The sequence below is a fragment of the Hyla sarda genome, chromosome 10 (assembly GCF_029499605.1).
Source record: "Hyla sarda isolate aHylSar1 chromosome 10, aHylSar1.hap1, whole genome shotgun sequence".
Taxonomy (NCBI): Eukaryota; Metazoa; Chordata; class Amphibia; order Anura; family Hylidae; genus Hyla; species Hyla sarda.
The window spans coordinates 95686089-95758177 of NC_079198.1; the positions used below are offsets into that span (position 1 = coordinate 95686089).

Genomic DNA, 72089 nt, shown 5'->3' on the forward strand with positions numbered 1-72089 from the left:
TTTATTAAGATGTGATAAATGGGAATAAACCTCACCAGTGACAATGAAACCCTCCAACATGTGCAAGGACTGGTAACCATGTGCCCCTTATTTCATCGGTTAACGGGGCTGCTGTCACAGACAACTGGCGCTATGGTTACCGGATCGCAGTAGTGATGCCGGTAATCTAATCGCTCAATGAACCGATTTTACTAGTTTCATGAAGTTTGTACGCTGCCACCCACTGACCCGTACTAGACAGTGCCCCCCTCTTTTACCTTGCAGGAATAGGTGTGGTGCACAGGGTCCACATTTAGGATCTCCTCCACCGTCCCGGTGAGCACAATATTTGCCTCCTCTTCTCTCCTTTCCAACTCTCTCTCCGGACAATGTCCCTGGCTGTTCCCAAGAAGCACAGCTACCAGTACTGCTAAAGTCCACACGGGCATGGCTGAAGCCCTCCACCTTCTCCCCATGTCCAGAGGGAAGAAGGGCGCATCCAAGGCAGACCAGAAGAAGAGGAGAAGGTGAGGGCAGCTCACCAAAATGTGCACTGGTACAAGGGCTTCCCCCTGGCTCTGCTGCTGTAACAGCAAGGAAAACCTTTCCACTTAGAGAGAAAAGACAAACCCACTCAGGAGGAGGGGGAGGGGGAGGGAGGAGATACTAGTGCTACTCTGCAAAGGGTGCAATGAGAAGTCTTCTTCATGAGGGCTGGGGGGGATTTGCATGCAATCTGAATTGCTGATAAGCACAAGGGGGGGGGGGGGGGGTGCCAGTGGTGGCTCTGTCCTCCCTCCTACTGTATCTGATTCCTTTCCACTTCTCTTTCCTTAATGTATAGCTCTTAGGGGAAAAGTATAGCAAAACGCCACCTCCAGGAAATGCGGCTCAAATCAGGTTAATGGATAATCGGGAGCACAACGTGATCTGCCTGTTAAAAGGTGCACATGCAACAATGCCGCTGTTGCAAGTGAAGCCTCCTCTGAAAATGCTGGCTTAGATCCCAGTGCTCAGGGGACTGCAATGGGAGGAAGAATGGTGAAGAAGGGCACTTTGTATCTGCACTGCAGGCATGCATTCAATAGGGATGATGCTGGACTTCTGCATCCCGACACTTCCACGCTTCAAAAATTATCCTTTTTATTTAAGCGTATGAATCAAACTACGAGAAACGCCTGATGGAGGATCACAATTGTTTGCAGGTTCCTCAGTTTCCCCCAAATATATTTAGGTTTAATGACTTCCCATGAAACTGTCCAAGTATGGCAGGAAAATCCGCAGTGTTTACATCAGCACCCATGTGGATGTGATTTTAAGAATTCTCATTCATATGCCGTAGGGAAAATCTGCACGGATATTTTTGCACATAACGCAGGAAAAATCACAAATTTCTGCAATATTTTACACCAGAAAAGAAAAAAAAAGTTTCCCTCCCATAGACTTGAATTGAGGGGGTGGGGTGCGACGTCAGGAGGGGCGGGGCTATGACGTCACAAGCTCTCAGCGCCGGCTCCAGCGTTCAGAATAGTTTTTTCCAAACACTGAGCAGCGGAGTACCCCTTTAAGGCTATGTTCAAATGGCGAAATTTCTGCTGAGTATCTGGCCCGGAAAAATTCCGGTGGATGCGAAAATTGTGCCATGTGCATGGTGCAGCAGAATCCCATAAAAAATAGGACTCCTGGGAATTTCCTAACTGAATTTTTCCCCAAGATTCCGGGGAAAATTTTAGAATTCTGCCATTTGAACGAGGCCTTAATTTGCATATTTCCATTAAAAATCTGCATTTCTGTACCAAAATCAACACAGTTTGGTACAACTTTCTGATGAGAAATTTGGTGCAGATTTTCTTCAGTAAAAAATACACAGCCTTTTTGCTATGTGTTGCCGGAATTACATGGTATATTTTCCCTTAAAAATAATTAAGCTGCAAAATATGCAGTGGAAATCCCAGGTTAGCCTCTTATTGCTTCTAGACATGTTTATTATTTTTACTGCATAGTTTTACACCATAATTATGCAGATTAGTCCCATTTAATTGGGCTAATCTGCACCCTGGCTTTTAGAAGCATTTCACGTCACTTAGGCTAGGTTCAGACTATGGAATCTCTGGACAGAAAGTTTCCACCCGGAGATTCCGAGTGCAGCCAGCGCCAACTCATTCAGTCGGCACTAGGACCGTGCGGACACTGCAGTCTCCAACAGACTGCAATGTGTTCCGCGAGTATTTCTGCCTGAAGAATGAGCAACGCCATTTTTGAGGCGGAAATTTCCAAGTGGATTTTCTGCTCACAAATTCTGCTTCACAAATTCCGAAGGGTGAATTTGTGAATGGAAACCCATTCACTACACTATACATTTTAGCAAGCGGAATTTCTGCCTGCAATTTCAATGCGGAATTGCAGGCGGAAATTCCGTAGTGTGAACCTAGCCTTATGGTCAGCCATGAAATGCGTATTTCACAAGTTTTTGGAGCATGTGAAAGGCTTACATATTTTCCAAGCGGAAATCCTTTCTACAGCTCCACTATGGAAAGTACAGTGCAGCAGCCTCCCATTGCTTTCAATAATATTCTGCTGAATCATTCACACTACAGAATGTCCACCATGGAAATTCCGGACCCTAGACTCCGCTTATAAAATTAACATGCTCGTTCTTACAGCGGAATGCACTCAGAAATGCATTGCCGTCTACGGAGGCGGTGCATTTTCAAGCAGTCCTAGCACCAACTGCAGACGGAATGTCCCTTAGGCTAAAGAGACTTTTTTTTCGAGGAGATTTTCCCATTAAAAAGGGTTTATCCAGAATTTGAAAGACATAAGCACTTTCTTCCATAAACAGCGCCACAGGTTGTGTGCTGCATTGCAACCCGGCTCCATTCACTTTAGTGAAACTGGGCTGCAATACCAAACCCAAACTGAGAACAAGAGTGGCGCTGTTTTTTTGGAAGAAAACAGCTATGTTTTTGTAATCCTGGATAATCTAGGACAGTGGCCTCCAAACTGTGGCTCTCCAGATGTTTCAAAACTACAACTCCCAGCATGCCCGGACAGCCAACGGCTGTCCGGGCATGCTGGAAGTTGTAGTTTTGCAACATCTGGAGGGCGACAGTTTGGAGATCACTGATCTAGGATAATGGATTGTGTCTCTGAAAACAGGCCCAATGTGTCCATAGCAACCAATCACAGCTCAGCTTTCATTTTTCATACTGCTCTGGCAAAATGAAAGCTGAGCTGTGATTGGCTGTGAAAAATCTAGGCCAATGATTCGGATTGCAGACTGCGCTCCTGAGAACTCTCAATACATAGTTAAAATGGGAAAACTGTCACTTCAAAAAGTCTGTATGTGGCTTTAGCGGAGTGTGAACAATCTAAATCATGGGATGGGTGACAGGTGGGACACTGCCCCTTCCCCCTCCCTGTCACTCCTGATTTTGCAAATGAGGGACATCACATTGTCAGGGCGTCTGTCAGGGAAGAGAGGGCTTTGCATGGCAAGTCATAAATGCCATGGTGCACCACCCAAAAGGCGAGGTGAGAACTTCACCACAGATGGCACCCTTCCCTGTCTTCTAGGGGGGTCGCCATACAACTCCTCCCTGAGCTTTCCCACCACTTATTTGGGAAGGAGGGGGGAAGCCATTTCACTTTTTTGCCAAAGGTTAGGGTTCCACTTGTTTTTCATACAAAAACTTTAAAAAAAATGCCACAAATTCCGCACATAGTAATTTTATTGGTTAAAAAATGCTACGGCAAGATGTTAAAATGTGAAAATCAAGAGGAATTTGTGCAACGCCAATCCCACTTTAGTGTTTTTTCTTTTGCCGCCTTTTTACTCCTCTTTGCCATTTTTCAAATGTTGAGGCTATGGTGTTTTTTCGGACACAGACTTGGCGTTTTTCTCCTGTAGAGGTCAATAGGGGAAAAAATAATGCCATAAAAAAATGCCATGTGGTTTAAGCATTGGCGTTTTTTCTAAAATGTTTCCCCACATGTAGAAAGAATTACATGACTTGTTGTGATAAAAACACGGGGACGGGGACGATGGGAAACACTAAAGAAAAGAAAAAAGAAACTAAAACCCGCTATTTTTGAAAGATAGCCACAAAAACTGTAACTTGGGAGTGCAAAATATAAAAAATATAAGTGGAAACCTGACTATAAGGCTATTTTCACACAGCAGAATATTTGTGGAATGTCTGCCTGTAAATACAGAAAACATGGGCGGATATACTGCAAATAGCAGGCACCGGCAGAACATGCCAGTGCTAGGACCAATCGGAAATGCACCATCTCCATACTCGGCAATGCGTTTCTGAGCGGATTCCGCTGAAAAAATTGACATGTAATTGATTCCGTAATCAGAATTTCCACAGCAGAAGTTTACACCTCAGAAATTCAGCCTTGTACATGGTGCAAAAGGATCCCTTTGAAAACAATGAGACTGCAACAGAATTTCCATTTTGCTCGGAAATTTCTCCATGAGAACATCGCCTCAGGCAACAAAAGAGGTAGAAGTACCCTGGAAAGTTTCATTGAAATAATGTTTGTGGCGGCAGGGTGTGTGGTGCAGGGCAGATGTTGTTACCCTAGGGGCAGATGACATTAATTCCTTGTATTCGTGATGCCAGGGCGTGGTTTAGCCTATATCCACCCAAAGGTATCCCGCTGGATCCTGGGCTAGGCACGGGGGCAATAAAGACTCCGACAACAAGTTATGGATAACGGTCGCTTTACTGAGGGTAGACAGATGGTAAAGTCTATACAGTTCAGCCAGGGCCCAAATAGGTGACCAGTGATTCAGAGACCTTAAGGGCTTGCTGGGACTTGTAGTAGGACTGGACAATTGAATGCAGACCACGCTGACTTGACAGATGACAGGGACTAACTTGACTCATAAAGCTGTGACTTTATCTTACTTGAATTGATGGTGACTGCAGGACTTGACTTTGAGGTCTCCAACACTCTGGACACACACACTAGGCGACTGCACTGGACCTCAGCAGGAAGCTCCAAGAGAGAGAGAGAGAAGCTCCACCCAGGGCTTATATGGGAGAGACTAGCAGGGAGCCCATAGGTCACTCTTGGGATCACCTGGTCACTGATACCTCCTGGGTAACAATCACATGACATATCACATGGTATAACTCTTAAAGCAACATTACATTTTATACAGTACAACATATTTACAATGGGAAAACTAATGCAGGGGTAACACCTCCTGTACTGGGCCACCACATATTCCTGTCTGTGTACATTTTTGTTTACAAAGAGATATAAGGCAAGGTCTGAGGTCCATTACAGAGGGAACTGATAAAACAGGTGGAGGGAATGTGTTAATAGGTTTTACAAATGTAGGTTACAGTATGTGCGCAGTACAATACTCTCTACATGGGTAGTCTACACGGCCTACTACAGGGCTGCCCAGTTATGAGGCTTCAGTTATAGCACTGATCTATCTCTATAGGAAAGAGGGACCATATTGAGCACCCTCTGCACCCCCTATAGTTACGCCTATGTTAGTCTTGGGTTTTTCTGCTGTGTATTTGAATGCTTTGTGTATATTGTCTCAGTTTTGGACACAGATAAGCCTAAAGCTTATTTACATCCTAGACTTCTGAGATATTTTCGGACAGAATTAGTGACATGTCATTTATTCCCATGTATTTTAAATATGTACTCAAAAAAAAAAATATATGTATATGTGCCTCAGTTCACATCTCCACTGAACTGCAATACAACAGCATCAGCCATATGGATTGTAAGAAATGCTGCACAAACCACATGCACAGGCACAATCCTTCATGGCATCCTGATCTGGAGTATTTCTCGGACAAAAAAGAAAAAACTCCTAGCAAAAACTCTGTATAAGAAGTATGCCCTCTACTGGACAGCCTAAGGTACAGCACAGAGAGAGCATTAATGTCTTTAGTAGACAGCGTATGGTAATACTGCTCTAGGCTAAGGATGGAAAAGACTGGGTGGGAGAAGAGCAGAGATTACTTCAAGTGATACGTTTTAGGTGGAGAAAGGGGATGACAAATGGGATCAACACTGAACAAAAAAACAACACCTTTTGCTTAGATTGGGTTTGCAAACCTTTGTGAGGTGGAGATGTTACAGCCATTGCTGACAGCGCCCCAACTTCTGAGGGGTTCAAAGACCCTGGTATCTGATTATCTTTCACTCCTGTTCCTCTTGACAGACAGTAAGGCCAGGTTCACACTGCAGAATTTCTGGGCGGAATTTCAGCAGGAGATCCGCGGGCGGTGCTAGGACCGAGCTGACTGCATTGCTGCCCCATAGATGGCAATGCATTTCTGGGTGGATCTTTAGGGAGATGTGCTCAGAAATGCATTGACGTCTATGGGGACGGCAATGCAGTCCGCGCGGTCCTAGTGCCGCCTTCTCAATCTCCGGCAGAAATTCTGCCTAGAGATTCCGCAGTGTGAACCCAGCCTAAGGGTCTATTCACACGACAGAATTTCCGCTTGCGGAATTCCACCTTGAAGCGGAAATTCAGAAGTGTGAATGGAAGTGCGGAATCCCATATAAGTCTATGGGCTTTAATTCAAGGTGGAATTCCATAGCGAAACTTCCAATAAAGAATTAGATTCTGCCGGAAAATTCAACATGTTCAATCTCTCTCCGGGGAAGTGTAGTTTCTCAATGGGACAGTGCTTATGTCTGATTCCGCACCCTTTTGAAAGGTGCGGATCCACTGAGGAAATTCTGAGGTAAACTTCCTTGCTGAATTTCCTAAGGGTCTATTCACCCATCGGAATTTCCGCTTGCGGAATTCCGCATCAGATTAAAGCCCATAGACTTCCATGGGATTCAGCACTCCCATTCAACCTTCTGAATTTGGGAAGGTTGAATGGAAGCGCGGAATTCCATAGAAGTCTATGGGCTTTAATTTGAGGTGGAAATAGACCCTAAGTGTGAACATACCCTAGCTCCTAGGCTGATACTGTAAGTGTGTGCATAGGCACCAGCGCATATATGAGGATATCCACATTGATAGTGACACGCCTGATCACATACATGGCACAGTATGCTGATACCCGAAAGACTAGGTGCTGTGGACCCCTATGCCCAAGAAACAGAGGTGTCAGACTATCAGTTAATTCCCTGTTAATCCAGCATGAGACAGACTGATTGCAGACTAATAGGCTTTCACAAATTAATGTAGTAATTCCAAGCAGGTGTTTCATTTTTATGGCAAAATCCTCTTACCGTCTAATGCATTTACTTATAAATTAACAAGCCCAAAACCTACCCTTTAAATATATTGCATATGGTGCGGTGGAGTTATTCTACTGTTATTCCTATTGTGGTGCAGTAGCTGGGCTCCTTGTACTTCCTGTATTATGTTATTTGTATAACATTTCCCATAAGGTTTTTAGTACTATAATTTTTTAGTACTATAATTTACTGCCAGTGTGTGCCGTTCTGCCAGTTAAAAGCTATAAGTGCCACTTACAATTAATATATGCTTTGCACTGGAACTGTGGTGACCTAACTGTAACACAAAATAATACAGGTAAAGGCCTAACGGTTGTGGAGGCACCAGGGCACTGACATACAAGAGGCCGGGATATCCTCGCAAATAATGCCTAGGTAGGGTAGGAGAAAGCAGCACTGAAGATTTGGGCAAGAGCCATCAGCCATATTGGTTTTCACCTGACCTCCTGGAAAATGTTTTGATGTGGTGCAGAGTCCTCAAGGTCTAAGTAAAGAAATTAAAAAATTCATCAACTCTTACAGTTCAGGTTTCCCACTATGAGTGCATGTTCTCTCAAAACTTGGGTTCCACTATAGGTGACTGTAACCTCTAAGCTTTGTGTGCCCTTCTGTTAGAAGAAATAAATCTGGTTCCTTTAACACTTGTTTGGACATTTCAGCAGGTCGTAGCCCCCAACAGTCCTCATCACGTATAATGTCTGCTGTAAATCCTAAACACATTTTGCTTGTTTTAATCAATTCCTGCAGCCACTTCTACCCATAAGTTTAATCAACTGTCTGGACCGGCAGGACAGCACCTTAATGTAGAATAGAAGATTGCCGGGACATGACAGTGAAGGGTGCGCTGCTCCTGCAGAACAGTTATTATCGATCCCACAGTCGTGTTGATGAATTAACTTTTAGTTCAGTTTTGCTACTTTCCCTGCAACCAGAAATACATCTTATATATGAGTTTTACAGATCAATGGGTGCTGTCATTCAAAGTAGAAACTTCATCTAAACTTCTCTAGAACTGTCCATCCACATATCTACCACGTTTCCCTAGAGCATGACATTTCCTCACTGCAGTGAAGAGGCATTATTAAAAGTTGACTATAGATGGGGAAATGTTTGTGTGTATAGTTAGTGTCCAAAGGATTCAGATGCATGGCATGCTGTCCAGAGTGGTACCTAAATAGATCGGCGGTGAGGTTGTTGCAGGAGGGGTTTTCCATGGGTTTTAACATTTAGAAGCGTTGCGGTAGAGCCAGTGAGGAAATTTGGAGCTGCCCTTGTTGTGGCCAGAGCTGCTTCTTAAAAAGTTCCTTAAAGAAGTTTCTTAAAGCTGGAGGAGCTGAGGGATGTGTTGGATCATGCGTGTCAGGTTCGGAAGTTGAATCTGAGGGAGGGGCAATTGTTTCTGGGTTGTCTCAGTTTTCCATGCCGTATTTTGCTTATGGGGTGGGGTTTTTGCCCTTACCCAGTGGTTGCTACAGTTAGGGACTGTCGGACTCGCAGGCCGATTTGGGGGTTTAACACGATTGCCTGGGTCGTTATAATGGGAGGTTTGTGATATTGGAGAGGCCGGTGTCCAGTTCGGATCTTTAGCTATTCACAGATGCAGCAGAGAATTTTTGCTTCGGGGCTTACATGTAGGGCTGATAGTGTGCTGGGGCATGGCAGGAGGCTGTTTGAGTTCACAATTTGGTGTTCTTGGAGTTGTTTCCTTGGCATTAGCTAACTTTTTGGGGGGCTTTCCATTTTTCTAAGCAGGGTGTTCAGAGCAAATGCACTGAAGGGGGCCTTTTTTCTGACTGATGTTCGTCTGGTTTAGGGGATCTTGGAATGTTGAGTTTGCTGGTCCAAAAAAGGATGGACCTGAGTGGGGATGTAGTGGTGCAGTTGACTTGAAGGGTTTACGTCCGGCCTCATTTGTTGTAGGGGGTCGGTCAGAGTTGAGTACTTATTTGGCTTTCTGTTATTTTCTCTGTTTTTGTCTTGCAGGCACTAGTCCCTGTTTACATTGGATTGCCGTGCGTTCTTATGTGGGGGATGCAATGTTAGAGCTAATGTGTGGCTAGATGGCTGTCAGTTGGGGTTCCCAGGATTGGATGTTCAGGCGCACTGGTTAGGGAGAGCGGGGGGGGGGGGTTGTGTGCTACGTCATTGCCCCTTATTCAATATTATGTTTAGGGTCTGAGTAGGGTCTCTAATGTCTTGGTGATCCATGTGGGGGACAACAACATTGTGGTCCAGCGTACCCAGGACAATATGCTGGACATCAAACTGGATTTGTTGAGATTGTGGTCCTTGTATCCAGGTTTGATTATCATTTGGACAGATATTGTGGCTCCGCGTTAATGGGGCCAGGCCAGGTTGGTGGCGAGTGTGAACAGGGCCTGGCCAAGATCAATAAAGCCCTTTTGTTGCACGTAAGGAGGCACCAGGATTTGGAGACAGGGGCATCCGAGTTATTTGGCCCAGTTAGAGTTCATTTAAATGCAATAGGAATGGATAATATTGAGAGAGCTCTGTCATTGTGGAAGGACAGTGGCATGTAAGATGTCACAAGCCACCATTGTGGTGGTAGCAGGAGGGGGATTTGAAGGCATGATATGGAACTGTTGGTGAACTGGATGTTGGCTTAAAAGTAGGGCTGGGGATGGTACTCAGCTTATTGGTAGAATCCTTGCAGGGATGGGCCCCAGGGAGTGTTTAGGTCCCTGAATAATAGTGCTCTTGGACCTGATTTCATGGTTAAGAGTAAAGTAAGAGGTCCTTATAGTTCATTACAGGTTAAATTAACTAGTCTTAGAAAGCAAGTTGCCTTCAAGTTCCCCTTCTGTTGGTTATACTCAGAGTCTGATTAAAAGTGTTTACATATGCTTACAAGATTTTTTTATATGTGTTGTATTATGGTTATTTGTGACTATTTATTGTAATGTTGGATTATTTATGTTTTTTTTTTATATAATTGGGTCTGCTTTGGCCTTTATACCACCAATAGTCATGCAACTTCAATATTTGAATAAACATTACATGGCAACTATGAGACTTCACAGCAATTTGTGGGTGACTTTGTGCCTTAAAGGGGTACTCCATCGCTTAGACATCTTATCCCCTATCCAAAGGATAGCGGCGGGACCCCCGTGATCTTGCACGCTGCTCCCTGTTTAAAATCAGTCCCCGGAGCGTATTCGCTCTGCGTCTGATTAATGTCGATCACGGGGCCGGAGCGTTGTGATGTCAAGGATCCGCCCGGTGTGACATCACGCTCCGCCCCCCTCAATGCAAGCTTATGGGAGGGGGCGTGACAGCTGTCAAATCGAGTTTTAAGATTTTTTAAATAAAGTTTCAATTGTTCGGTGGGTGTGACTTTAGAATCACAATGCGCATGTGCAAAGTTAAAAACCATATAGGGAAAACCGGATTGAACCGTAGACACATACGGTTCACTTCGGTTCTTATTGACTACCATGTTACAACAACCCTATATGGTTACAATACGATTTTCACCCGGACTAAAAACCGTTGTAGAACATAGTTTTGAGTGCAGGGAAAAAAACGTATTACAAACAAAGCGCATGCAGCCGGATGCATCAGGTTGCATACGGTTTCTAATGCATTGCCTATGGACAAGGTTTCCGATACGGTTGCATACGGTTTTAAATATGAAACCATACACATAAACCTTGGGGACAAACCTTGATGTGAACCCACTTTGACTACTTAGCATTTTTAACATACACGCTCTATGCACTTTAGACATTTGGAGATTAGCTGGTGACTGGATCATTGCCCTATATGTAACCTTCCCTATTTATAAATCTATAAGCTCTCGCGAGCAGCGCCCTCACTCCTCCTGTTTAGATATTTAGTGTCTAATATTGTAATGTCTGATACTTTTATTTATTTGTACCCCAAAATTGTAAAGTGCTGTAGAATCTTTGGCACTATATACATAAGAATATTATTATTATACACGCATTGCCCTCCATTGTCAGATGAGGCCAAAAGTCCTTTTCTTTCAGTCTAGCCGGTATACCACAAAAATGTCTAAAATAGCTTAGTAGGCATACATCATATCCAGTATGTAAAATAAACGGCGTATTAGTGCCTTTCTTACAATAAAGCAATTCTGTTGGTGTGAAATTCCATATGATTTGTAAACCCTTTGTGCCCTTTATTTTTAAATATTGTAGGCTTTAATACTGTAAGTTGTGTATTCTATTTTTATTGCTGTGTGCCATTCTTTGGTTTTTGTTCTGTGGTTCTAGCAACATGGCGGAAAGGATGTTTTCTCCCAGGCGCTACGTGACAACAGGTGGTTGACATGGGAAACCTACTATGTGCCTATAATTGATGTATGTGACACCATGAGACCCTCCTAAATGTTTGGCAGCATCTTTTTCTAAGCTAAATCAAGCTGTTTGCTGGGGGTGCTTTGGAGGGATAAGATGGTCACCCCAGCATGTGCATTTTAAATGGGGTCTTTGATAAGATTTACTTTGGCAACTATTCTCATCTAATAGATATGGAAGGATTGCTCTTTCTGTTTCTGTCGGCTTAACCCAAATCTTGGCTCACCATAGCAAACACTACAGTATTTGTGGTGGCTTGTCCCACTCGCTAGGAACCTTAAAGGGGTACTCCGGTGGAAAACTTTTTTCTTATCAACTGATGCAAGAAAGTTAAACAGATTTGTAAATTACTTCCAGTACTTATTAGCTGCTGAATATTACAGAGGAAATTATTTTCTTTTTGGAAAACAGAGCTCTCTGCTGACATCATGAGCACAGTGCTCTCTGCTGACATCTCTGTTCATTTTAAGAACTGTCCAGAGTAGGAGAAAATCCCCATAGAAAACATATGCTGCTCTGGACAGTTCCTAAAATGGACAGAGATGTCAGCAGAGAGCACTGTGGTCATGATGTCAGCAGAGAGCACTGTGTTCCAAAAATAAAATAATTTCCTCTGTAGTATTCAGCAGCTAATAAGTACTGGAAGGATTAATATTTTTTAATAGAAGTAATTTAAAAATCTGTATAATATGTAGAAACATGGATCAATGTCCGGCACAGCACTGGTAAGCAGGGGTTATATATTGAAGTAGTAGGATCCGTACGTCAGGAGTACAATGAGACCAAACAAGGTGCCAGTACGGGGTGTAGGTAAGAAAGGCACAAATCGCTGTGACATCAGACAGTAGAAAAAAAACACACTCACCCGTAAACTAATGCACCAAGACTTTATTCCGTGAAGGCCATGGACATGAACACTAAAAGCAGGACACCGGCAGGAACGCCAAGGGCACACACACGTGTAGTTACAGCTGTTTCACGGGACTCAGCCCGCTTTGTCAGACGAAGCGGGCCTAGTCCCGTGAAACAGCTGTAACTACACGTGTGTGTGCCCTTGGCGTTCCTGCTGGTGTCCTGCTTTTAGTGTTCATGTCCATGGCCTTCATGGAATAAAGTCTTGGTGCACGAGTTTACGGGTGAGTGCGGTTTTTTTCTACTGTCTAATTTAAAAATCTGTTTAACTTTCTTGCACCAGTTGATTTAAAAAAGTTTTCCACCGGAGCACCCCTTTAATGTGTCACTTCAGATACACTACGCTCTCCACTTCTAGCAACCTGTATGAAACCAGCATGAGAACTCCTCACAGTAGTTGTGGCATTACTTGCAATTTATTCAGATGAATGGTAGTCTATGTACTTCAAAGGTGTTTTCCATTGCAGTGTATGGGAGTTGATCTGCAGTAACCCCGAGCAGTACGTAATGCTTCCAGGCCTGGTTAAAACATAGATCTAGCAGTGGTAGTCTTACAGAGAAGCTGACCAGCCTGTGTACTGGATGTTGGCACCCATCTGATCAGATATTAATCCTGAGGATAGACTATCAATATGTGGAATTGGAAAATTACTTTAAAGGGGGTACTATGGGGGAAAAAAATCTAATCAAATGGAGCCAGAAAGATATACAGATTTGTAAATTACTTCTATTTATAATTTGTAATCCTTCCAGTACTTATCAGATGCTGTATGCTCCAGAGTAAGTTGTATAGTTCTTTTTTGTCTAAACACAGTGCTCTCTGCTGACACCTCTGTCCATGTCAGGAGCTGTCAGAGCAGAAAAAGTTTGCTATGGAGATTTGTTCCTGCTCTGGTCAGTTTCTGACATGGACAGAGGTGTAAGCAAAGAGGACTGTGATCAGAAAGAAAAGAACTGTATGACTTCATGTGGAGCATACAACAGCTAATAAGTACTGGAAGGATTAAGATTTTTAAATTTGAACATTTTTTTTCCACCGGAGTACCCCTTTAAGGATGGCTTTTCTCCCAAAACATGAATTGCTTGTAAGGCTCTACATTCGGGCTCATAGAGTTGGGTTTTAAACATGGGAACCCATTTTGATGATATTGATATGACCGAATATGATGGAAATTATCTTCATGAGACAACTTCTTTAAAAAGTACCTGTCATGATCTTGTAAAATTTTATAATCCTCCCATTTCACTGCCCCCATCATGATAAACCACCCCCTCCCTGTCTTTGTTTTTATTATTTGTTAGTTTTCTACTTTGATATTGCTCTGTATTTTCTGCTCAGTCTCAGTCAGATTCACTGGAAAAGGATCCACTTTGCCAAGGTGACGAGAGACCGAAGTCCAGCCCATCTGTTGCCTTCTCAAGTGTGCGGTAAGTAGACACAGAGCCATCTGCAGAACTTAAAAGGACACCGTAATCTGTCCCACGCTGCAGATGTGATCACCTGAAGCCATACAGGGGAGAACTTCCTCCCTCACTCTGCTACACACAGCCCAGAGCAGTTCAGTGTGAAATGAGCTATGATTGGTTAAGGCTACACACACACCCCTCAGCACTCCAGAATGCATTTCCTGATTTTGGACTTCTGCCAGGCCAGCAGGAGTCCAAAGACCGTGCAAGAGATGGGGAGGAAATGTGCTTTGGACAAGTAGGGAGACACCTAGTGGCAGCTTTTTTTTTAAAACACAAATAAAACATAGAAACCTTTGTTTAAAAAAAAAGTTCATTAGAAAGATTTTGTCTTTACCATAGGGAGTGCAATAGCAAAAAAAAATTTAATGACAGTGCCCATTTAATGTGTTGCCCCTGTAAGGAGTTATATAGGAGTCAAGGGGGGCTTCTTGTGACTAGCTATCATGTAACTGAAAGACTGCAAGGCAAATGTATGACTATGTGCTATTTAATGGATGTTAGATATGTCAGACCAATGATGATCATTTTAATAACGTTTTATTGAGACAACCCCTTAAAAAGCCTCATGAGGCCCATATCACGAAAATGTTCTACTTCTGCTTTTCACATTGATTCCATACATTGCAGTGTAATGTTCCTTCCCTTGCGTATAATTACAGCTGGGTTCACTATAGATTCCAGATACTGTTCTTGCCCAATGCAGCCTTTTATCTGACTGCTCGATGATTTCCAAATAACTAATCTATTAATGGAGTCGGTACGGGCGCAGAGCCAGGCGGTAATGCAGATCTCAATGCAGCACACTGACCCTCATTTGGAATTGAACTTGTGCATTAACCAGAAAGGGCTGAAGTTGAACTGAATAAATACTCCAACCATTCTAACCAATACACTTTTCTCTAAGGTCCCCACTTTAAAGCAGCCATAAAGTTAATATATTGTACTACATACAAAGTAACTGTTATGAATTATTGTGTCATTGTCATTCAATGCAGTTGCCCTAGTAATGAAAAAATAGCAATGAATATTTTTCACTTTAACTGGAAATTGAGAGCAAATGTAATGTAATAATTTAGATAACTATTAGTAGTAAAAATTGTTATTATTGTTTCAGATACTAATAGCTATAGTATTAAGAGTAATAATAATCTTGCTAAAGTAGAGGGGCAGTGTAAAGATGAGTGATTCATTGGTCACATAGTGTTCCCCAGCTAGGCTTCTATACAGAAGTTTCTAGAAGGCTGTGGGGAGAATCCCTAGTTCAACCCTCTTTCCCAAAATTGCTGTACCCAAAAAACAGTTCTGTCTGAGTCTGATTTTCACTAGAGCAACATTTTTCCTAGCTCTTCTTTTGCAAATACACCTTCACCCAGGCTAGAGATTTTCTCACCTTTTTGGTCGGTCCTTAAAGGGGTACTCTGCTGAAAACATTGTATCCCCCATCCGAAGTATAGGCGATAAGATGTTAGATCATGGGAGTCCCACCACTGGGGACCCCCGAGATCTCCGCTGCGGCACCCCTGTCATTCAGTGCACAAAGCGAACTCCACTTCGTGCCTGATGATTGGCGATGCCAGTCGCCATGCCCCCTCCAATCAGGTCTATGGGAGGAGGCATGAGGGCTATGTACTAGCCATCATGCCCCATCCAATAGAGATGAATGGAGGCGTGGCATGACGTCATGAACAAGGCATCTGCAAGCTTCTGTGTTCCGGACGCCGCCACTGCTGGCCCGGAGATCGCAGGGGAAAACAAAACTGAAGTGCTGTTTAAATAATCACTTTATAAAGAGAACAGCAGTAAACACACTGAAAAGAAAAAGGTCAAAAAGACAGTAACAACCTCTGGATCAGGGTAATAGATATAGTCACCAGTACAGACTTGTTGACACAACAATAGACAAAGATGAATGGATGTCATACAATACATTAAACATTTTTAGCAACAAAGAAATTAAAATCAATACGTAAAAAATACAATCCTAAATACCATCCAAGTACATGAAAGAAACCTAGTATAGACTATGGTAGTATGTGCTTGCCCCTGACCATGTGAATGAAGTGTGTTTATCATTAGTGAGATGTCAGAAGTTAACATCAGTGGGGGTCCGAGTGCTGAGACCCCTACCGATCGCAAAAATGAAGAAGAAAAAGCACACGACTGCACACACTGTGCACCTTCATCTCTGTTTAGTTAGCGGTACAGTGGAAGTCTGTAGGACTTTCAGTACCGTATATGAAATTGATGGAAGTCCCATAGATTGCTATTGTAAATCCGCAGATCGCTCATTATAGCTGCTCAGAGTGGTGATTACAGGGCACAGCGCATGCAGCTGCACACTTTTGCCCCTATATTCTAGCAATCCATGAGGGTCTCAGCACCCATATCTCCACCCAAAAAAAATGTGTTTATATGTTTATGTTGACTGGAGGGCTGGTTTGTGTGCCAGGGCTACTTTTTAGTGCCAGTTCGGCGCTGGATAGTGGATACATGTAAATGTAGCCTATTCCCATTGTATCTGCCAACATTAAAAGTGTTCACACAGTGCAGTTTTGGTGCAGATTTGCATGCATTTTTTTTACTTTGGTTTACATTTTTTTATTTTTTATTTTTTAGGTAGTACTACTATTCCCAGCTGGAACAGACTGTTCCATGATGGGAGTAGTAGTACATGTACTAATTGACAGATCGCCCTGGGTCTATCTATACATTATACAAGAGAATCACAGCGGGTGTCAGGAGTGGTACTCGTTGCGATGTCTATTAATGCAGGTACTACAGCTCCCAGCATGGAGTAGAGTGTGCTGGGAGTAGTAGTACCTGCAGTTAAGGACAGATCACAGTGGATGTCACTCCTGACACCCGATGCGATCGTCCTATCTATTGCAGAGATGCAGAGCGGCTCTATACAGCACTGGCATCTTAACTCTGTACTCCGGCCAGTGATGTGAATAGAACATCACTCATTCATATTTCCCTCAGAGCTGTGATTGGCTGCAACCATCCAGCCAATCACCACTCTGGGCGGAAAATATGAATGAGTGATGTTCTATTCACATCACTGGTCGGAGTACAGAGCAGAGATGTGAGCGCTGTATAGAACCGCTCCGCATCTCTGCTATATTATGGATGATCGCATCGGGTGTCAGGAGTGACACCCGGGGCGATCTTTCTATTAGCACAGGTACTACTACTCCCATCATGGAACAGTCTGTTCCATGCTGGGAGTAGTAGTACTACCTGAAAAATAAAACAAAATTTAGAAAAAAAGTGAAACACACACACTTTATTAAATATTAATTAAAATTTCGCTATGAAAAAGAAATACATTTTAAATACATTTTTCCTATCCCTACTGCATCTATTTTTTTTTTGCACCCAACAAATTTTGAAAAAAAAGCCAAGGGGCCAAAAGTGCAATTTCCACTCAAGGGCAAAAAAGACCGAAAAACTGCCAAAACGTAGGAAAAACCTGTGACAGTTTTTTTTAAGTGTAAAAAAGAAAAACAAGTGGAAACCTAGCCTTAGGGACCAGATTGCATGTTTCTCTGCATAACCTATGGCATAATATGTGTCTAACTTTTGTATTTGGCTCACAAATCTCTGTTCTTCTGCTCACTCTTTCTGACATCCACTGCTCAGGCAGGCGTATCCAAGGCAAGCACTGAACCCGTCTCTTTATCCAATCACTGCAGGCTTCTCTGTAACCCCTTCCTCTCTGTTTTCAAACAGAAGTCTCATATACAGGACATCTGTCCTTGTACATTGGCTGCGATGAAAGGTTAGAAAAACATTGATGTTATCAAGTAACATAAGGGAAAAGCTTGTGAGGCATAGAAGACATTAAAGAAAAGGTCACTGGTTCCTGATTTTTTATTTTTTTTGCTTTACCTATTTTAGTATTTCTTTATTTTATCCTGAGACAATAGTAACAGAAACAATTGGGAAACACGCAAGTCATCGTGAAGGAAGGAGGCTGGGGCAGGAAAGTGCGCAGACATCATGGAGTAGTGGCTAGGCGTCTGAGGAATGGTGACTGCACACATATACAGTACATCTAAACAAGTGATGTCATGACTGAGGTGTATACAGCTTTTGTTTGAGGAAAACGTATTATGTTTATGTGGTCATGCATCAGAGTTTCGAAATATTAAACCTTTTTTTTAATGCATTTTTACTATACTTTATGTCTACCTTTTAACTAGTTATACTCTGTACAATGTAGAGAAATCTCGTATTGCAACCTGTAAACCACCAAATCTGCTATTGATTAATCTATTATTTTTTATAATAGATTATAAAAATAGTAATTTTTATAATCTAACCACCAAATTAGGGGTAGATCTGATTAGTTTTTTTTTTAATATAACTGTTTATTTATATATTTTGTAAATCATTTTACAATTTTTAACCTATTAAAATTGAATTTTGGGACCTTACATTCATACACTATTCTTAGGGCAGTTTTTATAAAGAAATGTGTCTACAGCTGTTGCAACACTACAACTCCCAGCCCCCTTTAAGGAAGCTCTGATAAGCAGCAGGACACAGTAGAGAACTATAGCCCCTTCACTGCAGTATAGCCCCTTCACTGAGACGCCCTGGGACAGCAATATAGCCCCTTTCACTGGGACGTGAAATAGGGGGTATTTTTTTTTTGTCCAGAGGTCCTACGGAGGTAAACTACATCCAGGGAGGTCCTACTACATACCAGGGACAAACTTTCTAAAAGGGGGTCCAAATTAATGGGTGCCAGCTAACTTCCCGGAGGTCTTCTCTACAGGAACAAGCTACCTCCAGGTAGGTCCTACATACTGGGGACAAACTACCTAAGGGAGGAGGGCAACTTACTTCAGGGTGCAAACTACCTTTAGGGGGTCTTACCTTCAGGGGGAAAGCGGCATACAGGGAAGGAGGGGGGTGGGGACTACCTACATTTGCAGGTTACCTCCAGACTGACCGTCGCAAACCTGGAAAGGCAGTTGCATGAAGCAACATCATGAATACCAGCTAAACATTACATGCCTTACCAAAAAGAATCAGTTCTACTCACCAAATTAGGGGTGAGTTAATTATACCCCTTGGGGACCGAGCCCATTTTACCCTAAGGACCAGAGCATTTTTTGCACATCTGACCACGGTCGTTTTAAGCATTAAGGACTCTGGGATGCTTGTACTTAAGAATTTGATTCTGAGACAGTTTTTTCGTGACATATTCTACTTTATGCTAGTTGTAAATTTTCGTTGATACTTGCATCATACTTGAAAAATGTGAAAATTTCATGAAAAATTTGAAAATTTTGCATTTTTATAACTTTGAAGCTCTCTGCTTGTAAGGAAAATAGACATATCAAATAAATTATATGTTGATTCACATATACAATATTTCTACTTTATGTTTGCATCATAAAGTTGACATGTTTTTACTTTTTGAAGACATCAGAGGGCTTCAAAGTAATGCAGCAATTTTCCAATTTTTCAAGTACCGTATATACTCGAGTATAAGCCGAGTTTTTCAGCACGATTTTTCGTGCTGAAAACACCCCCCTCGGCTTATACTCGAGTGAACTCCCCCACCCGCAGTGGTCTTCAACCTGCGGACCTCCAGAGGTTTCAAAACTACAACTCCCAGCAAGCCCGGGCAGCCATCGGCTGTCCGGTCTTGCTGGGAGTTGTAGTTTTGAAACCTCCGGAGGTCCGCAGGTTGAAGACCACTGCGGCCTTCAACATCATCCAGCCCCCTCTCACCCCCTTTAGTTCTGAGTACTCACCTCCGCTCGGCGCTGGTCCGGTCCTGCAGGACTGTCCGGTGAGGAGGTGGTCCGGTGGGATAGTGTTCCGGGCTGCTATCTTCACCGGGGAGGCCTCTTCTAAGCGCTTCGGGCCCGGCCTCAGAATAGTCACGTTGCCGTGACAACGACGCAGAGGTGCGTTCATTGCCAACGTAATTCTGCGTCATTGTCAAGGCAACGCCTCTATTCCGGGCCGGAAGCGCGGAGAAGAGGCGCCCCCGGTGAAGATAGCAGCCCGGACCACCTCCTCACCGGACCACCTCCTCACCGGACAGCCCTGCAGGACCGGACCAGCGCCGAGCGGAGGTGAGTACTCAGAACTAAAGGGGGTGAGAGGGGGGCTGGATGATGTTGAAGGCCGCAGTGGTCTTCAACCTGCGGACCTCCGGAGGTTTCAAAACTACAACTCCCAGCAAGCCCGGACAGCCGATGGCTGCCCGGGCTTGCTGGGAGTTGTAGTTTTGAAACCTCTGGAGGTCCGCAGGTTGAAGACCACTGAGGGCGAATGATGAGAAGAGGATGATGAAGGGGGGGGGGTGTGGGGATGATGAAGGGGGGTGGGGATGATGAAGGGGGGGGGTGTGGGATGATTACAAGGGGATGATGAAGGGGGGATGTGTGGGATGATAAGGGGATGATGAAGGGGGGATGTGTGGGATGATAAGGGGATGATGAAGGGGGGATGTGTGGGATGATGACAAGGGGATGATGAAGGGGGGATGTGTGGGATGATAAGGGGATGATGAAGGGGGGATGTGTGGGATGATGACAAGGGGATGATGATGATGAGGATGTTAATGACGGGTCTGGATGATGACAGGGGGGGATGAGGTATTTCCCACCCTAGGCTTATACTCGAGTCAATAACTTTTCCTGGGATTTTGGGTTGAAATTAGGGGTCTCGGCTTATACTCGGGTCGGCTTATACTCGAGTATATACGGTAAATTTCTAAATCTGAATTTTTCAGGGACCAGTTCAGTTTTGAAGTGAATTTGAGGGTCTTTATGTTTGAAATACCCAATAATGGATCCCATTATGAAAACTGCACCCCTCAACGTATTCAAAATGACATACAGAATGTTTGTTAACCCTTTAGGTGTGTCACAGGAATAGCAGCAAAGTGGAGGTGAAAATTCAAAATCTTACACTAACATGTTCTTGTAGACCCATATTTTTTATTTTTACATGGAGAAAAAGCCCTCCAAAATATGGAACCAAATTTCTCTCGAGTAAGGAAATACCTCATATGTGGATGTAAAGTGCTCTGTGGGTGCACTAGAGGGCTCAGAAGGGAAGGAGCAACAATGGGATTTTGGAGAGCGAATTTTGCTGAAATGGTTTTTGGGGGCATGTCGCATTTAGGAAGCCCCTATGGGGCCAGAACAGCAAAAAACACCTCACATGGTATACTATTTGGGAAACTACACCCCTCAAGGAACGTAACAAGGGGTCCAGTGATTTTTTACTAAAATGCTGATGTTACCCCAAATGTTTCATTTTCACAAGGGGTAATAGGTGAAAATGTCCCCCAAAAACCTGTCAGTCACCTGTGGAGTATAAATGCTCACTATACCCCTTGTTACGTTCCGTGAGGGGTGGAGTTTCCAAAATGGGGTCACATGTGGGTATTTATTTATTTATTTTTTGCATTTATGTCAGATCCACTGTAACCAGCTGCCACCCCTGTGCAAATCACCAGTTTAGGCCTCAAATGTACATAGTGTGCTCTCACTTCTGAGCCTTGTTGTGCGTCCGCAGAGCATTTTACGCCCACATATGGGGTATTTCTGTACTCAGGAGAAATTGTGTTACAAATTTTGGGGGTCTTTGTTTCCTTTTACCTCTTATGAAAATGAAAAGTATGGGCCAACACCAGCATGTTAGAGTAAAAAAATTTTTTTTTTTACATTAACAGGCTGGTGTAGATCCCAACTTTACCTTTTCATAAGGGGTAAAAGGAGAAAAAGCCCCCCAAAATTTGTAGCGCAATTTCTCCCGAGCACGGAAATACCCCATATGTGGCCCTAAACTGTTGCCTTGAAATACGACAGGGCTCTGAAGTGAGAGAGCGCCATGCGCATTTGAGGCCTAAATTATGGATTTTTATAGGGATGTACCCGGATGCAAGCGTTACACTTGCTTCCTCCACCAAAAATACTGTACGTCAGTTTTCTCCAAACAGGGTGCCTCCAGCTGTTGCAAAACTTCCAACATGCCTGGACAGGACAGTCAATCACTGTCTGGCAATACTGGAAGTTGTTATTGCAAAAGCTGGAGGCTCCGTTCTGAAAAAGACATTTTTTATTTTTATTGGCGACAGTGTACGGGTGTAGTGTATATGTAGTGTTTTACTCTTTATATCAGGTTAGTGTAGTGTTTTGTAGTGTTTTTAGGGTACATTCACACGGGCGGGGATTTACAGTACAGCTGCAGCGGAAAATTTGCCCCATCTCAAACTTGAAGCAGGAAACTTGCTGTAAATCCCCGCCTATGTGAATGTACCCTGTACATTCATGTGGGGTGGGGGGCAAAACTACAACTCCTAGCATGCACTGACAGACCCTGCATGCTGGGAGTTATAGTTATGCAACATCTGGAGGCACACTGGTTGGCATGGGGAAACACTGAGGTAGGTAACAGACTACCGTAGTGTTTCCGCACCTCTGTCTGTTTCCTAACTCAGTGTTTCCCAACCCATGTGCCTCCTGCTGTTGCAAAACTACAACTCCCAGCATGCATGGTCTGTCAGTGCATGCTGGGAGTTATAGTTTTACAAAAGCAGGAGGCACATGTGTTGGGAAACACTGAGTTAGACAACAGACAATGTTTCCCAACCAGTGCGCCTCCAGTTGTTGCAATACTACAACTCCCAGCATGCCCAGACAGCCGAAGGGCATGTTTGGAGTTGTAGTTATGCAACAACTGGAGGAGAACAGTTTGGAGACCACAGTGTAGTGGTCTCCAAACTGTAGCCCTCCACATGTTGCAAGACTTCAACTCCAAGCATGCCCAGACTGCCCAGGCATGCTGGGAGTTGTAGTTCGGTAACATCTGAAGGGCCAGATGTTGCCGAACTACAACTCCCACAATCCTGGACAATCTCGGCATGCTTTGAATTGACATCTGGAGCGCTACAGTTTGGACACCACTGTATAGTGGTCTCCAAATAGTGCCCTTCCAGATGTTGCAAAACTACAACTTCCAGCATGCTGAGACTGTCAAGGCATGCTGGGAGTTGTAGTTCTGCAACATCTGAAGGGCCAGATGTTACAGAACTACAACTCCCAGCATGCATGGACAGTCTGGGCATGCTGAGAGTTGTAGTTTTGCAACATCTGGAAGGACAGTGGTCTCCAAACTGTGGCCCTCGAGAGGTTGCAAAACAACAACTCCCAGCTTCCCCGATAGCCATAGGCTATGCTGGGAGTTGTAGTTTTGAAACTCCTAGAAGCAGCAGGGAAGATCATTTTACTGCAATCTTCACTGCTGCATCTGGGACGCCTCCCCTTGCCTGCCGCCGGTCCTTGTCCCCGCGCCACACCGTGATTGAGGTAACGGTCGCCGGTCCCTGCCATCTTCCCCGCACATCACCGCCATCTTTCCCCACTCTGCCCCGACATCCAGGGGCGGGCAGAGAGGGGGATCTCAACTGACACCCCCGATCCCTGCCCTGCGATCGGCCTGATCAGCCTGATTGGCCAATTGCAGGGGATAACAGGAGGTGGCACCCCTGGCACCTTGCTCCTATCCTTTAGGATGATCGGGGCTGTCTCTGACAGCTCTGATCATCCCTATTTTCCGGGATATCGGGTCATCAGAAACCCCATCAGCCTGGAATTGCCGCAAATCGCCGATCTGAATTGATCGCCTACATGGGGGGGTCTCAGGACTCAGCATTTGCCCGGGATGCCTGCTGAATGATTTCAGAAGGCATCTTGTTCCAATCCCCATCCGGCTAGCCGCCGGGATCGAAATTCCCACCGGCATACAGTTACGCCCTTGGTCCTTAAGTACCAGGACGTAAGGGCTTATCCATATGCCCATGGTCCTCAACAGGTTAAATGTTTGACCAAGTATAGCTCAACAGTTTTTAAGTTGATCATTTTGTATGACCCGCAAATGATTTTATAAAAATCCAAATGGCCCTTGGCAGAAAAAGCCATGCATGCAAAATAAAATGCATGCAACATAAAACTAGATAAACAGCATGTATAAAGTTCCGCTCTATACATTTTGTAGCCTTTATCACTCTTCCCAAGGTAACTCCAAATGCAGCTTCATAAATATCATCATACATTGGATCCCCAAAAACTATCAGTTCCCCACATAGTGAATCACCCGTGGATGAGCTGCTCTCACAGGGACTCCCTATCACTATCAGCCCCTAAAGTTGACAATCGATTTCAGTCATTATTCGATGTCCAAGGGCCAGAAGTGTTAGCGGAAGGGCCACATGGAAAGCACCTAAATTTTCCCTTGTTTTCTAAGGGTTAATTATTCTTATACTTAATTTGGTTAATTTTCTTGTTTTCCTGTTGCTGGGGAGATTTGTGACACCTGTTTCTGAGTAGAAGTTATGTGCCAGCTGTTACTGGGTGACTTTACCTATGGGCCGGCTAGTTACTGGGCAGATGTTGTGGTTATCACAGTTTTTGCTATTATTTTACATTGGCCGGTTTTCCTGGAGCGGGAAAGCTGAGTGTATATATTTCCCTGCTTTTAGGGTCCTGGACAGTACCTTCGTGTTCAAGCAAAGAAGATCATCCCCTCTCCCCCTCCCTGTTATAGGCCTTTTGTCAGTGGGGTTTGGTCGCCCAGGCAACCTGGGTGGACATGGAGTTAATTTGTCTAAGAACAAGTTTAATGGTTATTATTATTATTATTATCATTGTTCTTATTATTATATTTATGATTTATTATTATTATTATTATTATTAGTAGTAGTAGTATTATTATAATTATTATTATGAATTTTATGGCGTGTTTATTTCCCCCTAATAAAAGGCCCTTGGCCAATTCTTTCCACTCTGTGTTGCTGTTTTAATTTTATTTAGTAAGTGGTGAGGGAAATATGGAGGTTTGCTTTCACATGAATCTCACCACAGTATCAGCACATCATACAGTAAATTTTCTTCAGTAACTGGTAATGCATTGCCAGTGAGCATACCCTTCACTTTTCATGTGACAACACTGATAACCTGATGAAGAGGAGGGGACACACATTAAAATGCATTGTCTGTATGTTTATAACCAATAAATAGTCTTAAAAATATACCAGTGGTGTTTGCTCAGTCACCGCCACTTAGCGGCATAGCGTCCGTAGCACGTCCCTTTTTCTCCTGATTCTCCTGCAGAGGTCCATCTACACGCTGGTTCTCCGATCACCTTTGATCATCAGCCGGGATATGGTGCAGCAGCCGTGAATAGTGCCAGTTGGCACACTACATATGCCATCACAGGTGTTCAACTCTTTGTTCAACTCCATAAGGTGAGCACTTTTTACCTTCACTGCTACCTACCATTTTTTCATTAGCTTAGTACACCAAGGAGCGTCTGAATCTGTTCGCTTTTCTCTTTTTTGTTCTACTATCACTGAAGAAATAACCCTCTGCTACAATGTAAAGGAGTGAGTGCACAGTCTGTATAAGTGTTTAATGTTGTGTCCCCTCAAATTAACTCAACACACAGCAGAGTGTTACGAGTAGTGCTGCTGGCCATGGGCACACTCTCTATCCTACTCCCCGCACGGACCGCAATGCGCTTCGCATGATGCGATAGCGCTCAGTCCGCCGGTTCTCATCTGACCCCCCATCTTCCTGCTTCCTCTGCCCTCCCTGGTGGCCAGCACACGCATACCGGCCTCCTAGGGCACACGCGCGCCGGTTCTCAGAGATTTAAAGGGCCAGTGCATCACTGATTGGTGTTTCCCTGGAACTGACCCTATTTAACCCTGCACTTCCTTCGGTGCCCTGCCAGATCTTTGTGCCCTGTTGCCTTAGATAAAGCGTTCCCTGTGTTATCTTCTATTCCGTGTATCAGTTTTCTTACTACGTTTCCTGACCACAGTTCCTTGCCGCCAGCCCTGCCCTACCTGCTGGTCATCACTGTGAAAACATCTCTTCCTTCTGTGCCACGCATCCCCTCGGCTGCCTTTGTGGAGAAGTCGTGCCAGGGGTAGCGATCTGGGAGCCGCCTGCCGCATCAAGTCCATCCCGCTCCCTGGTGCGGCTCACGTCATCATCCACACAGGTACAGCGGATCCGCACAACCAGCCAAGGATCCCATCAAGGTGCCTCTGCCAAATGTCGCTGATCTATCTGCCATAGTGGCATAACAATCTCTTCAGATTGAGCAACAAGCACAACAGCTGAATCAGCTATCCGCAATAATGCAGCAGCTCCTCTCCGTTCAACAGCCGCAGCAGCCTACCCTGCTCCAGTGGTTCCTCTGGTGTCTGCAGCCTTTGTAGCTTCCGTTGGCTCCAAGTTATGTCTGTCTCTGCTGTTGAAGTTCGAAGGGGACCCTAAATTGTGCAGGGAGTTTGTGACCCAATGTTCTAGGCATGTGGAACTTATGGCTGATCAGTTCCTGACAGAGCGTGCCAAGGTGGCATTCGTGGTCAGTCTTCTGGCCTGCACCTCTCAGGGACAGAAATGATCCATTGTCCTCCAATCTACAAGCCTTCCTTTTTTTGAAGAGCCTGCACGGGCCTCCTCGGCTGAAACTGCACTACTGAACCTCCGCCAAGGGGACTCTACTCTTGTTTACTACATGGTCCAGTTCCACACTCTTGCCTCCGAATTGGCGTGGAATGATGAGGCTCTGTGTGCTACCTTTAAAAAAGGCTTTCCAGTAGAGTTAAGGATGCTCTCGCTGCACGAGATTCCTACATATTCTCTTCTCTGAGCGAGCTCATTCTCTTGTCCACTCGCATCTATGTGCGTTTTGTTCCTGCTTCCTCTGTCCTCCCTGGTGGCCGGTCGCCGGTTCTCAGAGATTTAAAGCGCCAGTGCACCACTGATTGGTGTTTCCCTGGAACTGACCCTATTTAACCAAGCACATCCTCCCGTTCCCTGCCTGATTTTTGTGCCCTGTTGCCATAGATTTGCCTTCCCTGTGTTATCTGTTATTCCGTGTACCAGTTCTCTTGCTACGTTTCCTGACCACAGTCCCTTGCCGCCAGCTCTGACCTACCTGCCTGTCCCCGAATCTGAATACGTCTCTTTCTTCTGTGCCATGCATCACCTAGGCTGCCTTTGTGGATGAGCCGTGCCAGGGGTAGCGACCTTGGAGCCGCCTGCCGCAGCAAGTCCATCCCGCTTTGTGGTGGGCTCTGGTGAAAACCAGCGGCCCGTTAGACTCCGCTCCCTGGTGCGGCTCACGTCATCGTCCACACGTGGTGAGTGCAAATGTCCTTTTCTTTTTGCTTTGCACAGCCATAAATGTCTAAACCTTGGCAACAAAAGTGAGCACACCCTTAAATGGATAAATATCCAAATTGGGCCCAATTAGACATTTTTCTTGCCCTGTGTCATATGATTCATGTTACTAGATCTCAAGTGTTGATGGGGGTCAGGTGTCTTAAATTTTGTGTTATCACTCTCACTCTCCGATACTGGTCACTGGAAGTTCAACATGGCACCTCATAGCAAAGAACTCTCAGAGGATCTGAAAAAAAGTATTATTGCTCTACATAAAGATGGCTTAGGCTATAAAAAGTTAGCTGAAGCCCTGAAAGTTAGCTTCGACATGGGCGGCAAGGCCATATAACAGTTTCCCAGAACAGGTTCCACTCAGAACTGGCCTTACCATGTTTGAAGAAGTTGAGTGCATGTGCTCTGTGTCATATCCAGAGGTTGTCTTTAGGAAATAGATGTATTAGTGCTGCCAGCAGTGCTGCAGAGGTTGAAGGGGTGGGGGGGTCAGCCTGTCAGTGCTCAGACCATATGCCACACACTGCAAACAATTGGTCTACATTGCTGTCATCCAAGAAGGAAGCTTCTTATAATGATAAGGCAAAAGAAAGCCTACAAACAGTTTGCTAAAGACAAACACACTAAGGACATTGATTGCTAGAACCATGTCCTGTGGTCCAATGAGACCAAGATGAACTTATTTGGTTCAGATGATGTCAAGCGTGTGTGGCAGCAACCAGTTGAGGAGTACAAAGACAAGTATGTCTTGCCTGCAGTCAATCATGGTGGTGAGAGTGTCTGAGGCTGCATGAGTGCTGCTGGCACTGGGGAGCTACATTTCATTGAGGGAACCATGCATGCCCATATGTACTGTGACATACTGAAGCAGAGCATTATCTACTCCCTTCGAAAAACGAGGCCTCAGGACAGTATTCCAACATGATTATGACCCCAAACACACCTCCAAGATGACCACTGCCTTACTAAAGAAGATGAGAGTAAAGGTGATGGCCTGGCAAAGCATGTCTCTAGACCTAAACTCTATTGAGCATCAGTGGGGCATCCTCAAACTGAAGGTAGGGGAGTTCTCAGATGTCATCATGGAAGAGGCAACCTGTGAAGCTCTGGTGAACTCCATCTCCAAGAGGCTTGAGGCAGTGCTGGAAAATTATTTGTGGCCAAACAAAATATTTATCAAAGCTGTCTATTTCCCTCATCAATACAGACCAAACTACAGAGCGTTAGGCCGGTCTATTGTGCGCCTAATTTATCAAAAGTCGCATGGCTCTTGATAAATTCTGTGCACAGACTTCGAGATCTATGGTTTAGACTGTATTTAAACCTGCTTCAGCATGGTCTTACATTTCAGCGTATTTTCGCCCGATTTTTCGCCGAAAAGTCACAATTCATAAATTCAGCACCAATGCATTTTTCCCATCTAAAATAGCCTAGAATGCATCATGAACTAAAAATGCTCTAAAGAAAAAGTCTAGAAAAAGTCGCATTTAGACTGCGACTTTCTGTGCAACAATTTTAGACGGTAAAAAACAGTCTAAATCCTTTGATAAATCTGGGCAATTGGGCCCAATTTAGACATTTCCACTTAGGGGTGCACTCACTTTTGTTGCCCAGGTTTAGAAATGAATGATGGTGTGTTGAGTTATTTTGAGGGGGCACAACATACAGTCTGTGCACTCACTACTTAGCATTGTAGCAGAGGAGCATTTCTTCAGTGTTGTCACATGAAAAGATAGAATACAGTATTTACAAAAATGAGAGGGGTGTGCTCAACTTATGTAAAATACTGCATATGCTATATGTATATGTCAATTTACATTTATTAAATTATTAAATGGCTTTTTTAGGATCATGACCACGTATGGGATCAAGACCAAGTATGCACAATCCAGATGTACAGTTCATCAAGATCTCTGGGCATCCTCTTCAGTAGTGGGAATGAGTGTCCTAAGCAACTACACAGGTTTCACACTTCTAAGGCGACCATGCTTTGGACCATGACAACTGCACACAATTTCTAGGCAACATTATTTTGTAAGCTTTATAAGTTCTGATTTCTGTATCATTTAAATGTAATATAAAGCAGCCATTACTAAGTCCTTTAGGATACAGCACATGACGTTAGACCAAGACGGTACTTTGACAGATCTTTTTTTCATATATTTTTTTTACTAATTTTAAATAAGTACAGTGGTCCCTCAACCCTTAACAATGGCATCAGGTTACAATATTTTCAACATAAAATTGTCTTTTCTGGGACTGACCAATCAGAATGGGCATTTCACTAGTAAAACACCTGTACTAATGAAGTGCATGCACTGACTGACTGTCTGGTAGTGCCTCCCTACAGTACAGGGAGGTATTACATGTTCTGTACTACTTTTTACTGTGCCAGGGTTAGCTGCTCCTTTGGACACCAGGTGAGGGCGGCACCATTTAACATTTTTGGGACACTGCGTGTACTTTACAAGACCCTGAAGAAGCTCCTGTCCTCTACATAGACAGTGATTTACAGCTTCCAGCAGATCTTTCTTACTTTTATATGTAAGAACTTGCTTTGTCTACATTAGTTATCCATTTATTTTTCTTTGATCCTCACATTCTCCTATTTTTAGATGTCTTTTTGGGGGTTTCAGAACCAACTTCAGAACCAGGTTTCCATAGAGTTATGGTCATAACATACAATGGTTTCACATACAGTGGTCGCCCTGGAACCGATAAATATAGTAACATAAGGGACCGCTGTATACTGATATTAGGAGGATGCGAAGCATCTCCCCATGGGAGTGTTCAACTCTCGCGGTAGACATCCCAGACTGAGCATTGTCTTCCAGGGTGGCACCTGCAGCGATATTTACTTTTAGCAGAAGTCAGATGGAGGCAGGGGAAACAGTCAGTGGGACAATGAAACTGAGGAGTTTATTCTCCAGGTCCCAGTCCTTGACGTCTCTAGCACGAATTCCAATTTGTCTATGGTAATCCTATTTTTATAAGCCTTCTGTATAGATGAATGATGTGCAATTCAAGTTCCCATTTATTGAGGTTGACCAACAAATAATAATAACTTACTGTAAGTGTCCATAGAGGGACAGATGAACTTACGTCTTAAAAATACAGATTGAAACCTGTAATGACATGGTTATAATATCTTCACGTAATGTTCCCTTTGTGTCACTTACAAAAAAAAACCTCTGCAGCTCTTATATCCTGTCTTTCCTGGAATTTCCAAGGTTGTTACTTGCAGGTGGAAGGATATAGTTAAAGTTATCCATCAACAATACCTACTGAAGAAACTTGAGAAGAAGTGACAGAAGGACAAAAGGGTGTAAAGAAGTTCAAGAGGAATTCCTCTGTTTTTCTTACTATCAGGACTCATGCACATGGCTGGACTGGGTGCATGGACCATGTGTGGTGGCACTTAGAACCTCCTGGGTGCAGTTGAAAGACATTAAAGGGGTACTCCGCCCCTAGACATCTTATCCCCCTATCCTTTGGACCCCCGCAATCTTGGCTGCGGCACCCCAGACATTGGGTGCAAGGAGAAAACTTTGCTCCATGCCGGATGACTGAGTCACGCCTGCTCGTGATGTCATGGCCACGCCCCCTCAATGCATGTCTATGGGAGGGGGCGTTATGGATGTCACGCCCCCTCCCATAGACTTGCATTGAGGGGGCGTGGCTGTGACATCACGAGCCTCCGGCACTGCACCCAATGCTCTAAACCAGTGGTCTTTAACCTGCGGACCTCCAGATGTTGCAGAACTACAATTCCCAGCATGCCCGGACAGCCATCGGCTGTCCTGGCATGCTGGGAGTTGTAGTTTTGCAACATCTGGAGGTCCGCAGGTTAAAGACCACTGCTCTAAACGAATGCCGGGTGAAGCAGGGGATAAGATGTCTAGGGGCAGAGTACCCCTTTAAGTTAGTAACTACAGGGAGTTCTGGCACTGCTTTTCGCCTAGGAAAATAATATCCCCAGGCAGAATTTACCCATCAGAAGACATCCCGCCATACAGTAGAATGTGTGACAATATTAATTTTTACCTGCATTACAAATATTCATCTTGCAGATATAAATTTCACATAGTGAGCTCTTATGACTCTGAATGGGGCACTAAACCTCTGATTGCAAATGTCTAGTTTTACTGCATTTGTTATGAACAATGGGAACAAATTACCCTGTTAAATAGCATTTCTATATTTGATCCTTTTTAAATATTCTGGAGCAAAGTATTTGCATAATGTAAAATAAACATTTGCATAATAAAACATTTTCTTATGATAGAGGAAAACTGGTAAAAAATAGATTCTCATTTTAATTTCTAATTTGGCGCTTCTGTAGACTATCAAATATGCGTTCACAAATCCTATTTTCTCATGCTTGTGGGGCCTTTTTTGTGCCATGATTTTTGTAAAGATGTCCGAAAAGAACATAAAAAAAGCAAAAAGAGTAAAAAGGAAAACAACCTTAAAGGAGTACTCCCGTGGAAAACTTTTTTTTTTTAAATCAACTGGTGCCAGAAAGTTAAACAGATTTGTAAATTACTTCTATTAAAAAATCTTAATCCTTCCAGTACTTTTTAGGGGCTGTATATTACAGAAGAAATGCTTTTCTTTTTGGATTTCTCTGATGTCACGACCACAGTGCTCTCTACTGACCTCTGCTGTCCATTTTTGGAACTGTCCAGAGCAGGAGAGAATCCCCACAGCAAACATATGCTGCTCTGGACAGTTCCTAAAATGGACAGAGGTGTCAGCAGAGAGCACTGTGGTCGTGACATCAGAGAAATCCAAAAAGAAAAGCATTTCCTCTGTAGTATACAGCCCATAAAATGTATTGGAAGGATTAAGATTTTTTTTATAGAAGTAATTTACAAATCTGTTTAACTTTCTGGCACCAGTTGATAAAAAAAAAAATGTTTTCCACTGGAGTACCCCTTTAAGGAGTTATCCAGGATTTGAAAAATAGAGCTAATTTCTTCCAAAAACTGCACTTTCCCCAGGTTGAGTGTGGTATTACAACTTTTCTTCTTTCACTTCAATGGAGCTGAGCTGCAATGGTGTGGTGTGGTGCAGTTTTTATTTTTATTTTAAAGAAATCAGCTCAGTTTTTCTAATCCTTACGAAAATCCCTTTAAAAATGTTCTCAGGATATGCAATGGTGTTTATTTCTAAGATATGCAACCAATTTCTGGAGTTCAATCTTTCTGACCCTCACGGATTTCTAGAACAAATTAGCATCAATGGTAGGAAAGGTCTGTGCCACTATATCTCATGCTGGCTTCAATTTTCTTTACATACGATTGGACGTTATAGTCAATGGTCTACTTTGTGCCTTCCCATAAAAAGTGCCCACTTTCCTATCCTTACTGCAGTGATCACGTGGGTTATGTAAATGACAATTGGTTAAACCATACGGAGCTCAATCCCATTTCCCAGTAAATACTGAAAGGCCTGGAATCTTGCACAGTGTTGACAAACAAAGGATTAAAGGGGTACTCCGGTGCTCCAGCGTTCTGAACATTGTGTTCTGATCGTGACATCATGGCCACGACCCCCTCATGATGTCCCTTACGCCTCCTCCATTCATGTCTATGGGAGGGGGTGTGTCGACCGACACGCCCCTCTCATAGACATGAATGGAGGGTGTGTGGTGTGAAGTCACAAGGGGGTGTGGCCATGACATTACTACCACTGCTGAAGGAACCCAGCGTTTGTTGAGAAAGCTGGGTGCAGCAGGAGATCGTGGGGGGCCACAGCAGCGGGACCCACGCAATCAGACATCTTATCCCCTATCCTTTGGATAGGGGATAAGATGTCTATCAGCGAAGTACCCCTTTCATGAATAGGCAAAATGAAGGATTCACCTCTTTAAAGAAAAAAAATGAAATTAAAAGCAACAGGTGCCAAATTCTCTAGTCCCAGCATGAAGATATGGTCAAGTGTGTAAGCTATACCAGCTCCGGATAAAGGAACACTACTGTGTCTTTTCAAGTTTAGGTAAGTATTTCCATCTTTCACAGGCTATTCTATCAATACCCCTAGGATGCTGACTTTTTGGAATATCCAGGGTCTAGTGCTTCTTCTTTCCTCGTTCCCAGCTGTGACATTTTCCAAAGGCTTCAATGACAAGGTGGATGCGCTTGGTTACCGCTCTCTCTGTTGAAGCCTATAGGAGAATGAAATTTTGAAAAAAAAAGTTGCCAGACCTCTTATTATTTCCTATAGGTGCAAGTCTTACCTATGGGACCACACCTGTCAGACATTTATGAATATGTAATAAATGTCAAAAATGGGAATACTTCTTTTATGCACACCCCTGAAAATGGGCACTTCTTAGTCTATAATCATATTCTACTAACATAACCTTGGTTCTTTCTTTCTATGGGCTTATCGGCAGTATTAGTCCCAATATGTGGTTAGCAAATTTTAATGAATAAAACTAAGCGGCACTCACCAACTGTGTGGTCCACACACCATTTATTTCTTAAATGGTGCTGATTACAGATGTACACCCAGCAGGTGTTGGAGAAAGCAAAGACAGGTTTCAGTTTCAGAGGTTGAAGGAAACATGGATCTCCATAGGAAAAATCTGTAAGCTATCTTTACTTGTTCCCACAAGCACTGTAATGTTCACTATTTGGATATAAATGGTATAGTGCAGCTCATTTTTCTACAGCCAATTTATTTTTGCTGCTGGCTCCGAGACAGGGACGTGACATCACGGCCACGCCCCGACCCTCCATTCATATCTATGGAAGGGGGCGTTATGGCCATCACGCCCCCTCCCATAGAAATTAATGGAGGGGGCATGGCTGTGATGTCACGTCGCGGTCTCATCACAGAATGTCAGGGGGCTGCACCGAGATAGTGGGGGTCCTCAGCGGCAGGACCCCCTGTGATCATACATCTTATCCCCTATCCTTTGGATAGGGGATAAGATGTATAAAGCCAAAATACCCTTTTAATGAACAGTTGTTGGGTTTGATAACTTTCTCATGAACTGGAACTGAAGCATTTCTTGCCCAGAGCTCCATTTTGTCATCAGCTCATAACATAAGGCCACCCTTAGAAAAGAAAGTACATAGAATGTCTTTACTAATTTCCTAGGCAACAATATACTGTTAAAGGATTTTTTTCACAGTAATGTATATATATATATAATTCTTTTTGTAGGTTAAGTGCAGAAAATTTGGACTTTCTGGGTAATGAAGAATACGTATACTGAGGGTGTGGGAAGATGAAAGCCCTACACTATGTTAAATCTCAGAAAGCTAGGGGAACTTTGAACTGGTTCATAAGATGAGTAAGATCTGATTGGAAAGCTTTGAAGTCGTATCACATATTCATTAATTAAAGTAGTCTATATAATGAATGGACTGTTCGGGCAATGACTTGCAATTCTCTTGCCTTCAGATTATGCATTTCAGCTGGATCCTTTTGGTGCAGTCCCAGCTCTATCAACGTGAGCATCGGAGGAGAATTCACATCCAATTCCCGCTGTCTGAATTTATCACCAGGAAGACAGGATTAATTACCAGAAAGAAGAAAATGCTGACTCAGAAGATCAATTCAGGTCTCGAATACTTACGTTGTCAAGGACTAATAAAACAAGCCATAGCCTCCGCCAATGTATGGAAATGGATTTGTCAGATGTATTCTCTTAAGTGAATGTTAACTTATCTTTATTAAATACCATCATACCGAGAGAGACTCCATATAGAAGAAATAACTCTGGAATATGTTGTAGACCAGTGGTCCCCCAACCACTGACTTGGAAACCACGTATGGCATGCGACCCCCTACAGTACTGAGTTATACAATAAGCAGCTACAATGTTTGATTGAAATGATTGAAAAATTTATAGCCAAACAAGCAGATTTCATTGAAGGTTGAGTCTACCAACCAACCATTGTCCCAAGCTGGCCATTTACATTAGATGTCATCTGAACATTCTTATAAACAACAATTATTGGTGTGGTCAAATGTCTCTTTTTCAGTAGCAGGTGTGATAAGCAGCTGCTAAACACCATTCCCACTGCTTAGTTCATGATGATATGAAAGATGAGAAAGGGTTCCTTCCAGTGAATGTGACGTGGTCTGGTTAGAATTCCACATGGATATTATTCACGCCCCTGAAGACTAAGTAAACATGAGAGCTTCAGCAGTAAAGGCACCATGATGTGGAGGAGACCAGGGGATGATGACTACCTTGTTGGTCAATAAGCAAAAAAATGGAGGCTCAACCCTAAAAGATAAACAAATGTGTGCCCAATTACAATACAAGCCCTAAACAAAAAGAGAAACACTAAAAGAATAGTGCACTCCCGACATGTATAGACCAATTGTATCACTTTATTAACAACAAGAATATATAAACAGTGCAGAGCTATCGCCATAACATGAGAGGGCTGGACATGCTCATCCTTTGGTTGGCACATGTCCAGAAAGTTATCAAGAATAATGAATAAGGTTCTCCTACTGGAAATACCTCTTAATCCTTTACAGAGATCGATAACATGCTACCACAATATATTACTAAATAATGAAATACTGTCCGCTAGTAAGAAACACATAATAAATCTGAATAAATGGTTGTCTAATAAAGAATAAAAAGAACAGCTAGTGCTAATAAAATAAAATATTAATGGCGGTGCATGAAACCTGTATGGACACAATTGGTAATGGTCATACCATGGCGGATCAGTGGTTAGCACTAGGGCCGCCATCAGGGGTTTTATCCTATACTGCAAAACATAACATTGATACGTCAATTTGGAGTTTAGGCTGTGAGACCCATTGGTGATTGATGACAATCTCTGTACATCACTGTAGAATAAGTTGGCAATAAATAAATATATATATATATATATATATATATATATATATATATATAATATTGTAGGCGGCCAGCAGGTAAAGTGGTGGAAGGTAGATATGTGCCAAATAGGTTGCTGTATCAACTAGTCAACTTCCAGGTTTGCCAAAGGTTTGACACATTCACCAGGAGATACAGAGTGGAGCTTGTGGAGTAAGGTACCGGAAGTCCCATATGCTTGCATGGGACTTGAAACAATTTTTTTTTATATAAGGGTGTAGGTAAGGGTTAATTGAACTATCATATCTTTTTATTTGACATATAAGTAATATGTGTACCAGGTATTATTGAAATACCTCCAGCCGTACGGAAGTTATATGGGAACATACATTTCCCATTGAATTGCATGGGACTTTAAACAAAAACCCTGACCCTCAGAAATGGGGGTAGTTAAGGGTTAAATTAACTATCCTATACCTGACCTCCTATCCCGACCTCATATTCCGACCTCAAATCTCGACCTCATATCTCGAAATCATATCCCAACCTCCTATCCCGTCCTCATATCCCATCCTCAGATGCCGTCCTCTATCTCGACCTCATATCCTGTCCTCCTATCCCGTCCTCATATCTCAACCTCATATCCTGTCCTCATATCTCGACCTCATATCCCGTCCTCATATCCCGTCCTCATATCTCGCCCTCATATCCCGTCCTTATATCTCGTCCTCACATCCCGACCTCATAACCCATCATCATATCCTGACCTTATATCCCAACCTCCTATCCAGTCCTATCTCGACCTCATATCCTGTCCTCATATCCCGTCCTCATGTCCGTCCTCATATCCTGACCTCCTATCCCGTCCTCCTATCTTGACCTCATATCCCGTCCTCATATCCCGACCTTATGTCCCATCCTCATATCTTGACCTCCTATCCTGACCTCCTATCTTGGTGAGATGGGGTGTGGCTTGCAAGCCGGATTGACACATTCACCAGGAGATACAGAGTGCAGCTTGTGGAGTAAGATACTGGAAGTCCCATATATACTTGCATGGGACTTGAAATAAAAACCCATCTTTTATGTAAGGGTGTAGGTAAGGGTTAATTTAACTATCATATCTTTTTAATTGACATATAAGTAATATGTGTACCAGGTATTATTGAAATACCTTCAACCGTACGGAAGTTATGTGGAAACATACATTTCCCATTGAATTGCATGGGACTTTAAACAAAAACCCCAACCTCACAAATGGGGGTAGTTAAGGGTTAAATTAACTATCCTATATTTTAAGTGGACATATAAGTAACATGTGACCAAGTATTATCGAAATATCTCCAGCCGTTTGGAAGTTAAGCAGTAACATATATTTCCCGTAGACTTGTATGGGACTTTAAACAAATCACCTATAAATCACCTATCTTATGTCTGTTGTTACAAGTCTCAAGTTAATATCTTCAGCCATTTGGACGTGATGCTGGAACATACACACACACACATACATACATACACACACACACACACACATACATACATACACACACACATACATACATACACACACACACACACACATACATACACACATACACACACATACACACACATACATACACACATACACACACATACACACACATACATACACACATACACACACACACACACATACATATACACACACACACACACACATACATACATACACACACACACACACATACATATACACACACACACATACATACATATACACACACACACATACATACATACACACACACACACACATACATACATACACACACACACATACATACATACACACACATACACACACATACATACACACATACACACACACACACACACACACACACATACACATACATACACACACACACATACATACATACACACACACACACACACATACATATACAAATACACACATACACACACATACATACACACATACACACACACACACATACATACATACATACATACATACACACATTGAGTTTTATATATAAAGATATGTGAATTATTATTATGGCATTGTAAAGATCTACAGTGCAGGGCAGCGCTGCCTGTGTGTAATATGTAGAAGTGAGAGGCCATTTTGGTTTTCAGCTAGTGAGTGCTATATGTCACCACTCTACTGCTAAGGTAAACTTGCAACAGAATTCTGGGTAATTTTAGCCCCACACTGGGACATCTGAAACTCCAACCACCTACAGGTTGGTGACGCCCATTTCTAGGACTATTGACAACTTTGGTTGAGGTCTGTAATGCTTCCTAGCAGGCTGTACAGTGGTTCTCTACCCTGTGCTGCGGAATTACAGGATACCTACCATCTATAGTGCATATTTATTCTAGAACTCCTATCATGCTCATGGTGGGGGTTGTTGTTCTACAAGAACTAAAAGATGCAGAAGTTTATTTGATAATATAAGTGATTGAAATATACTGCAGATACCTCCGGGTATAAAATTATGGCAGGCACCACCAAACTTTACACAATATTTAAATTAAAGAGCAAAATTTATATATATATATATATATATATATACATATATATATATATATATATATATATATATATATATATATAGATAGATAGCAACAAGAGAATACAGCAGCACACTGCTAGCACAAAGATATAGATGAAACATGAGTATATAGATGAAACATGAGTATATAGATAGAACATGAAAAGCTATACAGCTGTAGTGCAATAAATGAAGCCACCTGTAAGCCAGGTCTATATAATAGTTTGGAATCAATAGTGCTGGCCAACTTATTCTGTGGATATATATATATAGATATAGATAGATAGATAGATAGATATATGAAATGTATTACAATACTTACAAGAGGAGAACATAAAAGCTACTTATAGCTATTAACCTGTACTCATGAGCACTTTTAGAAACACAGTCCTATATTTACCTATTGTTTTGACCCCAGTACCCCAGTGATAACCACTAAAGCACCATACTACTGACATGTAATTGTCCTATATTTATCAACATAAAGTTCTCTATTTATGTATTATATTTGGGGAATTTTTTTAAAGCAAAATATATATACATATATATACAGTGGTCCCTCAACATACGATGGTAATCCGTTCCAAATGGACTTTCGTTTGTTGAAACCATCATGTTGAGGGATCTGTGCAATGTAAAGTATAGGACAGTGGTCTACAACCTGCGGACCTCCAGATGTTGCAAAAATGCGGACAGCCGCATGCTGGGTGTTGTAGTTTTGCAACATCTGGAGGTCCACAGGTTGAAGACCACTGGTATTGGTAGTTGTATTCACCTGTCCCCGCCGCTCCGGACCGTCACAGCTCGTCACCGCTGCCCGGGATGTCACCCTCCATCGCTGTTGCCACGTCCCCGAGGTGTCCCCGACGCTCCAGCAAGGCCTCTGCTTCCCCGGGATCCTCGCTCTCCGTCGCCGCCATCACGTCGCTCCGCACGCCGCTCCTATTGGATGACGGGACGGCGTGCGCAGCGACGTGATGATGATGATGGAGAGTGACGGAGATGCAGGGGATCCCGAAGAGGACGCGCGGAGCCCCGAGGACAGGTAAGTGATCGTCACCGGAGCACACGGGGCACCGTAAACGGCTATCCGGTGGCAGCTGAAGCAGTCTGCGCTGCCGGATAGCCGTTTATGTGATGGCCCCGACATACAAAAGCATCGTATGTTGATGCTGCCTTCGTATGTTGAAATGATCGTATGTCGGGGCCATCGTAGGTCGGGGGGGGGGGGGGGTCACTGTATATATAAGTCCAAATATGAACAGCACATGAAGATAAACAGGTAGTTTTGAACGGGGTGCACGCATACTTGGAGCCTCGGTCGCCGGTTCCTTAATCCATAAAGTACAAATAGATGCAGCACACCACAGCTTGAAAATCACGGTGCATGGTTTATTCCATAGTGTATTCCAATAGACAATGTTTCACCAGCCTCACGCTGGCTTTTTCAAGTTGAAAAAGCCAGTGTGAGGCTGGTGAAACGTTGTCTATTGGAATACACTATGGAATAAACCTTGCACCGTGATTTTCAAGCTGTGGTGTGCTGCATCTATGTGTACTTTATATATATATATATATATATATATATATATATATATATATAGAGAGAGAGAGATATATAGAGATATATATATATATATATATATATATAAGTATAATACATCCCAAGGCTGAAAGCCCCCCACGTTTATTTTATTTAAAGTAAATACACAAATCACAGATATGACAGTAATGTTGGTTTCGTAGCCACATATTCTGTCACATACAATAGGTAAATCTAGGACTCAGTGTGGCTTAGTGATTCCACTGATGCCTTGCAGTACTGTGTTTATGTGGGTCGAATCCTACCAAGTGCAACATATGCATGGCATTTGTATGACTGTGTTATCAGAAGTGTATGTGAGCTTGGGGGTGAACCCTGTTACCTTGCACCATCGGAGTTCTGGGTTCAAATTCTGTTCAGAATAAAAAATATATATATATATATTTAAACAGTGAAAGAAATGCAAATACATTGCCAAATTATAAAACAAAAATGTTTTGAATCAAATCCTGATTTGTCACTTTCTGATATTGCTATAAATCGCCTCTATACAATAAAGTACCAACCGTAATTCCCATAAATTACAGCAGAAAGCCAGTACAATTGTACCAGACATATTCGGAATAGACAAGTAGCGTGAATGTCCCTGTTGGTATTGAAAGAAACCTTATCACTGAAGAACAGAGCACAGACCAGTGTGTGTGGATCTGAAGAAACAATATTCCGGATGCATAATCTTTATGGTGGACACATGGACGGTGAACAAACGTCCACTATTTTTAAAAGACATCAATGTTTTTGCAGATGTTCGGTGGAGAAAAATCTCCTACAAAAAACATTTCCATTTTTCCCTGTAGATTGAATGTAATTATATTGTAAATGATATCTCTCCAGCTCAGGGTAAAACATGCAGACACAAACTGTTGACTATAACAAGGATAAATATGAAGGGGGTCTTATACATTAAGCAAGTTAAACAATAAGGTCTCATGTTGCTCCTCTACAATTGCTTCATAAGTAATGATGGCGGGTTGTCATCCCTATATAGCTCCACTGGAGATTAGCCATAATTACACTACACCAAATAAAGAATACATTATTCATGGGACATTCTCATAAATCCGAGACAATCTGTCTTACATCCAAATCGCTTACTCTAAGGAGTAAATAAATTAGAACAAATTTAGGATACACCGCAGTTTCTAGACACGTGTAGCTCATAGATCATTCATTTTATTTCTTTAAAATATTTAGGGTAGAAAATGTCAGTCACAATTTCCACATTTTCTTTCTAAAATGGCATCTGCTAAATGTTCAATTTTCAATATCATTTTGTTTTTGCCCACATTGTGTACTAATTGTTTTCTTGACAAAGTACTATACCAGATGGCGGTCTTACTTACCTCCCACGTTCCCCGGTGTCTCCGGTATTGCTCCCCCGATTCAATCCTTTGAGCCCCGTGGTCTTCTTTTAGGTGCCATGGCTTGATATGTCACATTGCCAATGAACTAATCCCTAGATGAGGGGTACTGTATTGCATTAACCCTCGGCAACAGGAAGAAGATCATAATGGGGACTGCAGCAGCAATCCTGAAGGCACTGGGGGAACATGGGAAATAAGTAAGTTTTTTCTTTTTGTATAAGGAACTCATTGTCCTGTTCAAGAAACCAGTTTGAGATGATTTGAGCTTTGTGACATTTGCATTATAATGCTGGAATTAGCCATCAGAAGATGGGTCCACTGTGGTCATGAAGGAATAGACATGGTCAGCTACAATACTCAGGTAGGCTGACACATTTATCCATTTCTCAATCAGTACTAAGGGGGTAGAAGTGGCCAAGAAAATGCCCCCCACACTATTACACCACCACAAACCGTTGATACAAAGCAGGATGGATCCATGCTTTCATGATGTTTATACCAAATTTTCCAGTCTTCCACTGTGCCGCTGTGGAACAGTCTTCTGCTGCTGTAGCCCATCTGTTTCATGATTAAAGGTGTAGTCCAGTGGTGAAAAACTTATCCCCTATCCTAAGGATAGGGGATAAGTTTGAGATCGCGGGGGGTCCGACCGCTGGGGCCCCCTGCGATCTCTCTGTACGGGGCCCCGGCTCTCCGCCGAGATAGCGGGTGTCGACCCCCGCACGAGGCGGCGGCCGACACGCCCCCTCAATACATCTCTATGGCAGAGCCGGAGATTGCCGAACGCAGCGCTTCGGCTCTGCCATAGAGTTGTATTGAGGGGGCGTGTCGGCCGCCGCCTCGTGCGGAGGTCGACACGCCCCCTTCCCGTGGGCTGTCGGGGCTCCGTACAGGAGATCGCAGGGGGCCCCAGTGGTCGGACCCCCCGCGATCTGCAACTTATCCCCTATCCTTAGGATAGGGGATAAGTTGCTCACCACTGAATCACCACTGGACTACTCCTTTAAATATGTTGTGCATTTAGAGATTGTACTCTGCATACCTTGGTTGTCACGAGTTTATTGGCTATTTGAGTTACTGTTGCATTTCTTTCATCTTGAAACAGTCTGCCCATTCTAATCTGACCTCTGACATAAAACAAGGCTTTTTCGTCCACACAACTGCCAGTCACTGTATATCTTGTCTGACTATTCCCTGTAAACCCTAGGGCTGGTTGTGCATGAAAATCCCAGTAGATCAGCAGTTTCTGAAATGCTCAGACCAGCCATCTGGCACCAACAACCATGCCACATTTAAAGCCACTTTAATCCCCTTTCCTTCCCATTCTGATGCTCGGTTTGAACTTCAGCAAGTTCTCTTGACCACATCTACATGTCTAAATGCATTAGGTTAATTCAACTAAAGAAAAAAACAGACATGGTCGCACATCCACAACATGCACCTTGATCTAATGCCTCTCAGCAACATTTATTAAACTAACAGGTCGTCAGTGTACTTTATGATCATGAAGTGCAAGCCCGCTAGCCACGTCACGGCCACCTGTAAGTAGCGCATCCCTAACATCCGTAGCATAAAATGGCGCAGCACTGAGTGGCGACCATCACTGCTCCAACAACAGTGCCCACAGGGGGAACGAACAACTGGCAGAGCATCCCCAATGCCACTCAAACCAGTCCCTGGGCCACGCCTCCCTACAGACATGGCGCAGCACTGGATGCCTCACAGCACTGCACTAGTGTAAACAGATGTAAAAAGCTTCCTCACCATGTGCTCCCAGCCAGAGAATGGGAGACTGCCAGAAAATAGGGCCCTAATGCAGCTTCCTGCTAATTTATATAGGCCTGGGATGAGGGGGAGGGGCAGAGTGCTGACCAAGTGAAAACAAAAAAAGAGAGGGGGATAGAAAACACAATGTGAATTCAACTAGAGAAGAAACAGACATGGTCGCACATCCACAACATGCACCTTGATCTAATACTTCTCACCAACATTTATTAAACTAACAGGTCGTCAGTGTACTTTATGATCATGAAGTGCAAGCCCGCTAGCCACGTCATGACCACCTGTAAGTAGCACCTGTAAAATATCATAAAGTACACAAATGACATGTTAGTTTAATAAATGTTGCTGAGGAGCATTAGATCAAGGTGCATGATGTAAATGTGCGACCATGTCTGTTTTTTTCTCTAGTTGAATTCACATTGTGTTTTCTATCCCCCTCTCTTTTTTTGTTTTCACTTGGTCAGCACTCTGCCCCTCCCCCTCAGCCCAGGCCTATATCAATTAGCAGGAAGCTGTATTAGGGCCCTATTTTCTGGCAGCCTCCCAGTCTCTGGCTGGGAGCACATGGTGAGGGAGCTTTTTACATCTGTTTACACTAGTGCAGTGCTGTGAGGCATCCAGTGCTGCGCCATGTCTGTGGGGAGGCGTGGCCCAGGGACTGGTTTGAGTGGCATTGGGGCTGCTCTGCCAGTTGTTCGTTCCCCCTGTGGGCACTGTTGTTGGAGCAGTGATGGTCGCCACTCAGTGCTGCGCCATTTTATGCTACGGATGTTAGGGACGCGCTACTTACAGGTGGCCGTCACGGCTAGCGGGCTTGCACTTCATGATCATAAAATACACTAACGATCTGTTAGTTTAATAAATGTTGCTGAGAAGCATTAGATCAAGGTGCATGTTGTGGATGTGCGACCATGTCTGTTTTTTTCTCTAGTTGAATTTACTAAATGCATTAGGTTGCTGGCATGTGATTGGCTGTTTAGCTATTTATGTTAACGAGCAATTAAACAGGTGTACCTAATATAATAAACATTAATGGAGGGACGTGTCGGCCACCGCTTCTTGCAATGGTCGACAGTAATGCATGCATGGAGAGAACCGGGGTGCCAGGCAGAAGATTGTGGGGGTCCCAGAGGTTGGACCCCTCCGATCAGACACTTATCCCCTATCCTGTGGATAATAGATAAGATTTCCTGTACTGGAGTTACCCTTTAAAGGGGTACTCCGCCGGAAAACATCTTATCCCCTATCCAAAGGACAGGTGATAAGATGTCTACTCGCAGGGGTCCTGCCGCTGGGGACCCCCGTGATCTCCGCTGCAGCACCCCAGTCATCCTGTGCATGGAGCGAACTCTGCTCCGTGCCGGATGACTGGCGACTACAGCCGCCACAGCCTCTCCATTCATGTCTATGGAAGGGGCGTGACGGCTACTACGTAGCCGTCACACCCCCTCCCATAGACATGAATGGAGGGGGAGTGGCGTGAAATCACAAGCACGGAAGATGCAGCTACTGCCGGCCTGGAGATCGCTGGGTTTCCCAGCGGCGAGACCCCCGTGATCAGACATCTTATCCCCTATCCTTTGTATAGGGGATAAGATGTTTTCCTGTGGAGTACCCCTTTAATAGGGAAATTATTCTCTAAACTGTGAACAGAAAGGATGAGTTCCAATGTTGTAGTAAAACCATGGCCTTTGCTGTGAATGGCAACATGTTTTTTTACCCTAAACCCCCAGATGGTGTGACTTCTCTACTGAGAAAGCGGAGCATATAATTCAGAGCTAACCTTTTCTTCTAATACACTTACATTCCTAGAGATCACTTAAATCATTATAAATGTTACATTTGGGCTTTGGAATGTCAACCATTTTACAGATCTGCTGTTATCTGCTAAAATATTTTCCACTCCACTGTGATACGGCCAATAAATAAATGACCTGACACAATATAAATGCAGGGCTGGAGTGTCAGATGGCTGCTGTGTATGTAGAACACATCACTTATCACGACTTCATATTGTACTGGGTCCTTCTTCTGAAGATTGCAATGGAGATGTGGGAGTTTGTCATTGGGCAATACAGTGGTCCCTCAACATACGATGGTAATCCGTTCCAAATGGACCATCGTTTGTTGAAACCATCATATGTTGAGGGATCCGTACAATGTAAAGTATAGGACAGTGGTCTACAACCTGCGGACCTCTAGATGTTGCAAAACTACAACACCCAACATCTGGAGGTCCGCAGGTTGAAGACCACTGGTAGAGGAAGTTGTACTCACCTGTCCCCGGCGCTCCGGACTATCACCACTCGTCACCGCTACCCAGGATGTCGCCGTCCATCGCTGTCGCCGCGTCCCCGGGATGTCCCCGACGCTCCGGCAAGGCCTCTGCTTCCCCGGCATCCTCGCTCTCCTTCGCCACCATCACGTCGCTGCGCACGCCGCTCCTATTGGATAACGGGACGGCGTGCGCAGCGACGTGATGACGACGATGGAGAGCACCGACGATGCAGGGGATCCCGAAGAGGACGCGCCGGAGCCCCGAGGACAGGTACGTGATCGTCAGCGGACCACACGGGGCACCGTTAACGGCTATCCGGTGGCAGCTGAAGCAGTATGTTGATGCTGCCTTCAACATGCGAGGGCTTCTGAGAGGCAATCGTAAGTTGAAATGATCGTATGTCGGGGCCATCGTAGGTCGGGGGGTCACTGTATAGGCACAATATGCAAAAGGTTTGGGCCATGCAGTCAGGAACCCCACCACAAAATGCATATTCTCTTTTGCCAAAAATGCTGCATGTATGAGCTGCTTAGAATGAACAGGAAAATCACCTTAAAATCTGTATTGAAAATTGCAATTCACAATACAAAACCATAGGACCACGTGGCACTCGGCTGAAGTTGGCAATACATCGTGTAGCAGAGAACTACAAGGCACCATAGGTAGTTTATATGATCTGTCATGGTTATTATGTGCTTTGTCTGTAATTTAGCAGTTTTAACACTAGGGGCACACTATTGTCTTGCAGTCATAATATGTGAACCCAACCTTTGTGTACGTGCCAGGAATCGTAAAGTGCTGAAACATGAAAGTGCTATGGAATGATGATAAACAATAAGGCTAGGTTCACACTGCGGAATCTCCAGGCAGAAAATTTCCGCCCAGAGATTCCGAGTGCGGCCAGCGCCAACTGACTCAGTCGGCGCTAGGACCACGCGGACACTGCAGTCTCCAATAGACTGCAATGTGTTCCGCAAGTATTTCCGCCTGAAGAATGAGCAACGCCATTCTTCAGGTGGAAATTTTCAAGCGGATTTTCCGTTCACAAATTCCGCTTCACAAATTCCCAAGTGTGAATTTGTGAACGGAAACCCATTCACTACACTATACATTTTAGTAAGCAGAATTTCTGCCTGAAATTTCAAAGCGGAATTGCAGGCGGAAATTCTGTAGTGTGAACCTAGCCTAAGACCATATGGAAAGCAAATTCTAGGGAAGAACCTCAAATTATAGATGAAACCTTTTGCTGAAAAATACTATATACAAGTTATACAATGGCCAGATATAGTGCTGCTTCTCATGTACACACAGGGAACGGATTATCCTGGAAAGTCACCTGAAATGACAGATGCACTTTTAAGTTTTCTCACTATCCCTGCAAAAAAAATAGTTTTTTAAAGGCTATAGACACATTTGAACTTGTTTTTTTTTATTAGTCATTTGTTTCCTGAATACAAAATTAAGTAATTTTCTAAACAGCCTTTATTAAAGGGGTTATCCAGGAATAAAAAAAGAGCTAATTTCTTTGGAAAACTGCTCCCTGTCTGTCTCCAGGTTGGATGTGGTTCTGCAGCTCAGTTCCATTAAAGTGAAAGGAGCCAAGTTGTAATACCACACCCAACCTGAAGACAGACAGGAAGCATTTTTGAAAGAAATTAACTCTGTTTTACTATTCCTGGATAACCCCTTTAAAAAATTCCCTACCATTTTGCTGCTGTGGAGTCTGTGTAAAGGTCCCATACACATTTTCAACTGCCCGATATTTTTGGTTATTTGAGAGATAAGCCCTCACCAAAAGAGTCTGACTAAGGCTGGGTTCACACTACGTTTTGTCCCATACGGGAGCGCATACGGCAGGGGGGAGCTAAAATCTCGCGCTCCCGTATGTCACCGTATGCGCTCCCGTATGTCATTCATTTCAATGAGCCGACCGGAGTGAAACGTTCGGTCCGGTCGGCTCATTTTTGCGCCGTATGCGCTTTTACAACCGGACCTAAAACTGTGGTCAACCACGGTTTTAGGTCCGGTTGTAAAAGCACATACGGTGCAAAAATGAGCCGACCGGACCGAACGTTTCACTCCGGTCGGCTCATTGAAATGAATGACATACGGGAGCGCATACGGTGACATACGGGAGCGCGAGCTTTTAGCTCCCCCCTGCCGTATGCGCTCCCGTATGGGACAAAACGTAGTGTGAACCCAGCCTAACACAAGGGGGAGATTTATCAAAACCCATGCAGAGGAAAAGTGGTGCAGTTGCCCATGGCAACCAATCAGATTGCTGCTTTAAATTTTAAAGAGGCCTGGGAAAAATGAAAGAAGCAACTTGATTGGTTGCTATGGGCAACTGCACCACTCTTCCTTTAGACAGGTTTTGGTAAATCTCCCCCAAACATCTTTAGCCAAGTGTAAATGTGTATTGAGAGATCCGAAGAGATAGCTGACAGCCAAACATACATTTGGCTGGAAGCTATTGCATGTGTATGGGTACCTATATTCATTAATTTAGCTATTTATCAGAAAGATATAAGAAAGATACCTGACAGTGTATCTAACAGGCACACTCTGTTCACTCCCCCACCCCCCCCCTTCTCTAACTGATACATACATGGAGGTAATTCACACAGGCTGTAGATAGAAAGGAAAGCATACACAAGGCAGTCTGCTAGGGAAGACTCACATAGGTTTTGTGTTTGGAGAGAAAGCAAACAATAGTCTCCTTAACACATAGATCTCACATCAACTATGTATTATAAGTAGGGATTACAAACGTCTGAAATTAAGGGGACCAAAAATGGATGAAGGAGTGAAGAGTATAGACTGGAACTTAGTGTAACATTTTTAAACTCAGTGTATCCCTTAACATATGTAATTCTTATTTTTTTTCCATGACAAAGTTTTTCATAGTTTTTAAACTAAAATTGATGTAAAATTCCTACAAGTTTTCTAAAGGAATCATCATGATAGGACGGTGCACTCTATGACTAAGGTAGTAAATGGCAACACAAGCCAAACTATTTTACAGGCTAAGTGCAACCCCTATGGGGGTGATTTATCAAAATCTGTGCAGAGGAAAAGTTGCCCCATTGCCCATAGCAACCAATCAGATTACTTCTTTCATTATTGAAAAGGTCTCTGTAAAATGAAAGAAGCAATCTGATTGGTTGCTATGAGAAAGTGGGCAACTTTTCCTCCGTACATATTTTGATAAATCTCCCCTTATGTCTTCTGAAAGACCACACCAAAGACCCTCCGGTAAACCTACATCTACTGCTCCACCTTGATCCATTCATCTTTGTTACCACCAGCATCTATTTATTTGAGATCATGTCAAAGATTTCTACCTGATTGTTTTGACTGGGTAAAGATTAATAATACTTGTCTTTCAAGCTTTAGTCAATTATATGACATGACACCAACCGAACATCCCTGCACTTACTGACATGTTAAGCCACTTTGCTCTTTTAATCAAGCATTTTACTGTTTTTTTTTTTACTTTTTTGCAGTGGTCACACTTTTGTATCAATACACTGTATATCTTGGAATTATCGTTACCATTCCAATCTCATGGCCTCCAGTACACACATGAATATCAGCATAAATGTAACTTCAAGCTTTTTGTCCACAACGTAAAATCTGTAAGTTTAACCCCTTAAGGAAGCAGGACGTAAATGTACGTCCTGGTGAGGTGGTACTTAACGCACCAGGACGTACATTTATGTCCTAAGCATAACCGCGGGCATCGGAGCGATGCCCGTGTCATGCGCGGCTGATCCCGGCTGCTAATCGCAGCCAGGGACCCGCCGGCAATGGCCGACGCCCGCGATCTCGCGGGCGTCCGCCATTAACCCCTCAGGTGCCGGGATCAATACAGATCCCGGCATCTGCGGCGGTTCGCGATTTAAATGAACGATCGGATCGCCCGCAGCGCTGCTGCGGGGATCCGATCATTCATAACGCCGCACGGAGGTCTCCTCTCCTTCCTCCGTGCGGCTCCCTCGAGCAGACCAGAGCAGAAGATCACCGAAAACACTGATCTGTTCTATGTCCTATACATAGAACAGATCAGTATTAGCAATCATGGTATTGCTATGAATAGTCCCCTATGGGGACTATTCAAGTGTAAAAAAAAAATGTAAAAAAATGTAAAAGTAAAAGTAAAAAAAAAGTGAAAAATCCCCTCCCCCAATAAAAAAGTAAAACGTCCGTTTTTTCCTATTTTACCCCCAAAAAGCGTAAAAAAACATTTTTATAGACATATTTGGTATTGCCGCGTGCGTAAATGTCCGAACTATTAAAATAAAATGTTAATGATCCCGTACGGTGAACGGCGTGAACGAAAAAAAATAAAAAAAGTCCCAAATTCCTACTTTTTTAATACAATTTATTAAAAAAAAATTATAAAAATGTATTAAAAGTTTTTTATATGCAAATGTGGTATCAAAAAAAAGTACAGATCATGGCGCAAAAAATGAGCCCCCATACCGCCGCTTATACGGAAAAATAAAAAAGTTAGAGGTCATCAAAATAAAGGGATTATAAACGTACTAATTTGGTTAAAAAGTTTGTGATTTTTTTTAAGCGCAACAATAATATAAAAGTATATAATAATGGGTATCATTTTAATCGTATTGACCCTCAGAATAAAGAACACATGTCACTTTTACCATAAATTGTACGGCGTGAAAACAAAACCTTCCAAAATTAGCAAAATTGCGTTTTTCGTTTTAATTTCCCCACAAAAATAGTGTTTTTTGGTTGCGCCATACATTTTATGATATAATGAGTTATGTCATTACAAAGGACAACTGGTCGCGCAAAAAACAAGCCCTCATACTAGTCTGTGGATGAAAATATAAAAGAGTTATGATTTTTAGAAGGCGAGGAGGAAAAAATGAAAACGTAAAAATTAAATTGTCTGAGTCCTTAAGGCCAAAATGGGCTGAGTCCTTAAGGGGTTAAAGGGGTACTCCGGTGGAAAATTAACCAGAACCAGTTTTTACATCAACTGGTGCCAGAAAGTTAAACAGATTTGTAAATGACTTCTATTAAAAAAATCTTAATCCTTCCAGTACTTATTAGCTACTGAATACTACAGAAGAAATTATTTTCTCTTTGGAACACAGAGGTCTGTGCTGACATCACGAGCACAGTGCTCTCTGCTGACATCTCTGTCCATTTTTAGGAACTGTCCAGAGCAGCATATGTTTTCTATGGGGATTTTCTCCTACTCTGGACAGTTCTTAAAATGGACAGAAGTGTCAGCAGAGAGCACTGTGTTTAAAAAAAGAAAATAATTTCCTCTTTAGTATTCAGCAGCTAATAAGTACTGGAAGGATTAAGATTTTTTAATAGACGTAATTTACAAATCTGTTTAACATTCCGGCATCAGTTGATTTAAGAAAAAAAAAAAAAGTTTTCACCCGAGTACCCCTTTAAATACTTATGAGTTCTTAAAGTAATTATTCAGGATTATGAAAACTGAGCAGATTTCTTCAAAAAAACAGCACCACATCTGTCCCTAGGTCAGTGTTTACCAACCATGGTTCCTCCAGGTGTTGCAAAACTACAACTCCCAGCATGCCCGGACAGCCAAAGGCTGTCTGGGCATGCTGGGAGTTGTAGTTTTGCAACACCGCGAGGCACACTGATTGGGAAACACTGCCCTAGGTTGTATGTGGTATTGCAGCTCAGTTCCATAGAAGTAAATGGAGCATAGTTGTAATACCACACACAACCTGAGGACAGGTGTGGTGCTGTTTTTTTTTTTTTAAATCCTGGATAACTTCTTTAAGAAAAGCCATTAGGCCCCTCCCCCTTAGATCCGAAGACTGCACCTGACGCTCTAAATGAACAAACGAATGCTGGGTACAGCAGGGAGATCGCAGGGGTCACCAGCAGCGGGACCCCCTGCAATCAGACATCTCATCCCCTATCCTTTGGATAGGGTATAAGATGTCTAGGGGTGGAGTACCCCTTTGTGGTGGCCCAGTATAGGAGTTGTAACCCCGCACCCCTGCTGCCCTGTCCGGCAGCCTCCCTACAGTGACCCCTGGGCCCCCTCTACAACTGTCCCCTTGTGTATATATATCTATTGCCTGTATTATATTGTATAATGTTTATAAAAGGTGTTATAGCTTTAAGAATTGTTAACATGTGATTACCAGTTGACATGTGAGTGATGTGAGGGTGATCTATGGGACCCCTCATAGTCTCCCCCATATAAGCCCTGGGTGGAGCCTCTGCTGGTGCTCTTCCTGCTTATGCTGAGTTGCAACAAGGTCAAGTCCAAGAGTGCGTCTGGAGTCCATACTAGGCCTCAAGTCAGTCCAGCAGCCACAAGTCTTCAAGTAAGCTACAATTGGGGTATAGTAGAAGGGAAAACAGGAAAAAGCCGGGTATAAAGCGCAAACCACTCCAGACGTCTCTTCAAAGGTAATATAACTTTATTACAGCCACATACAACGCGTTTCGAGGCGCATGCCTCCTCTTCAGGTAACAGGCTTATCTCTGAGATAAGCCTGTTACCTGAAGAAGAGGCATGCGCCTCGAAACGCGTTGTATGTGGCTGTAATAAAGTTATATTACCTTTGAAGAGACGTCTGGAGTGTTTTGCGCTTTATACCCGGCTTTTTCCTGTTTTCCCTTCTACCATATCCATCGGCTGGAGCCCGATCCACGCTGACACCGGAAGAGCAGCACCACTATTCACCTATACGCTTCAAGTAGTTGTGAATTCTTCACAACTAACCCAGGTGAGCACCTACACTCAAAGCCTGTCTGTGCACCTCCTGCCTTATTAGATATACTGTCCCACGGGAAGCTCTGCCTTTTTTATCTTATAGAGACAATTGTTACAATTGGGGTATAGTCAGTCCCATTCAAGTCAGTCAAGTTGATCAGTCAAGTCATCTGTCTTCAGTCAGTGTGGCCTGCAGCAATATTGTCCCAGTCCACTACAAGTACCAGCAAGCACTGAGGTCTCTGAAGTCACTGGTCACCTCCGTGGGCCTGGCTGAACTGTATAGACTGTTCCATCTGTCACTCAGTAAAGCTACCATTGTCTGTAACTTGGCGTCGAAGTCGTTAGCTCAGGCCTAGCTCAGGATCCAGCGGTATACCATCGGGTGGTATTGAGGATAAACCATGCCCTGGCGTCACAAATACAAGGGGTTAATGCCATCTGCCCCTAGGGTAATTCCATCTGCCCTGCATCACACCCTCTACCACACCTTTAGGCACAGTGTGATAGCTACAGGCTCTGTTTCAGTGGTAGAGTAAGCAGAGTGGCTGTCAGCAGTGCTTGTTATCTGCTACACAGACAACCCTGCAGCCTCTCTTCATCACTGGTGAAAACATGGAGGAGGTGGGGGGGAGGGCCAGAATATTGGCGCAATGTTCTGTAGCTTTGTGTGTATGCAGCAGAGCTGAGGGTGTATGGCTGAGCTGAGTCTGCATTAGAGCTAAGTGTGTGCATGGCTGAGCTGTGTATGTAGAGCTAAGTGTGTGTGGTATACCAGCACATGATATCGTCCTGTGAGTTAAATGTTGCGTGGTGGCCCAGTATGGAAGGTGTTACCTTGCGCTCCTGCTGTCCTGTCAGGCAGCCTCCTTCAGTGTCCCCAAGGCCCCCTGCACTTTTTCCCCCATTGTAAATATGTTTTACTATGTAAAGAGTTATAAATGTAATGTTGCTTTAAGAGTTATACCATGTGATATGTCATGTGATTGTTACCCAGGAAGTACCAGTGACCAGGTGATCCCAAGAATGAGCTATGGACTCCCTGCTAGTCCCCCCCATATAAGCCCTGGGTGGAGCTTCTCTCTCTTTGAGCTCTGCTCTTCTGCTAAGCTGAGGTCCAGTGCAGTCGCCTAGTGTGTGTGTCCAGAGTGTTGGAGACCTCAAAGTCAAGTCTTGCAGCCACCATCAAGTCAAGTAAGCTAAAGTCACAGCTTTATGAGTCAAGTCAGTCCCTGTCATCTGTCAAGTCAGCGTGGTCTGCATTCAATTGTCCAGTCCTACTACAAGTCCCAGCAAGCCCTTAAGGTCTCTGCGTCATTGGTCACCTCCTTGGGCCCTGGCTGAACTGTATAGACTTTACCAACTGTCTTCCCTCAGCAAGCTACTGTTGTCCGTAACTTGGTGTCAGAGTCCCGTGCCTAGCCCAGGATCCAGCGGTATACCTTCAGGTGGTTATAGGCTAAACCATGCCCTGGTGTCATAAATACAAGGGATTAATGACATCTGCCCCTAGGGTAACAACATCTGCCCTGCACCACACACCCCGCCACCAAAACTTTTGGCGTAACAAACAGGATACAGGTGTGCGCCTTATACCACAAGTCCTCCCCCCTAGTCTGAACTGTGTCCAATATTGTCTGCAAAAACCACATGCCGATGCAATTTAAGTCTGCGCCAAAAAGTATTCAGGACTTTGCAATGCAGAGCGACATGTGAATGCAGAGCGACATGTGAATGTGCTGTCTGTAATGTCACCAAGAACGTGCACAAGGATGCAAGAGCACCCCTCCATTCCATCCAGAGTGAAAGGCCTAACCAGTTGGTCTCGTTAGACCATGTCAAATTGTCTCCTACCCGGTCTGGGTACACTTATGCTCTCACCATGGTGGATCACTACTCTTAATGGGTTGTCATTGTCCCCATCAAAGATCTTACAGCCAAGACAGCCGCCCAGATGTTCTACTCCAATTGGGTGCAAACCCTTGTCAGGAGTCTGTCCTAACGGACCAGGGAACGGCCTTCATGGCCCAACTCTTCCAAGAGCTGTGTCAATTCCATGCCTGCAAGAAACTACGGACTATTGCCCCCCAGGGGAACGGGCTCTGTGAGTGCATCAATCAAGTCTTTATCCACCTGTTGTGAGCCACCTCTGTGTCAAGACAAGAAGAGTGGCTTTGACTGCTGCCCGAACTATTGGGGATCTATAATAACACAGTCCACTGTTCTATGGGGTACACCCCTTTCTACTTGATGATGCGGCACCATGGACAGCTGCCTAAAGACCGAACATTTGGGCTCCAAGCCCCGTTCAACAACTCTCCGCAAGCCTCCCTGGAGTGGATCTCAGACCACCAGGGAAGAATCCAAGAGGCCAAAGAAACTGTCAGCAAGGAGATGGGCGAGGCCCAGCAGAGACAACAGGAGGATTATAACCTTAAGCTTCTGCCAAACCACTTCAATTGGGCGATAAAGTCTGGCCGCAGAAGTTTCCAAGGACCCACAAGTTAGACTCTATCGGGGAGACAGAACCGTACACGGTGACAGCCATACCCTATCCGGACTCTGATGTTTACGAAGTACAAAAGTCTGGGTATGTTGTTCACCGAAACCGGATCAAATTGTGTCTGAAAGAAGATCTACCAGTGCTCCCAGTACAACCTCCTCCAGCTGTCAGACCTTTGAGAGAATATGTCCAAAGCAAGGGAATTCACCCATCCATGGATTTCCCCATGTTTTCTCCAACTCAGCCTGCGATTTTCTGTGTCTCACCAACCCCGGGGCCGGTTCAATCAACACTAGTCTCCACACCATTCCCAGTCTTGTCACCATTGGCTCCAGCCTATACACCAGTATATAGAGTACAAACTCAGTCTCCAGCCTCTCCAGTGCAGATGCCAGCAACTCTGGGTCCTGCAAGTGCTGGACCAATACCCGCTCTTGAATTAGTCGAGTAAGAATTAACCGCAGCTTCAGAGACTCCAAGGGCTCCCGAAGACGCAAGAGTTCCAGATTCCCCCGAAGTGGTGTTGCGTACGTCCCAAAAACGGTCAACACAAAGACAAATTCCGGCCAGGTACAAAGATTAACTCATAATGTAAAGTTATGTACCACACATAGTCAGTTCACATATGGTTAAAGTAATCAACACAAATGCAAATAGTTAAGATAGTACTGTAACATTATTTGTCGACCCAGTCAACAAGTTCTAAATATATACAGTTAGATGCCTAAAGTTTTCTCTCCGGTCCACGTGTACAGGTTCCTCTACTGGCCAGAGGGTTTACCTGATATCTAGATAATGCACGTAGAGCGTCAGAATTGCTAAATGTAATGGTAACACTGTTGTATAGAGTAACAACATATATTGAGTTCTGGGGAGAAGAGTTGGGGCCCCAGCAGCCAAGGCATTGGGTAGATAGCCTCTAACAGCCCAATCTGGGAATCTATGTATATTGATATGTATATTGTTGTCTTTAGTGTCTTCAGAAAGCAGTTACAAAGTCAAATTAACCCCATATGTTTAAAGAGCATGTATGGACATTCACCATGCCACATGGACTCATCCTTATCTTGTTTCGTAATCCAGACCTGAGAAGGACATCGTGCATAAATGCTTCAGGAACTGTCACTAGGCCTCAGTGGTCACTTCAGTCCTCCTCCCTTCTGGACTGGGCGTCGAGGACGACTTAAATTAAGAGCGGGAGTTTGTGGTGGCCCAGTATCGGAGGTGTTACCCCAAGGCCCCTGCACTTGTTTCCCCATTATAAATATGTTTTACCATGTAAAGTGTTATAAAATGTAATGTTGCTTTAAGAGTTATACCATGTGATATGTCATGTGATTGTTACCAAGGAGGTACCAGTGACCAGGTGATCCCAAGAGTGACCTATGGGCTTTCTGCTAGTCTTCCCCATATAAGCCCTGGGTGGAGCTAGCTCCTCCCTTTTTTTGAGCCCTGCTCTTCTGCTAAGCTGAGGTCAAGTGAAGTCAAGTCAAGTCATTCCCTGCCATCTGTCAAGTCAGCATTGTCTGCATTCAATTGTCCAGTCCTACTACAAGACCCAGCAAGCCCTTAAGGTCTCTGCATCACTGGTCACCTCCTTGGGCCCTGGCTGAACTGTATAGACTTTAACATCTGTCTACCCTCAGTAAAGCTACCGTTGTCAGTAACTTGGTGTAGAAGTCTTTATTGCCCCATTGCCCTGTCCAGGATCCAGAGGTATACCTTCGGGTGGTTAAAGGCTAAACCACGCCACAAGGGGTAAATGCCATATGCCCCTAGGGTAACAACATCTGCCCTGCACCACACACCCCGCCACCACAGTTGCCTCAGGCATCCCTTGTGTCGCTGGTCTGGGCCCACTGCTCCATGGTGTATTCTGTTGGACTGAAATGGGATTCTGTGTTATGTTGTGTTCCTGTCTTTGTAAGGGAATGATGAAGAGTTACCCAGGTAACCCTTATGACGCCCCTTATGACCCTTAGGAGCTGTTCAGCTGTGAGGAGGGAGAAGTCTAAGTCCAGTCAGTATTCAGTAAGGAGAGAGTGTGTAAGGAAAGGAGTCTCATAGTTAAACAGCTGAGGAACAGTGTGAGGAGTAGTGATGTCGCGAACATAAAATTTTCGGTTCGTGAACGGCGAACGCTAACTTCCGCAAATATTCGCGAACCGGCGAACTGCTATTGGCTTCAATGGGCAGGCGAATTTTAAAACCCACAGGGACTCTTTCTGGCCACAATAGTGATTTAAAAGTTGTTTCAAGGGGACTAATACCTGGACTGTGGCGTGCTGGAGGGGGATCCATGGCAAAACTCCCATGGAAAGGGACATAGTTGATGCAGAGTCTGGTTTTAATCCATAAAGGGCATTAATCACCTATTATTCCTAAATTCTTTGGAATAACGTGCTTTAGCCCCCTTTAGGCAGCACATAGAGCCCCCCTTTAGGCAGCACATAGATTCCCCCATATTAGGCAGCACATAGAGCCCCCTTAAGGCAGCACATAGTTAGATCCCCCTTTAGGCAGCACATAGATTCCCCCATGTTAGGCAGCACATAGTTACAGCCCCCCTTTAGGCAGCACATAGAGCCCCCCTTTAGGCAGCACATATTTAGATCGCTCCTTTAGGTCGCACATAGATTCCCCCATATTAGGTAGCACATAGTTAGAGCCCCCCTTTAGGCAGCACTGGTTTTATTTCACAGCCAAAAAAGGTATATATATATTTTTTTATTTGAACAACTGTCACATCAAATGTGATTTGCACTAGTGTGACAATAAGCAAAAAAGGTTGCCAGGGGAGTTCCCCTTTTAAGCAGAGGTCCCCAACCAGGGTGCATCCAGCAGTTGCAAGACACATGGACTGAACTTATAGCCCTTTTAATACTGTAGTTAGTTGCTTGAAGGAACTTAAATTTTACACTGGAGTACCCCTTTTAACCAGCGGTTCCCTCCCAACCAGGGTGCCCCCAGCTGTTGCAAGACACACGGACTGATATTTGAGCCCTAAAAAGTGCTTTTTTGGGTGCTGTCCTTAACCCCTTAAGGACTCAGCCCATTTTGGCCTTAAGGACTCAGACAATTTAATTTTTACGTTTTCATTTTTTCCTCCTCGCCTTCTAAAAATCATAACTCTTTTATATTTTCATCCACAGACTAGTATGAGGGCTTTTTTTTTTTGCGCCACCAGTTGTCCTTTGTAATGACATCACTCATTATATCATAAAATGTATGGCGCAACCAAAAAACACTATTTTTGTGGGGAAATTAAAACGAAAAACGCAATTTTGCTAATTTTGGAAGGTTTCGTTTTCACGCCGTACAATTTATGGTAAAAATGATGTGTGTTATTTATTCTGAGGGTCAATACAATTAAAATGATACCCATTATTACATACTTTTATATTATTGTTGCGCTTTAAAAAAATCACAAACTTTTTAACCAAATTAGTACGTTTATAATCCCTTTATTTTGATGACCTCTAACTTTTTTATTTTTCCGTATAAGCGGCGGTATGGGGCTCATTTTTTGCGCCATGATCTGTACTTTTTTTTTATACCACATTTGCATATAAAAACTTTTAATACATTTTTTATAATTTTTTTTAAAATAAAATGTATTAAAAAAGTAGGAATTTTGGCCTTTTTTTTTTTCCGTTCACGCCGTTCACCGTACGGGATCTTTAACATTTTATTTTAATAGTTCGGACATTTACGCACGCAGCGATACCAAATATGTCTATAAAAAAAAATTACGCTTTTTGGGGGTAAAATAGGAACAAACGGACGTTTTACTTTTTTATTGGGGGAGGGGATTTTTCACTTTTTTTTTACTTTTACTTTTACATTTTTTTAAATTTTTTTTTACACTTGAATAGTCCCCATAGGGGACTATTCATAGCAATACCATGATTGCTAATACTGATCTGTTCTATGTATAGGACATAGAACAGATCAGTGTTTTCGGTGATCTTCTGCTCTGGTCTGCTCGATCACAGACCAGAGCAGGAGACGCCGGGAGCCGGACGGAGGAAGGAGAGGGGACCTCCGTCCGGCGTTCTGAATGATCGGATCCCCGCAGCAGCGCTGCGGGCGATCCGATCATTCATTCAAATCGCGCACTGCCGCAGATGCCGGGATCTGTATTGATCCCGGCACCTGATGGGTTAATGGCGGACGCCCGCGAGATCGCGGGCGTCGGCCATTGCCGGCTGATCCCTGGCTGCGATCAGCAGCCGGGATCAGCCGCGCATGACACGGGCATCGCTCCGATGCCCGCGGTTATGCACAGGACGTAAATGTACGTCCTGGTGCGTTAAGTACCACCTCACCAAGACGTACATTTACGTCCTGCGTCCTTAAGGGGTTAAAGCAGATGTTACACTAGTGCTTTAGGAGTAAAGTGGACCCTGAATACACCACCTAGCAGCAACCTAGCTATCGCTTTCCCTATTACAGCAGGAGCAGCTTCTCTGTCCCTCCACTTCCTAAGCCTGCAGCATGCCGAATGAAGGTAAAATGGTGTCCGTGCAGGAGGTAGGAGGGTCTGGAAGGGAGGGACTGCTACTGATTGGCTGTAATGTGTCTGCTGACTCTGACTCACAGGGTCAAAGTTTACCGCAATGTTAAATGGGGCGAATCGAACTTCACATATGTTCGCCCGGCGATGCGAACATGCTAAGTTCGCCGGGAACTGTTCGCCGGCGAACAATTTGCGACATCTCTAGTGAGGAGGCCTAAGGAGGAGAAGACCTAAAATCTGCAGCCACGCCAATCTCAGGAAAACCCCATTGCTCAGGTGAAGTTCAAGCTTGGAGGTAAGCACAAAGCTCCAGGGGAAAAATAACCTTCTGTCAGTCTGACAATATAAGTCTCTAATATAGCGTGGGCTGCCATTAATCACAAGTCTGCAGTTTCACAAACTACAAATCCGAGCAAGGCGACAGGCTTCCTGTGCTCACTCTCAACTTCCCTCTGCACAACTCTGTTCTGTGAAAGATTTACCAGTATTTTTGCCTTAGTAAAGATAGTTTTCTGTAACCTGGCATCATGGTCCAACAGAGCTATCTCATCCTTGGAACATGTAGGTTAACGTTGCCCTGGTGTCACAAACTGTGTATTACTCCATCAACACCCCTGATGCCACATATGTATTGCTGAGATTTATGTGCCGTAGAGCAAAATGTGTTTGGCTGGGCTGTGAGTGTGTGTATGGCTGAGCTGTATGTGCAGTAAAGGTGAGTGTGTATATGGCTGAGCTGTGTGTGAGGTAGAGCTAAGTGTGTATGGCTGGGCTGTTTGAATAGTAGAGCTAAATGTGTGTATGTCTGAGCTGTATGTGCAGGAAAGGTGAGTGTGAGTATGGCTAAACTGTGGGTGTAGTTGAGTTTTTATATTTCCCTCTTCTCTGTGTAGCTACTGCCGGTGTAAACAGAGAAGGAGAGGTGTAGGGAGAAGACTGCAGCTGATTGGCTGCTCCTGTAAATCTGAAAACTAAGGGACAGGAAGTTTATAGCAGTGAGGGCAAGTGTTATCACTGCCTGGGAACGCCCACAAAGGTCAGGAGAACAGCAGGTGCCTGTGCAAGAGAGCGAGGCTACTTATAGCCACCGGAAAAACCTAAACAAGAAATGGCTGAACGTGATCAGAGACCATTATCAAGTATGTTTTTTGGCTTAGTAATGACAGGTATGGTTTAAAGTTAGTATTTCACTCCAACTAGGAGTCTTGGAAACTGACTGGGTATGTATACCAAGCGAGATCTCTCCAGAAGAGAATAATACTATTTTTCTTTTTTTTTAGATAGTAAAATGGAAATGGAAAATTATGTTTCTTGGCTAACATTGTTCCGCTTATACATATAGTAATAATTCACAAGTTGTATTATTCATAGGCAGCCGGTATGACAAGTAATGCATTCCTGCTTCGCATATCAATACAGGCTGACAATAACACTGGTGGGATCCATCTGGGAGAGATGCAAGGTGAGCAACAGCACTTTTGCCTTAGGCATCAAATAATAAAAACTAAGGATGACAGGGACCTTCAGAGTTCATATAGGACACATAATTCTTTCAGTAGAATATATTATTTGTTTACAAACTATTCTTCGTAAAGTCTGTAACCTTTGCCTGTCTTCAGTATCAGGACATTACCATTGCACTCTGCTCTTCCATTGCATTTGTTGCTACAGCGTGTTGCTCGCGAATATTCGCAATGCAAATTTTATTCGCGAATTCGCAAATATTTGCGAATATAGCCCTATATATTCGTAATTACAAATATTGTTTTTTTTTTTTTTTTTTTCACAGTACACATCACAGTGATCATCCCTCTCTGCTTCCAGCTTGTGTGGTGTAAAGAAGGCTCTAATACTACTGCGCGAAGTTTCGCATATGCGAAAATTTGCATATGCTAATGTTCAAAAAATGCGAATTTTCAGTTATGATAATTTTGTATATGCTAATTTTCGCATTCGTGGATTTTTGGCTTATGCGAAAATAAAACGCGAATATTACGAATATGCGAATATTCGCGAATATATGGCGAATATTCGTCCATATATTCGCGAATATTCGCGAATTCGAATATGGTCTATGCCGCTCAACACTAATATGTACTATAAAAGCCCCTGGAGAGAAAAGGTCCATAAGGGCTCGTTCACATCTGGGTTGGAGCTCCGTTCAGATTCCATTGCTTCCTGCAAAACAACAGACACCAGACAGAAACCTGATGGACCCCATTATAAACCAATGCGACCTGTATGGATCCGTTGGTGTCCATTGTCAACGGACGTCCAGCTCTGTTGTTTGTCTCTGAACCTAGCCTTAGGTTGGCCATTTCCCTATTATAATGAGAAAAATAAGAAAAAAGAAAATTCCCTATTTTCATGGGTGGTGAAAACCCAGACAGGGATGTAGTCTCCACGGACGGTGCAAGGTGAGTGAATCACATCTATTCTAGTCTATTCCTTAAAAATGGCATGGGGGCTACAGGACCATTTGTAGTGACATTAAAGGGGTACTCAGCCCCTAGACATCTTAGCCCCTATCCAAAGGATAGGTGATAAGATGTCTGATCAAGGGGGTCCCGCCCAATCTCCCTGCTGCACCCGGTGTTCCGTTAGAGCGTCGGGTGCAGCACCGGAGGCTTGTGATGTCACGGCCGCTCCCCACTTGTGATGTCACCGCCACGCCCCCTCAATGCAAGTCTATGGGAGGGGGCGTGACAGCCACCACGCCCCCTCCCATTGACTTGCATTGAGGGAGCATGGCCGTGACATCACAAGTGGAGCGTGACCGTAATGTCTCAAGCCTCCGCCCCGCATCGCCAGTCATCCGGCAAGGAGCGAAGTTTGCTCCGTGCACCGGATGTCTGTGGTGGCGAGACCCCCGCGTACAGACATCTTATCTCCTAATAAGATAAGATGTCTAGGGGCGGAGTACCCCTTTGAGCTCCAACAGAAAAGGACCTTTTTGTTATTGCTGTGAAGCCTTCTGTTGTACAGTATATGTAGGCCACTAAGAGAACATGTACAGTATATTTTTATATATTTTATTCTGGTGAAGATAATGTGAATGATGCCAGTAACTCCAAGCCATAGACAATATTCACACATGAAGGGATTACTGCGGATTCTGCAGCGCAGGCATTTCCACCGCATTTCAACATTTATAGAGGTATAATACAGGCATGGACTAGTTAGATGGTTCAAATGGCATACTGTATTATGGAACTGCAGGGCTTTGATATTTTTTGGTTTGCAAATTGGGACTTATGTTCTTTCCTTTTTTCTTCAGACTTTGCCTCTTTTACTGGAAACTTAAGTGAGATATGGAGGAGTAAAGGGAGTAAAAAATTCCATACTACGAATAGTTCTTGAAGTGAGAGGAGGAGGTGATGATTGAGGTTGAAAGGTAAAAATGATTAACAAGTAGAAGTGTTTAAAGGATAAGTATAAGGAGCTGTTCACATATGCCACCGGTATACATGGGTATAGGTGTGGGCATTAAGAGCGCCATATCAGAGGGGCATACAGAATTAAAGAGGACCTGTCAGCAACAATTTATTTTTTAAATAAAAGGGTACTCTGCTACTTTAAATCCTATCCACTCTCCACAGGATAAGGGATAAAGGTCTGATCACAGGGGGTCCAACCGCTGGGACCCCTGACATCTCCTGCACAATGCCTCAGCGCTCTCGGTGCACAGTGCGGGGGTCAACAGGCCCCCTTCATGCAACTCTATGAAAGCGCTGGAGATACACGAGTACAGTGCTTGGGTATCTCTGAAGCTCCTATAGAGATGCATGTCTAACCCCTTCTCTATGCACAAGGACAGCCAGGGCGATGTGCAGGAGATCTCTGGGACCCCGGCAATCAGACACTTACCCCTATCCTACGGATAGGAGATAAGAAGTAAAGGGGTTATTCAGGAATTAAAAAAACAAGCTATTTTCTTTTTTTTTAAAACGCTCCCCGTCTGTCAGTTCCATTGAAATGAATGGAGCCAAGTTGTAATACCTCACACAATCTGGAGACAGACGTGGAGCTGTTTATGAAAGAAATCACCTGTTTTTTCTATTCCTGGATAACCCCTTTGAAAGAGCTGATCACAGGAGTCCTAGAGATCTAGCTTGTTTTTTGTGAGACTATTTGTACTCTGTAATGACCTTACCATAAACCGTACTGCAAAACAGAAAATAAAATATTTCTGAGGTGAAATTGAAAGAAAAAAAAAGAAGCAATTCTGTAATTTTCAGGGTTTTTCATTTTTAACATTGACTTGTTATCTGTATTCCTCAGATTGGTTAAATGCCAACGTTTGCAATTTCCATGGTGGCTTCTTCCTGCCCCACAAGTCTTGATTGATTTATTAGTCAAGGCTGGTGATGCAGGAAGAAGTCACCAGATTGACTTGTTGTTCAGGCAGCATGAAAGTGATGACAGGTTCCTTTAAGAAAGAACTATAATAAATGAAGTTTTATATTCTCTTTTCTTAACCACAAGAATTATGAATCTCTTAAACATTTCCTATGCATGTTCTTAAAGGAAAACTCTCATTGTGTTCACCCACACTAAACCCAACACTCTGGGTTATAGTGTGGATGAACAGGAGTCCCAACGAGGGGTCACTTTCTTAAATATGTCCCCTAAAAGAACCTCTGCTAAATTCAGTGAATTGTGCACAGGGGGTGGGGCTTTGCCATCTCAATTTGCATATTCAATGTCTGTGACTCCACTTCACTAGGATGTGCAGTCACAGACAATGAACATGCAAATTGAGTGGGCGGAGCACCGTCTCCAGCCCTCGGATCACAGAATTTAGGATCTTCTGGGGGACATATCTCACCCACTATATAACCCTGTGTATTGGGTGTAGTGTGGGTGAACAGGCTGACAGTTTTCCTTTAAGAACATGCATAGGAATTGTACATTTTACTTTAACAATATCACCATCATCCAAGAGAATTTCCTTGTAAATTCCTCCTGTAAGGCTGTTTTGACCTAGAGCTGATCCTGGGTCATGAATATTATATAAAGAGGACTTCTTGTCATTATATCCATCACACACTATTTAGAAGCGGGGGCTGGCCGGCATTTAGGATGACACTGATACTGAGGCAATGAGTGATTTTCATTAGCTTCTGTGCCCTCAATGAGAACCTACTAAATAATACACTGGGGAACATTTGTTCTCTATTGAGATACGTTGGAATATCTTGCATCAGGCCGACCAAAGCAGTTATATTTCAGTGCTTTTTATACGTGTTTGCTGCTCTGTATATACTGCGCTTCTGTTTGCTCAATTACTGGATACACTACTTTAATAAAATATTTACAATGCATGTCCAGGTTGTGAGCTGGGAATGTATACAAATCCAACCATGATCGATGACTCTATGGACTTACTGGTAAGGATTTAACTTATTTTAAGATCTATGTAGAATTTATGGCATAACCTTTTCGCTGCTTCTTGTCAGTGCAGGGCTGCAGTTTATCCTGTATAGATTTATGGCCTTAGTCTTGGGAGGCCACAGGGTCAAGGTGAAGCTTCATATACAATGTACATTTACTTTATTGTTTGTAATTCCTTAAGTACCGGAGCTCTTGTAGTCCTGTCACTTCACATATCTATTATATGAGACTTCTGATGTGTATACAGTATGACAGAGGATGACATAGTTAAAAGTAATAGTTTAACTCATCATGAAAGATGTTGTTCTACCATAAAATTCTAATATGTTGTAGCAAACTACACGCTCTCTTTTTATAGTAGAGGCCTCTAACTGGAAACTATCCAGCTGCTGCAAAACTACAACTCCCACTATTCTGGGAACTGTAGCTTTGAAATAGATAGAGAGACACAGGTAGGAGGCATTGATTTATATTCTGGAAACTATAGCAGGTAATTCAAAAGGCTAGGTTTCCACTTGGTCTTTTTTTGGGCAAAAATGCCAATAAAAACGCCCATTCGGCCGCATGGCGTTTTTTTTTGTGAAAAAACTCTGCAGCCAGATGTTAGCTGTAAGTCAACACAGAATTGCAAAATGCCAGATCCACTTGGCGTTTTTCAGTTTGGCATTTTTTTAAATCCTTTTGGTGTTTTTCAGCTATTTTTGGCGTCTTGGCAGTTTTTCAAAAACAACCTCTTGTTGAGACTTTGGCATTTTTTTTTAAGGAAAACCTTGGCGTTTTCCTCCGATAAAAGTCTATGGGAGTGAAAAAACGGCAAGAAAAATGCTGTCTGGGTTTTAACTTTGCCGTTTAGCGATCCAAATAAGTGATGGAGATACCTTTTTTTAAATATCGTACCATTAAATAAATAATAATAAAAAAGATACAGTAGTGATAGAAAAAATTGTATTTAACGAAATGCATATTATTAATAACAACATTTTGATTCATTTTTAAATAGGGATCAATTTATGTGGGCGGGCAGGGAACTAAAAATGTAGTTGACAATAATAAAAATTTAGAAAGGGTCCATTTAAATGTAAAAATAATATATTTGTTATAATTTATTTTGTTTAACGTTTTATTAATAATGCATTTTAATAATGTGTTGAATAAAGTACGTGTGTATTTTTTTTTACTTTTTTCACTTTTTTTTAAAACATTTGTTTATTTAGTACTACTAATTCTAGCATGGAACACACATGTTGGCAGTAGTAGTACATGTACTAATTGACAGATCACTCCGGGTGAAACTTCTGACACCCATTCTGATCCTCCTGTATAATGTATAGATGCGGGCAGGTGGCCGACTGTTCATCTATGATCCCCTGCACTGACGTATATATGCACCTATTCATATTTCCCGCAGAGAGCTGTGATTAGCCGGATGGTTCCAGCCAATCACAGCTCTCTGTGGGAAATATGAAAAGATGTATATATACGTCAGTGCAGGGGACCATAGAAGAGCGGCCGCCCGCATCTATACATTATACCGGAAGATCACAGCGAGTGTCAGGAGTGACACCTGCTGTGTTCTGACCCTAGCTGCAGGTACTACTGCTCCCAACATGGAGCACACTCTGCTCCATGCTCGGAGCTGTAGTACTTGCATTAATAGACAGATCGCAACAGGTGTCAGAAGTGACACTCGCTGTGATCTGTCTCTTAATACAGGTACTACAGCTCCCAGCATGGAGCAGAGTGTGCTCCATGTTGGGAGCAGTAGTACCTGCAGCAAGGGACAGATCACAGCAAGTGTAACTCCTGACACCCACTGCGATCATCCTGATGTGAATTTCGGGTCTCAGCTGTGCTCACACTACAGAACCAGTAGAACAGCTGATGCTAAGCAGTAGATATACATCCTATATCTAATGCCCAGCAAGAACTTACAGTGAGCCTGCAATGTGCATACAGTATACACATTGCTGGCTCACTTAACCCCTTGCTGAGCTTTGCGCTATGCGCCAGCTCCGCGAGGAAAGAGTTAACTTACACTGCTGGACAGTGTAGGTTAACCCTTTAGGTGGTATACACTATATACAGCTATCTATAGATAGCTGTACATAGTGTATACAGAAGACGAAGAAGTACCCTTATCTCCCTCAAGTCCCAGCTGGGTCTGTGTACCTCTGCCCCCTAGTGATGTCATTAGGGGGGAAAGCTTCAGGCAGGAGCCAGGCTGTTTCTTTTTTCTTCTTGTCTCAGATCTGTGTATGCAGAGGATTACGGCGGATTTAGAGGACTACTGCAGATTAACTGGATTTTTTCTCTCCTTGTAATAAAATGGCTAACAGGGGCTGTGGGAGTGTTTTTTAAAATAAAATAATTTTTGCAATGTGTATGGAATTGTGGTGTCCCGGCACTGTATTTCATACTGTGCCTTGGTTATTAGTCCCTAAAGTTAGAGTCCCTTGGACTGTCAGGGTTCGCTTTCCTCATTTAACCCCTAGTCACCCCTTAGTCAATTAATATTTGTAAATATTATCTATATAAATAAATGTATATGGTATTACTCACTGTTTTAGCATCGCAGGACCTGCGGGTCATGTGACCGGGTTGCAGAACTCTATGGTTCTTTCTAAAGGACCTTTGGTGGTTTTGGACATGTGATCACCCACAATCCATTGTAACAGTGATTGACAGCTGATGTGGATCAATCCAAAACGGCCAGCCCCTGCCCATATAAGGGATCTGCAGCCATTAATCACGCTCTTGTTCCTGCGCGGCCAAGCAAGCATCATCTCTTTGTTCTTGGGTTGCTGACTCTGGACGAGGTAGGACCTCCGCAGCTTACAAGACAAATTACTAGGCCCAAAGTTTTGCGGCTTAGGCCTGCGCTAGAGACGGATAGTTCTTACAATTCCCCGCTAACTCCGCAAGATCTCCGGACCTAATCCAACCCCTAAATCCGGCAGATCTATGCAAATACAATCCTCAAAATCTAAAGGGAACTTTCCAGTCCTAAGCATCTGTCAATCACTGCTGTGCTGTTTGTAAAGACTCTGTTATTGGGACTGTTACCGTTACTGCATATACGGAAAATCTTCAGTAAAGATTCCTGCCAGTTTTAAGTTCAGCACTGCTGTGGACAATCTATTTATTTTACACTCACCTATTGCTCTTGGCAATAGGCCCAGCATCACTACAGAGTTTTAAACCTTACCCTGGCGTCACGAGTGACAAGTGTTAACAGCGCCCTTTATACTATAGTACCGCAACACCTCAATTACCCTATATTCCACCAGACTACCACAGAATTTTCAGACTTAGTAGTGTAAGCTATCTTAGTGTTAGCCCCAAAAACAGCTAGAGCTAACCCCCAATTATTACCCCGGTACCCACCGCCACAGGGGTACCGGGAAGAGCCGATACCATCAGGCCCGAAGCATCAAAAATGGCGCTCCTGGGCCTAGGCGGTAACAGGCTGGTATTATTTCTTCTGGGGAGGGCCAGTAGCAATGGTCGGCGCCCACTCTGGTAACGTCAGATTGTTGCAGCTTGTTAGGTATCTAGCTGAGAATAAAAATACGGGAAACCCTATGCATTTTTTTTAAAATAAAATAAAAAAATGCATAAGATTCCCCCTATTTTTTATTCTCACCCAGATACCAACCAAGTTGCAACAGCCTGACGTTACCTGGGTGGGTGAGAACCATTGTTACTGGCCCTCCTCAGCCTAAATAACGCCAGCCTGTTACCACCTATGCCCAGGAGTGCCATTTTTGATGTTCCAGGCCTGTGAATACCGACTCTTTTCGGCATCTCTGTGGCAGTGGGTACCAGGGTAATAATTTGGGGTTAGTGCTAGCTGTTTCTGGGGCTAACACTAAGCCCCATCTTAGAAATGGATTCCGTCAATAAAACGGCTTCTACTACTAAGCCTGAAAATGCGATAAAAACACGACACATTGGAAAAATTATTTTATTGTAAAAATCACTCCCCCACAGCCCTTGTTAGCATTTTTATTAAAATACACAAAATTCAGTTCATCCGCAGTAGTCCTCCAATTCCACCATAATCCTCTACATACAAGGACTGAAATGAGAAGAAAAAAGAAACACAAAAAATTAGTTAGGACATTTTGGCGCTCTCCGCTGGGGAGACTGCCTATAATGCAATGTCTTCCCAAACAGAGAGCCTACAATTGTTGCAAAACTACAACTCCCAGCATGCCCAGACAGCTGTCTGGACATGCTGGGAGTTGTAGTTTAGCAACAGCTGGAGTTTCCCTGTCTGGGAAGACACTGGCAGAAGGGTCTGTTCACATTATACAAAACGTACAATGTGAACAGAGCCTCAGACTTACCAGCCTGGCTCTCGTCTGTAGCTTGCCCCTAGTGGTGTCATCACTAGGGGGCAAAGCTATACAGACCCGGCGGGGACAGGGAACGAGGGAGCTAAGGGCATCTAGTCTTATGTATACACTATATACAGCTATCTATAGATAGCTGTATATACTGTATACTGCCTAAAGGGGCTATAGGAGCAGGGAGTCCTGTCAGTATACTACACTATGCCCCCCTGTATACTTAATGGCCGGGGGAGGTGAGTATTGATGCTGTACATCCCTCCTCATCTCCTTACACTCTGTGGACCGGGCAATCAGCATCCAACCCACAGAGTGGAGCCCTGAAGACAGTGAGAAAACTGCCACAGGGGACAAATTTGGCTGTTTCCACATGCCAGAAATACTGCCAAAACGCAGGAAAAAGCTGTGGCAGTTTTTCTGGCGTTTTTGCTGGCGTTTGTTTTTTTTTAGGTGTAAAAGAAAACCATGTGGAAACCTAGCCTCAGGGAGAGAGTCATACTGACTACACCTTAGCTTTCCCTCTATGGCCTAGAGCAGGGCTTTTCAAACATTTTCTACTCTGGCCCAACTAATCCATGGTGATGCTGCAGCTTCACCAGCAGAATAATACTACTGCTGTAACAATGGCACCTGGGCAGGTGTCACATGCTGCACTCAGGCGGTACTCACCATTATTTGTTAACGCCAGCTTGTTTTGTTAATCTGACTTTTTATAGGCCCTGACCATTATTTAGCCTGCCGTTCTGTGCCTTGTAGTCCTTCTGGTTTTGATCTCGGCTTGTCTGACCCCACTTCTCTGTTTGAATTTCTTGTCTGAGTATTCATTTGTGCTGTCTTGTGATGTTGGTCTTCCTAGCTTTCTTCCCTGTGTTTTGCCTTTAGTTCTCTTTCTGTTACCCATTGTGTCCTTACCTGCTTCCCTGACTTCTGTACTGTGTTTTGTTTTGTGTACTTCTTGTCCTGATTCTGACCCTTTGGCTTGTCTCTGGTTTGAACAATGTTTGCTGTATTTGTACCATTTTGCCCATTTGATAGTTAAGATTGTCAAACACTTCTGATGCCCCTACATTAGGCTCAGTGCAGGGATTGTCACCCAGTTGGGGGCAGCTTTTTAGGGGGGATCATCTAAGTAGGTAGGTTCAATGGCTTGGGTGAGTTCTAGATTTGCACTGATCCCCACCCTGGTGTGACAGAATCATTAGCCATACATACTTGCACTGGTGCCACTATGTGAACCAAATGCAAACATTTTCTCAGCTGGTTCAAGACTTAGAGGGGAACCAGCAAGAGATATTCCAAACTCAGAGTAAATTGGTTCACAATTGAACCGAGAAGCTCCGTTACAAGGAGCAATTTTTATGCAGATAAGGTTCCTGAAACAAGGTCATAGACCCATAGTTGAATATTGTACTGAATTTCGTGAAGAGCGTGTGGCTCCTAAATAGAACAACTTGGCTCTCATTTCTCAGTTTAGGTTGGGTTTTTCTGATTTCTTAAAAGACATGTTGGTTACTTACCCTCTTCCTGACTCTTGACCAGGGGTTTTAAAGGGGTACTCCGGCGCTAAGACATCTTATGACCGCCAGTAATCAGACCCAGAGCGAACATGCTCTGGGTACTGATTTTAGCGGGGTGCTACGTGCAAGACGAAGGGGGTCCTCAGCGGTTGGACCCCTGCGATCAGGCATCTTATCCCCTATCCCCTATATTCTTAATTCCCTAAAAATGTCCACGTTATAAAAGTATTCATAAAATATAATGGCCAATGAATGAAAGGCTCAAATTTTTTCCACATTTTACAATCTCGTTTCGGAAGTGGAATAAGAAGGTGCAGTTTGGGTTTTGGAGAAGTCAAACAAAGCAAAAGACTTCATGAAATATAAAGCGCATTATCCTATCTACTGGTGCAACTGTACATACCGAGTTCTCTGCTGGGAGATAATCTAAAAAAAGCTACCGTAGTTAGACAGACATGCTCTTAGACAGGAAATAGAAAGAACATCACAGCTGTTTAAGAAAAAATTAGTACTTTACACACTGCCCATTGTACAACAATTTTCCTTATTCTATTCCTGGCTAAAAGACAACATGCAGCTGCCTGGGATAAAGAATTTTCTCATTTGGAGAGTAATGACCAAAATGCCCCTTAAAATTTCCTACTGCCCCTCAATAAAACCAAGAAAAATGACATTTTCAGTACATGTATCAGTACATAATAGAAACACTGATATTAGCAACCATGTAAACTCTAAGCACAGTCTTTAGAATTGAGAGAGCCACCAATGTGATATCTTACCAATGATTTTGCTTGCTGGGACATCTGCCCGTTCAGCCAGCGGTTCCAGTGGCTCTTTTATTTTTATTTTTATTTTTTGTTTTTAAATAAAGGTTTTATTATCACAAAGCAAAGTGAACAAACAATGTACAATGCAAAAGTCACAGAAGAAAAAAAAAAAAAAAAAAAAAAAAAAAACAGGCAGTGACAGAGGGAAGCCAGACACACATGGGCTTACAAATCAGGGTCTTCTCACACAAAAAACATCCCATAGAAATCCAATGGGAAAAAATAAAAATAAAAGGGGAGGCTGCCCCTTGATAGCAGAAGTAAACTAACCTATAAAACTAAACGGAGGTTCAAAAGGGGGGAAAGAGAGGTAGGCAGAGCGGGAAGAGAAAAGGAAAGAAGGAGGAGGAGATAAAGGTAAGCGGAGAGGAGAGTGGAAAAGAAGAGGTCCACAAGAAAAGAAAGAGCGAAAGAGAGACATACCTTGCAGAACGGTCATAGCTCCAGGTGGCTCCAGCTCCAAGAGTCGGGAAGGGCAGGGCGGAGTAGGGTCCAAGCCCAGCACTACTAGGGAAGGGGGCGCAGATAAACCAGAGGCTTCAACCTACGGAGTGGCGGCATAGAGATCCCTAAATTCCGGGGAGGAGATAAATTCTAGGCACTGGATCCAGATGGACACGTATTTGTCTACCTGTTGGGGCGAATCCCCCAATAGTT

At 43.5% G+C, this 72089-nt stretch overlaps 1 protein-coding gene and 1 long non-coding RNA gene across 12 annotated transcripts in view; one reads left to right on the forward strand and one right to left on the reverse strand.

Annotated features, from left to right (window-relative positions):
* AGRN (agrin) overlaps window positions 1–597 on the reverse strand; it is a 537034-nt gene extending 536437 nt beyond the window's left edge. For 6 of the 10 annotated variants that reach the window (XM_056542094.1, XM_056542100.1, XM_056542089.1 and 3 more), the window contains exon 1: window positions 258–596. In XM_056542094.1, coding sequence (XP_056398069.1) covers window positions 258–455 — 198 coding nt within the window. In that variant the 5' untranslated portion in view covers window positions 456–596. Of the gene's footprint in view, window positions 1–257 lie in introns of all 10 variants that reach the window. The other 4 variants (XM_056542092.1, XM_056542091.1, XM_056542088.1 and 1 more) reach the window with 2 other exon arrangements.
* Window positions 598–25071: 24474 nt separating this feature from the next.
* Window positions 25072–35264, forward strand: LOC130293435 (uncharacterized). 2 transcript variants are annotated; one of them, XR_008848210.1, is made up of 4 exons: window positions 25072–25227; window positions 29020–29206; window positions 34349–34478; window positions 34589–35264. It is a non-coding gene; the product is annotated as an uncharacterized LOC130293435 (long non-coding RNA). The 2 variants fall into 2 exon arrangements; XR_008848211.1 differs by lacking the exon at window positions 34349–34478 and having other exon boundaries at window positions 25074–25227.
* The last annotated feature ends 36825 nt before the right edge of the window (window positions 35265–72089 follow it).